This window comes from Aquarana catesbeiana, linkage group LG10 (genome assembly GCF_042186555.1).
Source record: "Aquarana catesbeiana isolate 2022-GZ linkage group LG10, ASM4218655v1, whole genome shotgun sequence".
NCBI lineage: Eukaryota > Metazoa > Chordata > Amphibia > Anura > Ranidae > Aquarana > Aquarana catesbeiana.
The window spans coordinates 15,704,100-15,776,188 of NC_133333.1; the positions used below are offsets into that span (position 1 = coordinate 15,704,100).

At 41.5% G+C, this 72,089-nt stretch overlaps 1 protein-coding gene and 1 long non-coding RNA gene across 3 annotated transcripts in view; one reads left to right on the forward strand and one right to left on the reverse strand.

Moving 5' to 3' along the window:
* Positions 1–8,285, reverse strand: part of LOC141110378 (uncharacterized) — a 38,280-nt gene extending 29,995 nt beyond the window's left edge. The window contains exons 1-3 of one of the 2 annotated variants that reach the window (XM_073601696.1): positions 7,706–8,285; positions 3,855–3,896; positions 2,509–2,550 (exon numbers count right to left, since the gene is read on the reverse strand). In XM_073601696.1, the coding sequence (XP_073457797.1) occupies positions 2,509–2,550; positions 3,855–3,869 (57 nt within the window). In that variant the 5' untranslated portion in view covers positions 3,870–3,896; positions 7,706–8,285. The remainder of the gene's footprint in view (positions 1–2,508; positions 2,551–3,854; positions 3,897–7,705) is intronic. The other variant, XM_073601693.1, reaches the window with a different exon arrangement.
* Positions 8,286–41,322: 33,037 nt separating this feature from the next.
* LOC141109801 (uncharacterized) lies at positions 41,323–47,142 on the forward strand. Its single transcript, XR_012236202.1, has 3 exons — positions 41,323–41,414; positions 42,577–42,858; positions 47,019–47,142. It is a non-coding gene; the product is annotated as an uncharacterized lncRNA (long non-coding RNA).
* The last annotated feature ends 24,947 nt before the right edge of the window (positions 47,143–72,089 follow it).

The window sequence follows — 72,089 nt, forward strand, 5'->3', positions numbered from 1 at the left end:
TCCAAATCTGCACAGACAAAAAAAATACACGTATGCACAACCAACTGCAAGCTGTTAGAAATCCAGCAATTGCCCATGTACAGTACAGTGGGGGGAAATAATAATTTGATCCCCTGCAGATTTTGTAAGTTTGCCCACTTAACAAAGAAATGAAGAGTCTAATTTTTATCATATTTTAAAAGATAGAGACAGAATATCAACCAAAAAAAAAAAAAATACATGATATAAATGTTATAAATGGAGTTTGCAATTCAGGGAGTAAAATACGTATTTGATCTCCTACCAACCAACAATAACTTTGGCTCCCAAAGACTGGCTACAGTAGGTGCTCTGTTGATACACAGATTAGTCCTCCCACTTTACGAAGGTGCTCTGTCCACAGAATCTTTTTCTTTCATTCAAACTTCACCATCATGGGCAAGACCAAAGAACTGTCAAAGGACAACAGAGATAAGATTGTAGACCTTGACAAGGCTGGAATGGGCTACAAGACCATCAGCAAGAAGCTTGGTGAGAAGGAGACAACTGTCAGAGCGATTATTCACAAATGGAAGAAATACAAAATAACCATCAATCGCCCTCGGTCTGGAGCTCCATGCAAGGTTTTGCCTCATGGGGTGAGGATGATCATGAGAAAAGTGAGGGATCAGCCCAGAACTACGCGGGAGGAGCTTGTAAATTATCTCATGGCAGTTGGAACCACAGTCACCAAACAAACCATTGGTAACACAATACGCTGCCATGGATTGAAATACTGCAGCGCCCGCAAGGTCCCCCTCCTCAAGAAGGCACATGTACAGGCCTGTCTGAAGTTTGCCAGTGAACATCCAAATGATTCAGAGAAGGATTGGGAGAAAGTGCTGTGGTCAGATGAGACCAAAATTGAGCTCTTTGGCATTGGCATGACCCTAAGAACACCATCCCTATAGTCAAGTACGAAGGTGAAAACATTATGCTTCGGGGCTGTTTCTCTGCTAAAGGTACAGGCCGACTTTGCGGGGCCAATGGACGGGGGCCATGTATTGTAAAATCTTGGATGAGAACCTTCTTCCCTCAGTCAGAACACTGAAGATGGGTCATGGATGGATCTTCCAGCATGACAATGACCCAAAACACACGGCCAAGGCAACAAAGGAATGGCTCAAGAAGAAGCTCATTAAGGTCATGGAGTGGCCTAGCCAGTCTCCAGACCTTAATCCTATAGAAAATGTATGGAGGGAGCTGAAACTTCGAGCTGTCAAGTGAAAGCCAAGAAATCTTAAGGATTTAAAGAAGATCTGTAAAGAAGAGGGGACCAAAATCGCTCCTTAGAATTGTGCAAACCCGGTCACCAACTAAAAGAAACGTTTGACCTCTGTGCTTCCCAACAAGGGTTCTCCACCAAGTACTAAGTCATGTTTTGCTTGGGGATCAAATACTAATTTTACTCACTGAACTGCAACTCAATTTAGAGCATTTGTTTTTGTGTTTTTTCAGGATTTTTGGTTGATATTCTGTCTCTATTATTTAAAATGCACCTATGATAACAATTATAGACCCTTCATTTCTTTGTAAGTGGGCAAACGTACAGAATCTGCAGGGGATCAAATAATGATTTTCCACACTGTGTGTGCTGTGCATACTCCTTACCAACCATGGGCAGCAGGAGCAAAGGGCAGAGATTGGTAGTGGGTATGCCTATTCTATGTCAGAGGAGAGGAGAGGATTTTTTTGTTTTTTTCCCTGAGCTAAATGGACTTGTGTCTCTTTTCAACCAGACTAGCTATGTAACTCAAGGCCCGTACACATGATCAGTAGGAAAAATATCACTTTTGAAGCGATTATACGATAATCTGATCATTAGTACACAGCTTTCAAGGCCCGATCACTACAATTCATGTAAAATAATCCAATGGGACAAGCAATACATTTTTTCTCGAACTATACCAGATTGTACGATTTTCATTTAATCAGTACAGTTGTTGTACGAGAATTTTCGTTAGTAACGCCTTTGATTTTCGATATGAGACTAGCGTGCATGCAAAAGAATAAACAATCATTCATCCAAAAATCTCATTGTGTGTACCAGGCTTAAAGGATAACTAGAGGCAAAATGTTTTTTTGGAGTTTTGGATACAATGTAGAGCTTTTAGAATGCTTACCAATTTATATTGCTGTCTGTGTCCCCATTAGGGAGATCCTCCCTCTCTATTTGTCCTGTTTGCTATTATCATTGAAAGTGAAATGAAAAGAAAATCCCAAATTTTGGGTTGTCCCCAGAAAAAGGTGGAAATCTTCCAATGGGGACACTAATTCTGGTGACCTGGGGAGGGGGATTCCCTTAATTTGCAGGGATTTTCACTCACTTCCTGTTTGGTTAAGGGACCTGAAGTGAAAAGAAATCTCTGCAATAGGACAAAGATGGCGGAAAAAAAAATGCCTATTATTCTACTTTAACTACTCCAAGAAGGAGCAAAAGGGCAACAAAAACAAAAACTTTTCACAATGTTTATCCAAATAGTTCTTAACCTTCTCCCATAATTCTGTCCAACTTGTAGTTTCTCTTCTTTTCTGAACAAACAGAAAAAAAATAACACACAGTAACTTTTCACAATGTGGTCATTTCAAATATGTGTCATGTAATTACCAAAAGTGCTGTTTTCTAAAAAAACGTAAAATAATATTTCTCTCCTGTAGCAATATAGATCCTACCTATCAAGGCTGGCCCAAGACTTGTGCTGTCTGGGTTCAAGAATGAAATGCTGCCCTTCCCCTCCGCCCCCCCCCCCCCCCCCCCAAAAAAAAATCACACCCATCCAGCAAAGAGACATTTCCATAAAGCAAAGAGTCATCCCTATATAGTAAAGAGACAGCCCAATCCAGCAAAGAGACTTCCCCATATATTCAACAAAAAAGCATTTCCATAAACCAAGGAGACATTTCCATACAGCAAAGACACATCCCCATATATTCAGCAAAGAGACATTTCCATAAAGCAAAGAGACATTCCCCAAGTAGTAAAGAGACAGCCCAATCCAGCAAAGAGACATCCCCCATATTTTCAGCAAAGAGGCATTTCCATAAAGCAAAGAGTCATCCCTATATAGTAAAGAGACAGCCCAATCCAGGAAAGAGACTTCCCCCCAGCAAAGAGGCATTTCCATAAAGCAAAGAGACATTTCCATAAAGCAAAGACACATCCCCATATAGTAAAGAGACAGCCCAATCCAGCAAAGAAACATCCCCATATATTCAGCAAAGAGGAATTTCCATAAAGCAAAGAGACATCCCCATATAGTAAAGAGACAGCCCAATCCAGCAAAGAGACATCCCCCATATATTCAGCAATGAGACATGCCGCCTCCAGCAAAAAGACATGCCCAAAAACATCAGATCAGTTCACAGGTATATGAATTGTGAAGCACCACGAAGGCTCCCTCCTACCTCTTCTCCGCCACCAACCAACTAAGCTCCGATCCCGGGCTCAGTGATGCAACATGCAGCGACAGCAGTGGCGGCTGGTGCTCCTACTATTGAAGCCTGTGCTGTTCCAGGACCAGGAGAGCTGCTTCTACCCCGCACCCCCCCCCACTCCCCAGCTCTGCCCCACTCTGCTCCTTTCCCCATCAGTACAAGCAGGGCGGGGCTGGGGAGCGGAGCATGATGCAAGGATGACACTGCATGCTAGAGGGAGGGAGCCTCGGGTCCTCGGGCAGTGCGCCCCTGTTGTGGCCCCTCTTAAAGTGCCGCCTGGGTCCCATGGACCCACCAGGACTGATGGTAGGGCCGGCCCTACCATTAAATAATTTAACTCTACTGCCAAGCAGGGTACTCACAGAAAAAAACAAGATGTTGTCACAGTATAAAATACTTACATTTTCTGCTTTCATAACTGAGTACTAGTAGTAGTCTACTATCTGAAAAAGAGAGAGGTAGGTTTCTAATTAGAGTTATTTTCCAGTTTATTATTCCCATCATTATATCTCTGCTTGAACGTATTCATTGTATTTATTTATTTATCATATTGGAAAGTCACCTTTTTTTGCAGTATACAGGTTTTCATCATACACCCCAGCTTCAGGGGGAGGTGTTTGTATTCCAAATCAAGGAAGGGCATTAGGCAGAGTACAGTGATTGAGCACTGTCACCCCAGGGCAGGAAGTGTCTTTCTGGCAGGATCACCAGGTGAAAATAAAGGAACTAGAAAAACCTTAAAGTATAACTAAAGACAAAACTTTGTTTTTTTCGTTTTTTTTGGATGGAGTGGAGAGGGATTGGAGCCCCTGTCAGTTTTTATTGCTGTCTGTGTCCCCGCTAAGGAGAGAAAGTGAAAGTAAAAGAAAATCCCACATTTTGGGTTGTCCCCAGAAAAGTAATGGAGGGGAAATCTTCCAATGGGGACACTAGTTCTGGTGACCTGGGGGGTCCCCAAGGGATTCCCCTGATTTGCAGAGATTCCCACTCACGTCCTGCTTTGCTATGGGACAGGAAGTGAAGAGAAATCTCCACAATGCTACACAGATGACAAAAAAACTCTGACAGGTGTTATAACCCCCACCCCCCACCTGCTCTATCCGAAATGGAAAAAAAAAGTCTTGCCCATAGTTCTACTTTAACCAGTTCAGCTCCGGAAGGATTTACCCCCTTAATGACCAGGCAATTTTTTATTTTTTTGCGATACGGCACTGCGTTACTTTAACTGGCAATTGCGTAATGGTGCAACGTTGTAACCAAATAAAATTGATGTCCCTTTTTTCCCACAAATAGAGCTTTCTTTTGGTTGTATTTGATCACCTCTGCGGTTTTCATTTTTTGTACTATAAACAAAAAAATCCCTTACAATTTTGAAAAAAAAACTATATTTTTATTTTCTGCTATAAAACATATCCAATAAAAAAAAATGTTAAAACTCAAATTTCTTCATCAATTTAGCCAATTAGTATTCCTCTACATATTTTTGGTAAAAAAAAACCCCAATAAGCGTATATTGGTTGGTTTGCGCAAAAGTTAAGGCTTTTACAAAATAAGGGATAGATTTATGGCATTTTTATTATTTTTTTAAATTTACTAGTAATGGAAGTGATCAGCGACTTTTAGCAGGACTGCGACATTGCGGCGGACAGATCGGACACTTTTTTGGGAACCAGTGACATTATTACAGTGATCAGTGCTAAAAATATGCACTAACATTGTACTAATGACACTGGCTGGGAAGGGGTTAACATCAGGGGCGATCAAGGGGTTAAATGTGTTCCCTCAGTGTGTGTTCTAACTGTATGGGGGATGAGCTGCCTGGAACAACACACAGATCCATCTTCCTGCATAGTGTCATCCATCCCCTGAAAGAACGGAGATCTGCCTTGTTTACTTTGGCAGATCCCCATTCTGTTTCTGCGGGGAATGATCGCGGGCGGCGGCCGGAGGACATCAAGTCCACCGGACCCACTGATTGGCTCCACCGCTGGCCAATCAGCATGATTGATGTACCCCTACGGCGTTTAACTGCAGCGACTGGTCGGCAAGCGGTTAAAAGGAAAACGAATGCGGCCTCCTTACTGCATCTGATGACTGGAAAGCTGCAATATATAACATTTTTATTTTGGGGGTTTGATACACTTTAAGACCATAATTCACCCTGTCTACTGTGCCGACAGATCTTCAGAATTAGCCATCAACTAGGTGTGCACACTGTCTGCCCTTAAGCCTCGTACACACGATCGAATTTTCCTGCAGACAAAACCTCAAACTTTTGTCCGAAGGCGTGTGCCTGGATTTTGTCTTGCATACAAACGGCAAGGAATTGTCAGACAACAAACACGAACGTAGTGACGTAATATGTGTTTTTTCAGCTCTTTAGTGCCACCCTTTGGGCTCCTTCTGCTGATTTCGTGTTAGTAGAAGTTTGGTGAGTGTTGATTCATGCTTTTCATTTTGCGCTTTTCAGTTTATTTCTGAATGGCCGTTCGTCAACCAGACATGTTGCCGCATCGGAGGAGATAACGTGTTATTTATTATTGGCCTTGGAGTTATCGCTTTGACCCAAGTCCAGTCCAGGAACAGGAGGAGGAGGATTTCTTGTACCAAAAATTGGTTGCTTTATTAATCATGACCAATTATGTCATATGCCTTTGCTGCGGGAGCTCCAGGAGAATAATCCGGATGATTTTCTGAATTATCTCCAGATAACGGACCCCTGCTTTCACCAACTCTTGGCATTGTTGACCCCCTATATTAAGAAGCAGGACACATGCATGAGTCTTTTATTTTATTTTTTGGTTGAATAATAATAATTTGATTTGGTATATTTTCTATATTTTTGGATGCATAGAATGCACTTTTTGGTTAAAGAGGAGTTCCACCCAGGGGGTCGGGTAAAAAAAAAAAAATTAAAAGTCAGCAGCTACAAATACTGCAGCTGCTGACTTTTAATTGGACACTTACCTGTCCCAGGGTCCAGCGATGCAGGGGATCGAAGCCCCGCTCGTCTCCCCCTCCGTTCAGCGGCGTCGGCATTGCAACTGTGGGCGCCGGGCTGTGGCTTCGCAGCTTGGCACCCACTGCGCATGCGTGGGCCTCTCAGTCACCTGGGACCTGTAATGGGTCCCAGATGATTGACAGGAGGGAGGGAGCAGAGTGGAGCCCTTCCTGTGCCGAGGGGGAAGTGATGTCACCAGCCCAGGCACTGGAAGGGGCAGACGACGAGGGACCCCCTAGCAACAGGCATTTAGAGGTGAGTAAAAATATATATATATATCTAAATGTTTTTTTGTTGTTTTTTTTTTAGGATTTTTCATGTATTTTTGTTTTTTTGGGTGGAACCCCACTTTAAGTTCTATTGGCAGATAGTATGTCTAATTTTATTTGTTTTCTTTTTTTAATGCACAATAAAAAAAATTGTGTAGAATAATACTTGGCTATGTGTTTTACTTCATATGACAGTTTGGGAGTCGGCAGTTACATTTAAAAAAATACAATGCAAAATTAACAAGGGACACCAACATAGTTGTATCTTTGATCTTAAAAACTACAGGATAATGGTGTTGTGGTAACTTGCCCAAATAAAAAAAAAAAAAAAAAGCATAATAATAATAATATTCTTGATATCACTAGAAAAAAAAGCCTTTGAAAATATGTTTGAAATAACTCCATCAGTATCACCAGCAAAGCAGCTTCATTATTATCCCATTATAAAGAAGAAGAGAATTGTGCGCTGCATTTGAAGATTTCATAATTTGCCGCGTCACGAATGTTAATTCTCCATTACGAACGCTAGTTTACAAGACCGACCGCTTCCGGCTCGCCCTTGCTTCCGAGCATGCGTGTTTGTACTTTGGACATTCGTCCGACGGATTTGTGTACACACGCTCGGAAAATCCAACAACACACATTTGTCCGCGGAAAATTGAAAAATCCGCTAGCCAACATTTGTCCGCAGAAAATCCAATAATTGTCCGATGGAGCGTACACACGGTCGGATTTTCCACCAACAGCCTGTCATCACACAATTCTCGCCGGAAAGTCTGATCGTGTTTATGAGGCTTAACGGTCAGATTTTAGCCCAACAGTCTATCATCACACAATTCCCGGATGAAAATCTGATCGTGTGTACAAGGCTTTAGATTTGTTAATGTGGTGTGTCTTGTGACTTGCGATGGGAATATTAAGATAATAAAAAATGAATTAATAAACCTAAATTTAAATTTTTTAAATAATGCATTTTGCTTACCTCCTCGCGCAGGCTTCCTCTCTCTGCAAGTGTTTGTGTGGACAGTGTACAATAAACAACTTATAGTTTCTATTCTCAGAAAGAATTCGATTATAAAACTTCCAGTGACACCGCCTTAAAAAATGTACGTCATTTTCTGGTTTAGGTGTGTTGTGACCTTCATCGAGCAAACCAATCGAGAGACAATGGGCGAGAGCTGTGAAAAGTAAGCATTTGTAAAGGATACATAGACACACTTATTTTATTCTAAATTCATTAATTAATATGAAAATGTATTCAAATTTCACATTAATCAACTATTTCTAGACAGCGGGGTACCCAGCACATCTGGCACCCATGGCGGGTCATTTTTTTTTTACACCCTCCCTAAAAATATGGTGGGAAGAAAGGAAGTAGTATGAAAATCATGGATGTGGTCAAATTGCATTTACCCTAGGTTCACATCTATGCGGCTACGCTTGATGCGTTTTTCCAGTCACATTTTTGCAGTGCGTTTTTTGCGCTTTAAACCCTTGTTTTTTTTATGTGCTTTTGCATGCAGTTGTCATGCATTTTGTGTTTTAAGTTTTTTTTTTTTTTTTTTTTCTCTTTAACTGCTTGCCGACCAACCGCCGTCATTACACTGTGGCAGGTCGGTTCTCCTGTGCAAAAAATACAATGGGCATATAATTAGGGGGGAACTCAGTTCCACCACCTCTGGCTCAGGTCTCCTGCTCCCTGCTCACCACTATCACTTGGTAACACTGAAGTCCAGCTTCTGCGTTTTACAAGTGATAGCTTATCTCCAGGTAGCTCCCACAGGTCAGATCTCCTGCGCAGATCCCACTGAGTGCCGGACAGGGACAAGGGAGATACAGAAGAGGTGCCCAGGGTTCAGTGCAGTCATGGGCAGGAGAGGGTGTGTGGTAGGCTGCACCCTCTGTGGTCTCCATTTTTTTTCCCTGGTGAGCAGTTGTTGATGCTCCTACTGCATGATCTCCCTTGCAAGTGACTGTAGTATAGTATAGTATGCTGGGAGGTACTACAGCCAGATAGGTGCTTCAGCTTAATATTGCAACAAAGGTAAGATATATGACAGATGGTGGAGCTTTTAAGAAGGGGGAGAAGATGAGGGCAGTGGAGGGAGGGGGTTGTATGCAGAGGGAAGAGCTACTATTTCATGCCATTTCACAGGTATGTAAATGTGGCGGGCATGGTTGAGTTCCTGCACCTATTCTCTGAGAAAAAAAGCCCTGTGATCAGAGATTTCCTTCTACTGTCTTATTACTGTAAAACCTCAAGTCTGATATTTAATACATAGCAAACTTGAGACATGGATTTTGTATTCAAATGTTACAATATGCTTTATTGACATCATAAGAAAGATAAAGGAAAGAAAAAGAAAGATACATTTCACAGTTTAATGAGGTGATTGCATAAATGATTTCACGATGTATGACTGAGGTCTTTCCTTGTTCTTTGAATCCAGGTAAACACCTTTCAGGTAGTCCTGATCACAGATGGAGCACTCAGACGCAGAATTATAAGGACATCCAGTGGCCCAGCATGGACGCATAGGGTGTTATAATGGGCCCTGCAGCACTGGTGAGTACTAGAAAGTAATGAATTGTGTTTAAAAAATAAATGCATAAGGAAGTCCCGGAGTAAGGAGAGGAAAGGATGGACAGAGGGACAGCATGACAAATGTGGACAGCCACATTCAGGCATTAGATTAGAAAAAGTTGTCCCCTTAAAGAGAAGGGAGTGGCCAAAGCAAGGAGGCGCGCTGGGTTGTAAGAGCAGGAGAGGGGGAAGTGACACCAGTAGGTGAGCGGCGGAGAGAAAGATTCCCACCCATCCTCCCCTGGTTTGGTTAAAAGAGAGTGGGGCTGTCAGGACAGCCCCGCAGTGCTGGGTCTTTGGAGGGGGAGAAGATGGCTGTTATATACATATAACATGGTTGGGACCCATCTGTGGTATGGGGTTCTCAGGTACCTTCCGGTTACGAGGAGTTAACCAGGAAGGAGTTAAAGGTAGGTCACTGCGAAGGTTGAGTACCGTCTCGGAGTCAGGGACTTGCGACCGGAGGCCTAAAGTTTAAAAGAGTTGGTCGCAGTGACCAGGTTGTGTGTCGTTGCCCTCGAAGACCCCAAAAAGATATATATATAAAAGTCGGTTAACGGTTATTTAAAAAGTTATTTATTTTATTTATGGTAATTGTTAATAAAAGGTCGTCAGGCCATTTAATCCAAAACCTTGTCACGTTATTTGTGGGGGCATTTGGAGGGGTTTTTAGAATATGTATAACAGGTTGGTAAGAGACTGTGGAGTATGTCCTTCATATGTCATGCAATTTTATCCTTTTTCTAAACCAGTGTCTCTGGCCCAGGTGCTGTCTCAGTTTCACCAGTTTGCTCTGGATCACCATCATAAGTTTTATGAGTCCTGAGAACAACCAAAGATGGTCTAGGGCCAGGATTCACAGCTTCTTTGCCCGTGGCAGCACATAACTCTGGTCTAGGGCAAGTTGCACGCGGGGCTGTGTGACTGGGGGGCTCTGTGATGGGGGGAGCTCTAATGTGATGGGAAGGCTCTGATGTAATAGGGCAACACTGATGTTATCGGGGCACTTATGTATAGAGGCTTTGGCTGTATAGGGGGAACTCTGGTGTGATGAGGGGCTCCAATGTATAGTTCTGTAATGGGGGGTGCTCTGGCATTAAGGGGTGACTCTGATATAAAAAGGGGACTCTGATGTGATGGGGGGGACTTTTACCATGATGTGAAGGGGACCTATGATGAGAAGGGGAGATCGCTAATTTGATGGGGAACCTCTGATGTAATGTGAAACCTCTGTTGCGAAGGGGGAAATCTGAGGTTGGACTTCTGATTTGATAGGGAACCTCTGATGTGAAGGGGGAAACCTCTGATTTGATGGAAAGCCTCTGATATGAAGGGGGAACCTCTGACTCAATGAAGAACCTCTGATGTGAAGGGGGAACCTCTGACTCAATGAAGAACCTCTGATGTGAAGGGGGAACCTCTGACCCAACGAGGAACCTCTGATGTGAAAAGGAGCTTGTGGTGGAAAGTTAATATCATCTAGGAAGTTGTGTGCACCATCCTAAGCTCAGATTTCCCATTGATAAGTAATATTTAAGTCTCTTACATTTTAGACTAGGGTGCCTCGGGATGTGACATACTTATAATGGGTATCACAACTGAAAAAAAGGTTGAGAAATGTTGATCTGGAGAAGTCACACACCACATCTTTGCAGCCACAAGATGGCACACTTGTTTTGATTTCAACTAGACTTGCACAAAATTCTTGCTGAGAACGTAAAATGCTGAATAGTGGAAATGAATTTGCAGATGGTTGCAATGTAAAAAAGAAGATGTACCTTTAGAAATACCTTTACTTTACTTGTATTGTTGTATCAAAAATACAGTCCTGTTATAAAATCAGTGTACTGCAGTTTGGTTGTTCTTTAAAGGAATTGGACCCCTACCAGTTGCTTCCTGCATGTATCTGCAGAGACCCTCCTTCCTGCTTTATTCCAGCTTGCACTAAGTCCAATTAAGGATACCTACAACATGATGACAATACACACCCATATGGCAACACCATATAAATTTTTACACTATTTGGCGAAAACTAATCGAACTCCCCTCCGAGTTATTGATTCCAGGTGCAAAAAGCCAGCTCCAAATATGAGGAGTGTGATGTGGACTCGGAGGAACTCAAGTGACTTTCATGAGTCCTGAACCCAACCCTACTGAACACCCACCATTGGGAAGAATTGGAACACCGACTGTAAACCAGGTTTTGTCATCCACTATCAGTACCTGACCTCACAAATGCTCTTTAGCCTGAAGGAGCACAAATCCCCACAGACACAATCCAACAGTTTGTGGCATGCCTTTCCAGAAAAGCTGAGGATATCAATAGTATTATTATTATTTTAATCATTCAGGATTTTTATAGCGCTAATGCCCCGTACACACGGTCGGATTTTCCGATGGAAAATGTCCGATCGGAGCGTGTTGTCGGAAATTCCGACCGTGTGTGGGCTCCATTGGACATTTTCCATCGGATTTTCCGACACACAAAGTTGGAGAGCAGGAGATAAAATTTTCCGACAACAAAATCCGTTGTCGGAAATTCCGATCGTATGTACACAAATCCGACGGACAAAGTGCCACGCATGCTCAGAATAAATAAAGAGATGAAAGCTATTGGCCACTGCCCCGTTTATAGTCCCGACGTACATGTTTTACGTCACCGCGTTTAAAACGATCGGATTTTCCGACAATTTTGTGTGACCGTGTGTATGCAAGACAAGTTTGAGCCAACATCCGTCGGAAAAAATCCTAGAATTTTGTTGTCGGAATGTCCGAACAAAGTCCGACCGTGTGTACGGGGCATAACAGTTTGCACAGCACTTTACAATATAAAAAGGCACAATACAATTACAATACAGTTCAATACAGAAGGAGTAGGAGGGCTCTGCACATGGAGGTTACAATCTAAAGGGATGGGGAGGTGGTACAAAAGCCCAGAATTGACAATGCAACTCCAAACTCAGGCAACAGGAGATTTTCAGTGATATTGTTGAATACACAGTGGGGACGGAAAGTATTCAGACCCCCTTATATTTTTTAAACACGGTCACACAAAGTTGTCGGAGAATCCAATCGTTCTGAACGCGGTGACACGTACGTCGGGACTATAAACGGGGCAGTAGCCAATAGCTTTCATCTCTTTATTTATTCTGAGCATGCGTGGCACTTTGTCCGTCGGATTTGTGTACACACGATCGGAATTTCCGACAACGGATTTTGCTGTCGGAAAATTTTATATCCTGCTCTCAAACTTTGTGTGTCGGAAAATCCGATGCAAAATGTGTGATGGAGCCTACACATGGTCGGAATTTCCGACAACAAGGTCCTATCACACATTTTCCGTCGGAAAATCCGACCGTGTGTACGGGGCATTAGTCTTTCGCTATTTGGAAATAGGTATTCATCATTTTATATAAGTATAATACATGTGTATATTGTATATGAACCTGTATGAAAGAAGATGTTGGTATTTCAAAGATGGTGAGTTTTGGTGATAAGGAGGTCATGGCTTGAGGGGGATGATCTGAAGAAGATGATCCAAGTACAGTTTTTAGGTGGATGTGGGGTAGGCTTCCCTGAATGAATACGTTTCATTCAGGGAAGCCTGTCTGACCTAGGATCCCCTTGGTCAGACAGGGTAGGAGTTAACCAGACATAATGGGGTAGGGAGTTCCAAAGGATTGAAAAGGTTCTGGAGAAGTCCCAAAGGTGAACATGGGAGGAGGTAACAAGGGTGCTAAAGAGCAAGATGTCTTGGGGGAGCGGACTGGAGAATTCAGACAATATCTTGAGATAAGGTTGGTGATGTAGCTGGGTAAAAAGTTTTGGATGGCTTTGTATATTATAGTTAGTATTTTGAAAATGATATGCTGCCCTAGTGGAAGCCAGTGACGAGATTGGCAAAGATCACAGATCACAGTCACGGATCGGTTAGTAAGGTGTATAAGGTGCATGATAGGCACAAAGGGGTGCAAACCTATTTAAATGCCCATAGTTTTGGAATAGGTTGTCCAACAAAATTATTTAGGTGTGTATAAGTATGTGACTATATAAGGTCCACGCTTGGTTTTACCATTAATGCATTTAGCATAGGTCTCAATAAGAGTTGTAGGGAGAGCCATGCTCCAAAATGCAACATAAAATATTGAAATAGATTAGCAAGAGATCCAAAGAACCCCTTTAGCAGTACAGATAATGCATAGATATCCTCAGTGATAAAATTTAAAAGCTGACCCCAGGTGTGCATTAGTTTGATCCAAAAGGACTCACGCAACATTAGAACCTATATTTTAAAAAAAAGTCATCTAAAATGAGTTTGCAGTAGTAATAGTCTGTATTTACCAATTAAATTTACTCTATAATTTATTTTCTTATTTTGCAGGCTGGTCTAACCAATGACCTGGGCACAAGTTGCTACACAATCCCTGGCTCTTTGTCAACAGCAATCACTGAGATATCTCTTAACAGTAATGTATACAGTAGGTACCTGGGAGATGGGCCTTCAATGTTGATGCAATGGATATTCAGTTTTCGAATTCAAAAGTTTTCCAAAGAAAATAGAATAGAAAATAAAGGAATAGAATAGAAAAAAATTATAATTTTGTTTTTTTTCTATTCTATTTCTTTATTTTCTATTCTATTTTATTCTCTTTGGAAATTGGAAAACTATTCGAGTTTGAAAACTTTTCGAATTCGAATTTGAAAACTATTAGAAATCTAAAAGTATTAGAAAACGATTCGAATTTTGCCCGATTTTTTTTTTCGTTATTTTGGATTTGTTTAAATTCGGTACTATTCTAATTTGGAAATTTGGATACATCCGAATTTCCGAAAAAAACAAAATTCATCCGAATTTTCATTTGGAGCGAAACGAACCGCACATGTCTAGAAATAACCTTGCCATGATTCTGTTGCTCACAGTTTTTTGGGTATAATTGCAATCAGGTCTGTAGATATTGAAGAAATGTCTGAATATGCAGAAAATGCACACAATACCTATAATTGCATATATACGTATATAAGGAACCAACTTTAAATGGTAGAGCATTAAAGTGATTGTAAACCTTCTTTAAAGAAATATAAATACGTAATAAATATATCATACCTACCTGCTCTGTGCAATGGTTTTTACATATGGTGGTCCCAATCCTTATCTTCTAGGGTCCCCAGTCTGCATTTCTGGCTCCTCCTCTTCTCAGTGTGCCATCATAGGAAGCCGCTTCCACACCCGTGGGCTTGATCCTGATCCGTGCTGCTTAAGACCATAGGCTCAGAGAGCATGGCTCGGCCCCCTCCCACTCCCTTGTCACAGGATTTTATTGACAGCAGCAGGAGCCAATGGCTCTCTGTCCTATGAGGAGGCATAGAGCAGAGAGTGCCTCTGTTTTGGGCACAGCGCTGGAACGAAATTGGGGTCAGGTAAGGAGGGAATGGGGTGCATCCTGTGCACAGAAGTTTTTTTTTTTTTTACCTAGGTAAAAAGAAAAACCTTCTGCCTTTATAACCATTTCAAGGACTCAGACACTCGCTTAAATCTTATTTTTGAGGGTTTTCTTGCCTACTCCTACTAAAACAAAATTCACGTTTTACACATGGGTTTCCCTTGCAGGGTTTTTCAACATTTCTCTGCCACAAAACTATTGTTCATCAGCCTCCTGGCTTACCCTTGCAGCACTGCTGCTCTGGCCTCAGTCCTCAGGTCTTCTCCAGACAGTCTTCAGTTGTTCCCTTTTGCACTGGCTCCCACCTGTCTCCTTACTCCTGGGTGGAGATCTGCTTTGTCCGCTGGGGTAGAGCCCTGACCCCAGGTCACATCTGTAACAAATGCTCTGCACACACCTGCCAACTCATTACACTGGACCCAGGATTGGAGACTTCATCCCTCCCAAGTCTCTATGAAATCTCCAGGTTTCAGGACCCAAACTGGGTTTTATCAATCTCTGAAGAAACTGAAACTCTAGCTTCCTCTGTATGACACAAGCACTATGGAGGCCCCTCGGCCTGTCTGGATGAGAACCCTGGGTGATGCAAACCTCTTTTCACACTGTGGCAGGACATGGCAAACTTCTTGCTTCAGCCTTCAAAAGAGAGATTTTACAGCTACTTTCAGTATTTCTGTTTGACTAAGCACTGATTGCAAGCAAGAATGAAGAAAACTCCAGTTTTCCAGCAATGCATTTAAGGACAGGCAGCTAATTCACCTCCTGTTGCTCTACAGGAGAGGTCTGCAGGTAAGAAGTCTAAGAACGATGTGTCAAGCCAAAAGAAAAGTTGTAATGACATCTAAGGAATTCCACTTTCTCTTCAGAAAGTATGTGAGGAGTCTAGGGAATGTTAATGGCAGGGTGGAGAGACACACTAATGAGCAGTGGCAGGGGTCAGAGGACTGAGAGAGGATCGCAGTGAGGAGGCAATGACAGCCCTAAGGCAGCATGGATGAGGAAAGCCGGTGGGTGGTGAGAGTTATGATCTGAATGAGAACATGTGTATGACTGTTTGAGCCGTTACTCTGTTACCGCTCTTCTTCTTTACCTTTCTGCCACAGCCGTCTTTAATATTGATTGGACCCTGGGCAAACATTTTCCTGAGGCCCCCTGGCCCAACACCACCACTCCCCGGCCCCCACTATGCAATTTTTCTCTCCACCTGCTCTGAGACATACAATAAATAGCAGGTAGACTCAAAATCAGTTTACTGCAGCAGATCAGACAACAATTGCAATTGGTTGTCAGAGGTTACAGCATATCATTACCACTTACTGACTGGTTGTTAGAGGTTACAGAACATTATTACTGCTCACTGATTGGTCACTGGAGAGTACTGCACATCCTTGCTGCACACTGATTGGTTGCTAGAGGTTACTGCACATCATTACTGCTCACTGATTGGTTGTTAGAGGTTACTGCACATATTACTGCTTATTGCTTGGTTGGTAGAGGCTACAGCACATTAATACTGCTCACTGATTGGTTGCTAGAGGTTACTGCACATCATTACCGCTCACTGGTTGCTAGAGGTTACTGCACATCATTACTGCTAATTGCTTAGTTGCTAGAGGTTACAGCACATTATCACTGCTCACTGATTGGTCGCTAGAGGTTACTGCACATCCTTGCTGCACATTGATTGGTTGCTAGAGATTACTCCACATCATTACTGCTATCTGATTGGTTGCTAGATTATAGATAGATTATGCTACAAATGCAAAGCATTCCCATTTCCAGTTTAAAAGTGTTGTTTTTCATATAACACTGGTCAGCATGGATGAGCGGGCAGGTGGTATTTTGTGTGATTTACAGCCTGAATAAGCTCATTTGCCCTGGCCTGCTGAGTTGAACTTTCACTTCTTTAACAGCTAAACGATCACTAATCTCTGCTTGCTATGATCATTGACAGTACTGTTTTTGAATGTAATCCTGGTCGGCTTCATTATCCCCATCTTTTCTGCCCAAATTCTGCTGCAATGCAAAACAACAGTTTAAATCTGGCAATGGGACAGCTTTGCATTTGTAGCATAATCTATCTATAATCTAGCAACCAATCAGAGAGCAGTAATGATGTGCAGTAACCTCTAGCAACCAATCAATGTGCAGCAAGGATGTGCAGTAACCTCTAGCGACCAATCAGTGAGCAGTAATAATGTGTTGTAACCTCTAGCAACCAAGCAATGAACAGTAATGATGTGCAGTAACCTCTAGCAACCAATCAGTGAGCGGTAATGATGTGAAGTACCCTCTAACAACCAATCTATGTGCAGCAAGGATGTGCAGTAACCTCTAACGACCAATCAGTGAGCAGTAATAATGTGCTGTAACCTCTAGCAACCAGTCAGTAAGTGGTAATGATATGCTGTAACCTCTGACAACCAATTGCAATTGCTGTCTGATCTGCTGCAGTAAACTGATTTTGAGTCTACCTGCTATTTATTGTATGTCTCAGAGCAGGTGGAGAGAGAATTTGCATAGTGGGGGCCGGGGGGTGGTGGGGTTGGGCAAGGGGGGCCCTAGGAAAATGTTTGCCCAGGGTCCAATCAATATTAAAGATGGCCCTTGTTGCAGTCGGAGAGAGCCCTTCACTTCATGTTTTGTGAAACATTGTCAGCAAGGCAGGAAACAAGGGGAAATCTCTCTAATGGAACCTCATTAGAACAAAGGTTCTAACCATTCCCCACCCTATCCAACAGTAAGTAAAAGGTTTTGGCTGGACATACTGCACACATAATCCTCCGTTATCCATAGCTCCTAACTGTCCCTGATTTTGAGGGACGGTCCCTCATTCAGAACAAAGTCCCTCAGTCCCTCATTCCTGCTTATGTGTCCCTCATTTTGGTCTGATCTATATAGTTGTATATAAAATGCACTTTTTATCTTTCAAAAACAGTTTTTCCAATGCTAAACTTTTCATCCAACTTCCAGATTGCTGCGTTTGTAAATTCCAGAAGCCAGTATGAAGGAATAGTAGTGGTAAAAATGCACTTTTGGGTTTAACCAATCATTTTATATATATATATATATATATATATATATATATATATATATATATATACAATTCTCCTTTAAGGGGGCGTGGCAGGGTGTGTGTCCTATACCTACATACTTTTGCTGATAGATGTTCCTCATTCCCATCTCTGAAAGTTGGGAGGGATGTGTTATCTAGGGTGCGTTATTCTATTGACAAAAGTGACATCTATGGAATTTAACTTCCTCTTCAGAAGGTATGTGAGGAGTCTGTCAAATGGTAATGATTTAGTTCACCAAACAAGCAACATAAAAGCTAGAGATTTAGGTAGAGCAGCAAACCAAAGAAATAGATCGAGAGGTACTTGCCTAAATTCGTATCGGATGTTACTTTCTGATTGATTGTTGTAGATTTATCTAGCCCAATGCTCTGTGCCGACCCAGAATACATTTTATATATACACTCAATTACCAAAAGTATTGGGACACCTGCCTTTACACGCACATGAACTTTAATGGCATCCCAGTCTTAGTCCGTAGGGTTCAATATTGAATTGGCCCACCCTTTGCAGCTATAACAGCTTCAACTCTTCTGGGAAGGCCGTCCACAAGGTTAAGGAGTGTGTCTATGGGAATGTTTGACATGCTCATCCATGTCTTTATGGACCTTGCTTTGTGCACTGGTGCGCAGTCATGTTGGAACAGGAAGGGGCCGTCCCCAAACTGTTCCCACAAAGTTGGGAGCATGAAATTGTCCAAAATGTCTTGGTATGCTGACGACTTGAGAGTTCCTTTCACTGGAGCTAAGGGGCCAAGTCCAACCCCTGAAAAACAACCCCACACCATAATCCCCCCCCCCTTCCACCAAATGATTTTGAAAGCGTACAAAAAGTACCAAAATGTTTTGTAACACTCCAACAGATGGCAGCAAAAGGCTGCATGCAGAGTCACAGGGAGCCCTGACCTGAATGGCAAGTGTACTTCAAGACTGGAAGATGATGAGAGATCAGCAAGACCTTCAACAAGCTCAACCCTCGAAAAAATGTTGAAACTATTTGGCAACTGGTGCATGATGATTGTCGGAGAACAATCCCGTATGCCACTCAAAACACCTCAAACGACTCATTGCAGCATTGCTGTAAACTTGCCGATTTATGTCAAACGTCTCTGTGGCAGATTTGCCCAGTTTCACAGAGAATTTCAGGTTTGCTCCTTGTTCTAACTTGCTGACCATGATGAAATGGCAGATGTGGTCACCATAGCATCAGTTGCACAGCTCCCGATATACACAGGATAATGTCGTTTGGCACTATAACTTATGAAGGTCGGTGCTCCCTGTGACTGTGCGTACAGCCTTGTGCTGCCATCTGCTGGCTTGTTACAAAATGTACTAGTCGCAAAACTTTTTGATACCACCTTGTGTATATACTATAGATAGATAGATAGATAGATAGATAGATAGATAGATAGATAGATAGATAGATAGATAGATAGATAGATGTATATATAGATATCTATATCTATATATATATAGATATAGATATAGCTATCAATATATCTATATATAGATATATAAATATATAGCTATATCTATATAGATATATATAGATATAGCTATATCTATATAGCTATATATAGATATGGATATATCTATATATAGATATATATCTATATAGATATATATCTATATATATATATTATATACATTTCTATAAGTGACATGGTTGCAGTGATACCCACCAACTGCGCTAACACTTCCTAAACTAAAGAGGTGCAAGAGTGCTACATCATTGTTTGGAGGGGTAATATTTAAAATGGAATAAAATGTCAACATTGTTTCTTTTCTCTTTTTATGAAAGTAAAAAAAAAATTAACATTCATAGAAACCTAAGTCACCAGCACTGAGTTATCACTCAAAATGTCTCTTTATTTTAGCCATGTAGTCCCCCTGGGAAACCTTTGAAATCTTCCAATTCTGGGAAATCTTGTGAAATGTTTTTATTTTTTTGTTTTTGTTTTTTTGTTTTTTAATTTTTCTTTTCTTGTCTTACTTTACCATCAGATTTTTTTTTCTTTTGTTCCTTTTGTTTACTGAACTTGATAAAACCCTCAATAAAAAAAAATAGAAAAATGGAATTATTTCTTCTATTTTCAGCCGGAAAGTCTGTTGTTTTTCAAAGAACAAGCTGTCCTGCAGATGTAACAGTTACAGTGATGAAAAAAAAAAAACATTTACCACAGGCAGGGGTGCTTACAATGATCAGCTTTGATTTATTTATGGAAAATCTTTATCCCAAAAGGAAAAAAAAAAACGGTTTGCTGCAACTGCTTATAAAGTGTGCTAGTCCATCTAACACTCCCCTCTCCCCAAGACTGACAATGGTGCTGTCCAAAGTTGCCCCTCTGTGTCCCTTCATCCAAAGTGTGTGTGTGTGTGTGGGGGGGGGGGGGGCGCTCTAATACAGGAGGCGTGTTACTTGCCAGATCACCAGGTGAAAGCAGAGGGGGAAAAAAAGCCTATAATAAGAAAATGAATGCAGCTGCCACAACTAAAGCGCGACGCATGACGATCGGTGGTGATGTGTGTCCCTCTAACCCTTTACAGATCATGGTAAAGGGCCAACCACAATCACAGCGGCTCTTTACCATGTGAACAGCTGTGTCCAATCACAGCTGATCACAGTGTAAATAGGAAGTGCAAGTTATCGGCATTCCTTTCCTCACACTGACAGCGCATGAGGAGAGGAGAGCCGATAAGCAGCTTTCCTCAGTAGGGACATTTGCACTTATAATCAGTGCAGCCCCATCAGTGATGCCTGTCAGTGCCCACCAGTGTCCACCAGGGATTCCAATTAGTGCCAATCAGTGCTGCCTTTCAGTGCCCATCAGTGATAAATATCGGTGTTCATTAGTGCCTCTTCATCAGTGCCCTGATTATCAGTGCAGCTCCATCAGTGATGCCTGTCAGTGCCCACCAGTGCCCACCAGGGATGCCAATTAGTGCCCATCAGTGCTGCCTTTCAGTGCCGATCAGTGATGACTGTCAGTGTTCATCAGTGCCTCTTCATCAATGCCCTGATTATCAGTGCAGCCCCATCAGTGATGCCTGTCAGTGTCCACCAGTGATGCCAATTAGTGCCCATCAGTGCCGCCTATCAGTGCACATCAGTGCCGCCTATCAGTGCACATCAGTGGTGCCTATCATTGCTGTCTATCAGTGCCCATAAGTGCTGCCTCTCAGTGCCACCTACCTGTGCCGCCTCCTCAGTGCCCATCAGTTTTGCATATCAGTGCCATGTCACCAGTGCCCATCAGTGCCAGCTCACCAGTGCCCATCAGTGAAGGAGAAAAATTACTTATTTACAACATTTTATAAGAGAAACTAAGAAAAACTTTTTTTTTTCAACATTTTTGGACTTTTAAAATAAAAACCCCAGTGGTGAATAAATTCCACCAAAGGAAAGCTCTATCTGTCTCACAAAAATGATAAAAATTGTCATATGGGCACAGTGTTGTATGACCGTACAATTGTCATTCAAAGTGTGAGAGCGCTGAAAGCTGAAAATTGGCCTGGGCAGGAAGGGGGTGAAGGTGCCCGGTACTGAAGTGGTTAAACGATAATAACATAATAGAATTAGACCTTTCAAACTTCTTTTTTAAATTGGCTGAGCCCTAGGTGTGTACGTTCTTCTCTAATGTGTTGGTGTGAAATAGCCTCTGGGTATAGGGAGGCTTTTTGGTTATTTCACACCTGCACATTATATAAGAAAGTACACCCCTAGGGCTCAGCTGAACTTACAACGCCTGCTAAAGTGTATTCTAAGCCAGTAGAAGTTCTAGTTTTGGTTAGAGCCGGGGAAGTATTTTAGACTCTCGTTGGGACTTCTGTTATCAGGGGCTCTAATATAGAGATTTCCCTTCACTTCCTGTCCTGGCGACAACAGTTTCACATGACAGGAAGTGAGGGAAGATCTGCAACAGGGACAAAGATAGATATCTAAATAGGTAAAAGGTAGTTGGAGAAAAAACAGAGAACCAATGCATTTTTTTTTTTTGGGGGGGGGGGGGGGTCAGACACTTCCACCCTTCATCAGGGTTTGTGTATTAGGTGACTGCAAAATGACTGAACTCAAGAGGATGTTGATAATATCCATATCTTTAAAGATAGAATACCACCAGCAGGTTGCACCACGTACAACAGGGCTGGATCTTGGGGGTTCTGGGGCTGGCTGTGCACCCCGGATTCCAGTCATCCCCCCCCACCAGAACTAATAAGGTTGGTATGGTGGGTGTGGCTTCCATGGTGCAGGGGGCAGACCAAGATGCACAGCACCATTCATTGCTATGGTAATGCTGATTGGCCCAATAAAATGAACAATGTTAAACCAAGGTGGGAATTTAGAAGTGGAAGGATATCCTGCTTCCATGCAGACCTGCTCTGCCTCCTGCCATGATGCTGCAGCAACATTGAAGCTTTAAAGGGAGGACTAAGGACTTCTACTGTGAAGTGGGCTTACTCGGATGCCACGGGGTCTGTCAACAGAGTTGGACTATATTATGAAGGGGGGGGAACCAACCTTTTTACCACTGGGGAACCCTCAAAATAGTTTTTAGGTCTCAGGGAACCCATGATACCAATAATTATATATGCAGCTCATGATATATTGGCCACAGCACATTGGTGGTCAATGAAGACTCATTTATGGGTGCCCCATTACACTGGCAATCAAGAAAAATTGCCCATTATGGTGATAGTCAGTGTAGGGTCTTGTATTATGGGCTCCATCACACATTTTCCATCGGATTTTCCGACACACAAAGTTTGAGAGCAGGCTATAAAATTTTCCAACAGCAAAATCCGTTGTCGGAAATTCCGATCGTGTGTACACAAATCCGACGGACAAAGTGCCACGCATGCTCAGAATAAATAAAGAGATGAAAGCTATTGGCCACTGCCCCGTTTATAGTCCCGACGTACGTGTTTTACGTCACCGCGTTCAGAATGATCGGATTTTCCGACAACTTTGTGTGACCCTGTGTATGCAAGACAAGTTTGAGCCAACATCCGTCAGAAAAAAATCCTAGGATTTTGTTGTCGGAATGTCCGATCAATGTCCGACCGTGTGTACGGGGCATTATACAAGCTGTACACTCACTACTTTACATTGTAGCAAAGTGTAATTTCTTCAGTGTTGTCACATGAAAAGATAAAATAAAATATTTACAAAAATGTGAGGGGTGTACTCACTTTTGTGAGATACTGTGTGTGTAAATATATTGCAGTATATATATATATACACACACACAAGAGTTTGAAGATGCTATAACTTTCACACAAACCAATCAATATACACTTATTGAATTTTTTTTTCTTACCAAAGACATGTAGCAGAATACATTTTGGCATAAATTTATGAAGAAGATAGATTTTTTTTAGATATGTTTTATAGCGGAAAGTAAAACATTGTTGTTTTTTTTTTGTTTTTGTTTTTTTTATCTTCAGTCTTTTTTTTCGTTTATATAATAAAAAATAAAAAACCCAGTGGTAATCAAATACCACCAACATAAAGCTCTATTTGTGTGAAAAAAATGATGGACATTTTATTTGTGTATAGTGTTGCATGACCGCGCAATTGTCAGTTAAACTAGTGCAGTGCTGAACAGCAAAATATGCCCTGGTCATTAATGGGGGAGGTAAAACCTTCCAAAGGTCAAGTGGTTAATCGACATGGACTTTGTACAATTGTCTAATAAGAATTGTATGGCGCTCTGTGATTATTCCTTGAAGGAACTGTTAAAGGTCCACATATCCTCAATTCAGTCGCTACAACCTTCACCATCCTCTTCTCCTCATGGAACTGAAGTGGGGATATCAAGCATGAGACACACTGCAATGACAGTTATTTTGAAACTTTTTTGGATGTTCAATGACCTGAATGATCAATTACAAAATTAATTTCTACCTTTAAGATCTCGTTCTACTACATCTGCGAGTGCTTTCAAAGCGGAACTCCACATTTTATCCACATTTTACTGGTATTTTCTGTAAAAAAAATTTACTCAGCCTAAAAAATGTAAAACTAAAGCAACCACCACATCTAAGGACTGGCAAGCTGAAATATTTTTTTTTTTTTATAGATACACTTTAATCTTTTTTTTATTACATTGCATTATATACTTTATCCAAAGAAAGTTAATTGCCAAAAAACTGGCCATTGCAGGATGTGCTCATATATAAGATTTTTGTAGGGACATTGGATTGTAAACTCCTTTGGGATCACTGAACAATTGCTCAATGTTTTTGGTTTGTTTGGCTTGGCACTTGTAATTCCAGTTATATTAGCTTCCAGTTGGAGTCCCACCCATAGGCACTGGAGACAAAGTTGATGTTCAGGATTGGATGGGACATTTATTCTTCACATTATTATCTGCAATGACTGCTGGACAGGGATCCTGTACAAGGTAAGAGGAGAAAGCTTCACCAACAGGATTTTATTGCTTTAATTTTAATTTGATAAATAATTGTATTGATTTAATTGCCATTAAAAGATGCTTTTTTTTTTTTTTTTTTTTACACTTGACAAATACTGTATATAAACATTCCAGGGGGTTCTATCAGAACCTGAATTCTGTAGGGGGGAGGGGAGAGGAAGAATTTTGCTTATACCTTATTTCCTGTCTATTACATGAATAGATTGCTAACTTAAATTTTTGATACTTTACCCACAATTGTTTCAACTTTCGTACCTGTATAAACAATACAATGTAGTCTGACGCTAAATAAAAAGTTTGAGATTTATTTTATATTTTTTGCCATTTAAAATGTCATTATAATTCTATCAGGACCTGAGTTATATACTGTAAATGGGAACTGAAATTTGAGAGGGTGGGGGTGGTGAAAGTTTTTACAAAGGTAAGGCTTTTACACTTGCAGATTGCTAATTCTGATTTTCAGGACCAGAACCTTTTTTTTTTTTAATTCTAAATTTCCACTATGAGCCCTTTTATTTTGCAATAACTTTGTCTGTACTTAAGATAAAAAAGAAAAAAAAAGACATGTATATATATATTTTTTTTTTTTTTTTGGGGTGGGGGGTAGACTTTATTTTAGCAATTTTGGTTTGTAAAAATTATTTTATTTTCTATGGAGTCTGTAAATTAAAAGGTCATAACGTTACATAAAATAAAATAAAAATTATCTGCTTGTCCAGTGTTAGTTTTTTAAAAAAAATGCAGTCTCACTCTAAATAAAAAGTTTGAGTTTTATTTTATATTTTTTGCCATTTAAAATGTTAATATAATTCTATCAGGACCTGAGTTATATACTGTAAATGGGAACTGAAATTTGAGAGGGTGGGGGTGGTGAAAGTGTTTCCAAAGGTAAGGCTTTTACACTTGCAGATTGCTCATTTTAATTTTCAGGACCAGAACCTTTTTTTTTTTAAACTTTAAATTTTCCACTATGAGCCTTTTTATTTTGCAATAACTTTGTCAGTACTTAAGCTAAAAAAGAAATGTATACATATTTTTTTTTTGGGGGGGGGGGGGTAGACTTTGTTTTAGCAATTTTGGTTTGTAAAAATGATTTTATTTTCTATGGAGTCTATAAACTAAAAGAACATAATGTAACATAAAATAAAAAAATTAAAAAATGTATCTGCTTGACCAGTGTTAGTTTAAATAATAAATGTAGTCTGACTCTAAATTCAAAGTCTGAGTTTTATTTTATAATTTTTCCTATTTAAAATGTCAATATAATTCTATCAGGTCCCGAGTTATATACTGTAAATGGGAACTGAAATTTGGGAGGGTGGGGGTGGTGAACGTTTCCAAAGGTAAAGCTATTATACTTGCAGATTGCTAATTTTAATTTTCAGGACCAGAACATTTTTTTTTATTTTAAATTTCCACTATGAGCCTTTTTATTTTGCAAAAACTTTGTCAGTACTTAAAATAAAAAAGTAATTTATAAAAAAAAAAATTATGGGGGGGGGGGGGTAGACTTTGTTTTAGCAATATTGGTTTGTAAAAATAGTTTTCTATGGAGTCTATAAATTAAAAGAACATAACATGAAATAAAAAAAGGTATCTGCTTGACCAGTGTTAGTTTTTAAAAAAAAATATAGTCTGACTCTAAATAAAAAGTTTGCGTTTTACTTTATAATTTTTCCCATTTAAAATATCAATATAATGATGTTTCTGGTGTAAAGTATGCAAAGATTATTTGCATATAACACAAAAGACGTTTTTTTTTGTTTTGTTTTTTCCCAATTTTGCATTTTCTTGTTATGCAACACTGAAAAAAGTGACAAACTAAACAAATAAAGAAATAAAAGAAAGAAATGTTCATGGGGAAAAGGGATTAAAAAGGGGTTAAACAGCTATACATTAAAACACCAATAAATACATTGGTAAGGTTTATTTAAGGAATGGCATATGTGAATCTAGTGCAAAGCATGGCAAAGTAACTTGCAAGTGTAAAAAGGCTTTCTTTTTTGGTAATTTGCACATTTTCTTGTAATGGAATACTAAAAAATTAACAAAACTAAAAAAAATGTTATCAGTAAATAAAAAAAAAAAAAAGAATTAATAAGGGGTTAAACATGAATATATATTATTTAGAAATACAAATGAACTTGTAAGGCTTCTTTAAGTAATGACATATGCAGATCAAAGGTCACACTTGTGATTTACATATGAATGAAATAGTAAATACAATGGGAGGGTCTAGAGGTATAGATAGTTAGTGCGGAACATAGTCAAGAGGGTAGTATTGGGGGCATTAGTGGTAGGTTGACTAAAGCACATAAACCCAAGGTAAGTATAGTAACAAGTCCTAGTTGCAATCTCGGAACACCCAACCTAAACTACGTGGCATGTTCACCAATACCAGGAGCCTGGCGGACAAGATGGGTGAATTAGAGATACTGTTGCACAAGGAGGATTTGGATTTTGTAGGATTTTCAGAGACCTGGTCCAACAGCTCTCATGATTGGCTGGCAACCATTCAAGGGTATTCCCTTTATCGCAGGGATAGAGAGGGTAAAAAAGGGGGAGAGGTATGCCTGTATATCAAGAATAATGTACAAGTGATTGTGAGAGATGACATCACTAGGGGATCTAGGGAGGAGGTGGAATCCTTATGGGTAGAGCTCTAAAGGGATGAAGCTAAGGGCAAAATAATACTGGGAGTATGCTGTAGGCCCCCTAACCTGAGGGAGGAAGTGGAGACAGATCTCCTATCACAATTTGGATTAGCAGCAAGAATGGGAAGTGTTATCATAATGGGGGATTTTAATTATCCAGACATAGACTGGGCGGAGGGAACCGCGCATTCGTCTAAGGCTCGCCAGTTCATAAATGTCTTGCAGAACAATTTTTTGGGTCAGATGGTAGATGCACCAACTAGAAATAAAACGTTACTAGACCTCCTGATTACTAACAATACAGACCTGATCACGGGTGTGGAAATATGGGGCAATTTAGGAAACAGCGATCACAGGTCATATGGCTTCAGTATAAATCACAAATAGGAAACATAAGGGGAACACAAAGACATTGAATTTCAAAAGAGCCAACTTCCCTAAACTACGAACTTTGCTAGAAGATATACATTGGGATAAAATCTTAGGAACAAAAAACACGGAGGACAGATGGGTTCGCTTTTAGAGCATATTAAATAAGGGCATTAGCAAGTGCATCCCATTGGGTAATAAATTTAAAAGCGAACAAAAGTCCTGGATGGCTTAACTCCAATGTAAAAATGCATATAAAAGCAAAAGAGAAGGCCTTCAAAAAATACAAGGCTGAGGGATCATCATCAGCATTCAAACTTTATAAAGAATGCAGCAAGAAATGTAAGGGTGCAATAAGGACAGCTAAGATAGAACACAAAAGACACATAGCAGGGGAGCGGAGGAGAGCAAAGGATGGGGAGATGGCGAAGGTATTGAACTTAGAATTCTCCCACTCTACAAGACTCTGGTCTGGCTGCACCTAGAGTATGCTGTCCAGTTATGGGCATCAGTCCCCAGGAAGGATGCACTGGAAATGGAGCGAGTACAAAGAAGGTCAACAAAGCTAATAAAGGGTCGGGAGGATATTAGTTATGAGGAAAGGTTGCGAGCACTGAACTTATTCTCTCTGGAGAAGAGACGCTTGAGAGGGGATATGATTTCAATATATAAATACCGTACTGGTGACCCCACAATAGGGATAAAACTTTTTCGCAGAAGGGAGTTTAATAAGACTCGTGGCCACTCATTACAATTAGAAGAAAAGAGGTTTAACCTTAAACTACGTAAAGTGGTTCTTTACCCTAATTCCCCGTACACACGATCGGACATTCCGACAACAAAATCCATGGATTTTTTTCCGACGGATGTTGGTTCAAACATGTCTTGCATACACACGGTCACACAAATCTTGTCGGAAATTCCGAAGGTCAAGAATGCGGTGACGTACAACACGTACAACAAGCCGAGAAAAATGAAGTTCAATAGCCAGTGCGGCTCTTCTGCTTGATTCCAAACATGCGTGGAACTTTGTGCGTCGGAATTGTGTACACACGATCGGACTTTACGGCAACGGATTTTGATGTCGGAAAATTTGAGATCCGGATCTCAAATTTTGTGTGACGGAAATTCCGATGGAAAATGTCCAATGGAGCCTACACAGGGTCGGAATTTCCGACAGCAAGCTCCCATTAAACATTTTACGTCAGAATATCCGACCGTGTGTACAGGGCATAAGAGCGGTTAGGATGTGGAATTCCCTTTCCACAGGCGGTGGTCTCAGCGGAGGGCATCGATAGTTTTAAAAAACTATTAGATAAGCACCTAATAGCGCAGTAATAGTTTGGGGCAGAAAGTGGTGGCAAGTGGAGAGTTGTCCTCAAAATTGCAGCCACCTAGTGATTACTGCTAGAGGCTATAGCCACTGGCAATAATCACATGAAAAACCCAACATTCTGGTTGTACCCAAGTTAATTGATCATTCAACTTGGGTACAATCGGCCTGCCCATACATGGTTCCAATCTCGGTCGGTTCAACAGGGATTTGAACTGTCTATAGCTGGCTTTAGGAAGGGAAGGGAAGAAAGCGACAAACTGGCATAGTGTAGCACAATTTATTAAGTAAAATACCATATAAAACAAATGGAACTCACAAGCGGGTGAGTGGGAGAGAGAGGGTGATAGTCCGCAGTGGACTGTAATGAGCTGGGAGCTGTGTGGAAGTCCTTGGTGGAGAAAAAAGCCGGCTGTGGTGGATAGCAAGATGAGCCTGGAATCCGTGCAGGGAGACCGGTGTCAGGCTGCCATGTTTGGCCCCTGGTGGTATATTCAGAAATCGTATGTCCGCCCAAAGACGATGTGTCCAGCTGGAGTAGTGAAAGGAGCTGTCAGTCCAACCGCTGTGTGAGCCAATCGGGGACGCGTTTCCGAAGCTTAACCACGCCTCCTTCATCAGCCTCCTCTGGCTAACACTATGCCAGTTTGGCGCTTTCTTCCCTTACCTTCCCATTTTACAGATTGTGTATTTCCAGCCCACATATGAAAGCAACCTTGCCAGCACCACAGTGAGAGCCATTTTCTACCAATTTACATTCTTATTCCTATACCTCCGGGAATAAGTATCTTCTTTTTTAACATGGTATATGACATTTTATCACTACAGGATGGGCACAGCGTCAGTGCTGTAGTGTTTTTTTGGTCATGTCTCTACATGGCTGGTTTTACTCTATCTAAAAAGAAAAAAAAAAGTTTTGCCTTTCTTTCTACCTTAAAGTGATTGTACACGATCTCCTTGTAAAACAACCCATTCGGTTTAAAATTTAAATAAAAGGCAAAACATTTGCATATAGATATTCAAAAAATACATTATAAATACCTTATTTTTCCCTTTTTTTATAAGTGATCACATTCCCTCTGTTGCCTCTGTTCTCAGCTGCATAAGAGCTAGGGAAGGAGAAGCTACACTGATCTTCCCAGTGAAAGTCTGTGCAGGACAAGTCTGATCATTGGAGGAGAGCAGGCTGAGTTCCCAGTATTACTAGAGAACTGAACACAGTGTGTGCTCCTGCTTAGTGTGGTCAGTCATTAATAGGAAAGCAGAGGGACTGGCAGGAACACCAGGGATTTCACACAAAAGAAGCAATACAAAGAGACTTTCTCATACAAGCACATGGAACGGCAGCAACATATCAGGAATATGAAATCCTGGGGTAACAAACTCTTTAACTTTTGTCATAGTTTCTATAGGTGTTGTTTAAAGTCTATTTAAGACCAAGTGTTTTTTTCTAGTTATAGTAAGGTGTGGAAGGATTAGAACAGGTTTTTATCACTTGTCTGTGTCCCTGTTGAGGAGATTCAACTTTCTTTATTTGCCCCGGTGACCATTTTCTTTGGGGGCAGAAAGTGGTGGCAAGTGGAGAGTTGCCCTCACAATTGCAGCAACCTATATCTTGAGATTCCCTTCAACCAAGAGGGAAGCACCACATAGGAGACATAGAGCTGAATTGCAGGTAGTAGACACTTGAACCTTATTGGCTGACCTGCAATTTCGTAGTGCATAGTCAAGTAGACACCAAAACCTTGACTTTGGGAGCATCTTGACTTGCCACCCTAAATGTGCAAAAAGCTTATTAACTGTATCAACTAATACAACCAAAAAAATTTAGAAAACTGACTTACACTCATTTTGTATGGAGCCGCTATGACCCGAGGATCCTACCCTGAGATTGGATTGTCCTAGCATTCAGAGCTTCAACAAAGTAAGTGGATAGGGACCTTAATGTATACACAGGGGTGACCTCACTTGACCCTAAGGGTAACAGTGTTACATGTTTATGTGCCGTGCTTTGCATTCTTTTAATTTTTTCCTTACCAAAGTGGAAGTTTTGGAATCTGCACAGCTCTTAGCAGGTTTTACAAAGAAGTTGTGATAATGAGTGCCTCCAATTACCTGAGGGGCTGTTGCTTGCCCTCTTACAATACAGAACCTGTCCAATAATTACACATGATCCTCAGGAGTGTGATTGTAATTATCTCATCTACAACAAATCTGATGTGTATAAGAATGCCACAGGTTCACTTCAAAGCTTGCTAGAAACAATAGTTATATACATGCCTGTAACATTTCTCATTAATCCAGGTGCAGCTTTTAGCAAGTCACATTCAACTGTATTTATTCTGGAATGTTGAAGATGTTTTACTATTGATCAAAGCAACTTCATCAGTTCTAATAAATTTCATGGAAATACGTACCCCAAGATTTATAGCTGCATGGGGTTTAAGGGTAACAGTCGGTCTCGCTGTATTCAATATTTCTAAATGTAAAGTAATGCACCTAGGGGAAAAGAATCCCCTGACGGAGTACAACATTGGGGAGAAAGTGTTAGCCAGCACTACAGAAGAAAAAGATCTGGGGGGTTATTTCAGATGATTGCAAAATGACCAGGCAGTGGGAAAAGCGAATAGAATACTAGGATGCATCACTAGAGGGGTCACCAGCAGAAGGAAGGAGGGTCTGATTCCTTTATATAGATCTTTATATCACTAGAGGGGTCACCAGCAGAAGGAAGGAGGGTCTGATTCCTTTATATAGATCTTTATATCACTAGAGGGGTCATCAGCAGGAGGAAGGAGGTCCTGATTCCTCTACATAGATCTGTATATCACTAGAGGGGTCACCATCAGGACAAAGGAGGTCCTGATTCCCCTAGATCTTTATATCACTAGAGGAATCCCCAGCAGGAGGAAGGAGGTCCTGATTCCTCTATATAAATCTTTATATCACTAGAGGGGTCACCAGCAAGAGCAAAAAGGGCCTGATTCCCCTATATAGATCTTTATATCACTAGAGGGATCCCCAGCAGGAGGAAGGAGGTTCTGATTCCTCTATTTAGATCTTTATATCACTAGAGGGATCACCAGCAGGAGGAAGAAGGTTCTGATTCCTCTATGTAGATCTTTATATCACTTGAGGGATCACCAGCAGGAGGAAGGAGGTTCTGATTCCTCTATGTAGATCTTTATATCACTTGAGGGATCACCAGCAGGAGGAAGGAGGTCCTGATTCCTCTATATAGACCTTTATATCACTAGAGGGATCACAAGCAGGAAGAAGGAGGTCCTGATTCCTCTATATAGATCTTTATATCACTAGAGGTCTCACCAGCAGGAGGAAGGAGGTTCTGATTCCTCTATATAGATCTTTATATTACTTGAGGAATCACCAGCAGGAGGAAGGAGGTCCTGATTCCTCTATATAGACCTTTATATCACTAGAGGGATCACCAGCAGGAGGAAGGGGGTCCTGATTCCTCTATATAGACCTTTATACCACTTGAGGAATCACCAGCAGGAGGAAGGAGGTCCTGATTCCTCTATATAGATCTTTATATCACTAGAGGGGTCCTCAGCAAGAGCAAAAAGGGCCTGATTCCTCTTTATAGACCTTTATATCACTAGAGGGATCACCAGCAGGAGGAAAGAGGCTCTGATTCCTCTATATAGATCTTTATATCACTGGAGGGATCACCAGCAGGAGGAAGGAGGTCCTGCTTCCTCTATATAGATCTTTATATCACTAGAGGGATCACCAGTAGGGATGGGCCGAACACCCCTCGGTTCGCTTTGCACCAGAACAACAGGCAAAAAATTCGGCAGAACACGCGAACACCGTTAAAGTCTATGGGACACGAACATGAATAATCAAAAGTGCTCATTTTAAAGGCTTATATGCAAGTTATTGTCATAAAAAGTGTTTGGGGACCTGGGTCCTGCCCCAGGGGACATGTATCAATGCAAAAAAAAATTTTAAAAACATTTTTTCGGGAGAAGTGATTTTTTAATGCTTAAAGTGAAACAATAAAAATGAAATATTCCTTTAAATTTTGTGCCTGGGGGTGTCCTGTGGGATCTGAGTGAGCAGACTGGCCTGGAGCAGGGTTTTTCTTGTTTACACTCTTTCCTGAGGCCCCTTTCACACGGCCGGTTTGTTGCAGTTTCCGGATTCTGTATTCCTGAGGCAAAAATCTGCAGATTCTTGCTGCAGGAATGAGCGGGTTATGCAACTGACTGCATCCAGCTGCGTCCAGGCTTGGACATTTGTCCAGGAATTGCAGCTAATCGTTCTGTGTGTGGCTACGTGCGATCAGCAGCAGCCACCATTAGTTTAAATGGGCTGAGCGACCAAAGCTAATTGTCTCAGGAATCTGGAAGCTGCAACAAACCGGCCATGTGAAAGGGGCCTAATAGTTTAAGCATCCTAAAAGTCCCATATCAAATTTTTGGGGTTTTCATATTTCAAAGATATGTGGTGCTTTATACCTTTACCCATCAACACCTTTTCCAATAGAATCTGTGTACATAGTTGCATACTTTTTTCCTACAAAGGCACTTGTCACAATATGCCATTTGATCTCAATGGTAACGTCATGGTACTCTACAGGAAATTACAGTACTTCCCATAGGGGGCATTTCCGGTGTTTACACATTTTGAACTTTTTTTCTTGGTTTTATAATGTGTGTTCTGCTGAAACAGTAATGGGTCCAGCCAACGGTATCAAAAGGTCATAAATGTTGTTCTATGCTCTTAGGCAGGAATCTTCAAACTATGGCCCTCGAGCTGTTGCGGAACTACACCTTCCATGAGGCATTCTAAAACTCATTCACAAACATGGCTAGGCATGATGGGATTGTAGTTCCTGAACAACTGGAGGGCCATAGTTTGGTGGCCCCAGCTCCTAGGGAACGCTCATGTTAAGCTGCTATTTGGAAGTATGGAATTCCTGTCCACAACTTCACTACCCAATGACGGTGCATCAGCTGATAAAAAGAGTGCTCTCATTATATACAGTTATAGCTTTTGTCAGAAAGTGGTTCAAAATCTTCTGGGTCTATACTGTATATGGTACACTGTATGGTTGTTTAGTAAAGTTAAGTGATATACCAAGGGTGTCAACTTATAGGCTCCATGACCCACATCTGGAGGCAGTGCCCCAGAATAAGGTCTTTCTGAAACTGGATTTTTGCCCTGATCCAAAAAGTGACAGACCTCCAGATCCCAAGAAACCCTGCCAATGCCCTTCTCAATGCAAATCTCCCCAAGACCTCCAAATCCAACTGCAAATTAATCCACTTTATTTTACTAGGTTGCAAGCTGACAATAGCCAAAGCATGGAAACAACCCAGAGTGTCCTTCTCAGCTGCCAAACGTAAAATATTGTGGATTATGTCCCAAGAGAAACTGACCAGCATTCTACTAAACACCACAGCTCAGTTTGAATCAACCTGGGAACCCTGGGCTCTATATATATGGGCATTTCCCTCATTCATGGGGTACAGACATAATTATTATCCGTCCTCGCTGCACCTTCACATCTTCTCCTGTTGATTGTTTTTTTTTTCCTCCTCTCTTCTTCTATTCCCCCCTCTAACCTGTCACTACTCCCCTCCACTCCCCTCTACAATATGGCCCTCTATGACAACAGGAGAGATCCTCTGGACTAAGCGCCACTAGGCCTACTTGCTAAAGGGCCCTTCCCTTGGGGCATACCATCTAGGCACCTGAAACCCCTATCTTTATGTAAGGCTCTAGACTAGACTGTAGTGAATGTTGATCTCTGTTTTTTTTTGTTGGGGGGGGCCAGGCACAGTGTTTTCCCTTTAGGGGTGCCGGGGGAAAATCACCAGGTTCCCGGATACAGACCCCATACAGCCAGAGTGTAACGCAGAGAAGACGGGGTCGACCCAGAAGCTAACGACCCCTCCCTCCCACAAGAGTTACTATTATTTGTATGTATTTGGGTTCTTATTATGCCTCACTGGATGTAACGTTAATTCATGTTTTCTTGTGCTGTACAAATAAAAATGTTTGAAAGAAAAAGTTAAGGAATATGATGGGTTCCTTTTATTGACAGAAGCTGTCTCATCCTATTCCAGCAGGTGATGAAATACGCTTTGGATTCAGCTTCCAATATACCTTAATAATGGAGATTTTAATTGTGCTTTTGATTCTTCTAAGTGGTGAGTCTCTTCAAGTTCCTCCTGTTTTCACTCTTCCCTACCTTATATACGTTAATAAAGATTTTGATGGAAAGTTGCTGTATAGGTCTAAATGATGGAGTTGATTGTACCCTTATGGATAATACCCAGTAGAAGTAAAACAGTAGAAAAGTAAATCCGGTTACATGAATGGTTAGATTAAAATAAAAAATGAATTGCATGCAAATAGTCCATCAACATTTAAGCTCAACTTCAATACTACACTTTTTTCTTTTATTTTGGACAGAATTGACTATATAAAAGTGAACCCTTTATCATATAGATTTTTTCATGTGGATGCATGCTAAGTTATTCCAGGTACCGGTATTTTTTAGCTCCCACAGGGATCATAATAATCCCCCGCCAATGCCTTCACCTACTTTTTTCCCCCAGAAGGACCATCTTTGTTCAGACATCATCGATGGTATCCATCTACGGTACTTCCTGGTTTGAGATACCGGCTCAGAGGTGTCTGTACAGTTCTTGTCTGTGTTCACACATTTCTGGCACAGCATAACTAGACGTGTGCATGATGAAAAAATGTGTTTTGTTTCGTTTAGATTAGTGAATCTAGTTATTTAGTTTAGTTAAGTTCGGTTGATTTGTTCAATTCGGAATTCATATTCAGAATTCGTTTTGCCTTTTTCTGAATTTTCTTCGAATTTACAGGTTTTTTTCGATTCGAAACGTTTGAAGCGATAAATTTAGAATCGGACGAATCCAAAATGTTATATTTTTTTTTAGATTTGAATGTGGCAAAGTGAACAAACAAAAGAAAGATCTTCATCAAATGATTACAATGACTTTTCAAATCACCTTTGGCTTAACAAAAATAGCATTATTTTGAAATGGTACTCTAATAACACACACAGTCTTTGATTTCAGAAGTATGTTTACAGTTCGAATTTAAATGGAATTCAATGTAAAATTTGATTTGAATTTGAATTTCGGAAATTCAGACGAATTTCGGAAATTCGAGCGAATTTCGTAAATTCGGACGAATTTCGTAAATTCGGACAAATTTCATTTGGTTATTCCGAGCATTTGATAAACTTTGTTTATACTGTAATCCCATTACAGTCTAGCTTTTGCTCGCAGCACTCCACGGAAACTGCCTTACTAAAACTCACTAACGATTTACTAACTGCTAAAACCAACAGCTAATACTCTATACTCCTACTACTTGACCTCTCTGCAGCCTTTGATACTGTTGACCACCCGCTCCTTCTCAATAAACTACATTCCCTTGGCCTCCGAGATTCTGCTCTATCCTGGTTCCCTGCCTATTTATCACAGCGCTCCTTCAGTGTCACCTACAACTCTGTCTCCTCCTCTCCATTGCCCCTTTCTGTGGGGGTCCCCCAAGGCTCTCTTCTTGGACCCCTTCTCTTCTCTATTTACACCTCCTCCCTTGGTCACTTGATAACCGCCCACGGCTTCCAATAACACTTATACTCTGATGACACGCAAATCTATCTGTCTACTCCTCACCTCACTCCTTCAGTCTCCTCTCACATTACTAACTTACTAACTGACATATCAGCATGGATGTTGCACCACTTCCTTAAACTAAATCTCTCTAAAACTGAGCTATTAATATTCCCCCCCACCCGTGCCCCTCTCCCTGACTTTTCCATCAAAATCAACAATGCAACTATCAGTCCCTCCCCTCACGCCAGGGAACTAGGTGTAATCCTAGACTCTGAATTGTCATTTCAGCCTCAAATCCAATCCCTGTCAAAAGTTTGTACAATTCACCTCCGTAACATCTCTAAAAGTCGCCGCTTTTTAACAAATGAAACCACCAAGCTCCTCATTCACTCCCTTGTTATCTCTCGCCTTGACTATTTCAACTCCCTTCTCATTGGCCTGCCTCTCCATAGGCTATCCCCTCTTCAGTCTATCATGGATGCTGCTGCCAGACTTATCCACCTTACCAACCTGTCAGGGAATTTAGTAGACCAGACTGTGTGGACTGCACAGAGGAAACCAGAAACGCAAATAAGTGAATAATAATGGTGTTTATTTACATGCGCTGATTCACACACAGTCTGACTAACCAGGGATTGCACTGAATGGATGCAATCAGACAACACCTGCTGTGAACAAGAGGAATAACGTTCCATGAAAAAGGCTGGATCATCCTCTAATAACCATACCAGGGATTCAACTTGGCCATAATTGAAGGGGGGAGAAAAATCATTGCTTCCTTTGGGAAAACATGACAGGGCTGCCTTTGCACATAACTGGATAAGGGCTGAACATCTTCAAATGACATGTCGCCCTGATCCACTAGGGAATGAGCTGATCGGATAGTTTCCATCAGCTGGTCACTAGTCCACCCTTTTAAAACCTGGCGACAATATTCACCATCCTCTTCTGCCAGCAGAGAATAATAAATGATTTCATTGAAATCCATATTGGCAGAACTAACAAACCAGGATGGTTCCTCAATGCAGCCACGTCTGGTCAGGGATGGCCTTGGTGTACTGTCAGGGAATTTAGTAGACCAGACTATGTGGACTGCACAGAGGAAACCAGAAACGCAAATAAGTGAATAATAATGGTGTTTATTTACATAGGTGACAAGTGAGTGAATATAAACAGTGCAAAACCAACTACAGACCCACAAACAAATAAATGGAGATACCAGAATCGTAAACAAAGCCAGGCCGAGGTCATAAACAGGGAGGTCAGCAGATGGGTAAGGACGGGAAACCAACAGGACTGGGAGAGGATGGATGGATAGACTCCAGGGCAAGGATCCAGGGAAATCAGGAAACAGGAGGGACAAGTCCAGGATGGGCTTAGGATAGGGATCAGATAAGGTCAGGACAGATGCAGGCTTAAGGTCAAGATAACAGGCAGCAAGGTCATGGCGCAGGGAAAGAGACACCAAGGCCAGGATGTGAGGCTTGCCAGGTATTTATCAGACTGCAGTAATTGACCTCACGTTACACCTGAGCGCAGAAGGTGCTGTCTGCCCCACACTGCCAGGAAAACACCTGCTGGTGGACACCAGTACTACGGCCCAAGGATGCAACAGTGCCATCAACAGGTTTACAGGTCCTGGGTGTTGGAAGACACCCATTGGTGGACACTGGTACTGCGATCCAAGAGACCAACAGCGCCACTAACGGGTGAACCTTTTCATGACACAACCACTCAGTGTCTGCCAATCCTCTCCTCCAATCCCTACACTGGCTCCCAATCACCCAGCGAATTAAATTCAAAATACTAACCACAACATACAAAGCCATTCACAACTCTGCCCCGAGCTACATCACCAATCTTGTCTCCAAATATCATCCAAATCGTCCTCTCCGCTCTTCTCAAGACCACCTACTCTCAAACTCTCTCGTCTCCTCCTCCCATGCTCTTCTCCAGGATTTCTCCAGAGCCTCTCCCATTCCTCTGGAACTCGCTACATCCACCACTACCACTTTCATCAGCTCATTCCCCACAGTTACAACCTTTTGTACCACCTGCCCCACCCTATTAGATTGAAAGCTCTTCTGAGCAGGGCCCTCTTAATCCACTTGTATTTTATTGTATTGTAACTATATTGTCTCCTTTTATATTGTAAAGCGCTGTGTAAACTGTTGGTGCTATATAAATCCTGTAATAATAATAATAATTCAAGTATTTGGATATATCTGAATCTCCGAATAATGAAAAATTAGTCTGAATATTCATTCGGAACAAAATGAACCTCACATGTCTAAGCATAACCCCTACTGTAGCCTCTGACCTTGTGACTTCCGACAAAGTTATAAACCAATCACTGGTGGGGGAGGAAACTAAGTCAAAGCTTCTTTCTGTGAAGGTAGCCACCAAGGCAAGAAGTGAAGGTAGCCACTATGACAAGAGGTGAACGGAAAGTTCTCTAATGTGGACACCACATTTAAACCCAGACAATCTAACCCTTCCCTACTCTATTCGAATGCAGAAAATTGGGTTTAAATTTGCTAATATGCAGATATAGAATTATCTTGTGTGTACCTATTTTATAATAATCAACGCCTTTTTTTCACATACACAGCCTTTGAAAACTCATCAACTACTGCAACTGGTAAGTGTTTTTGTTGATTCAATATTTAATCTAATTTAAGGGAATTGTAGGAGAACCACCATTTAGACTCAAATTTCGGTCTCCAGACAAGTAGTTCTCTATCATGCCTAAATTTCTCATTCCACATACTCATTCTCATTCCTTGGAAGTGTAAGGTGTAGCAACCAGTATCACACAGTCCTCATCTTCCAGTTATGTGACATCAATAAACTTCAAACTGATTAATAGCTTTGGTTGCCACACAGAGCTCATTATCATTATTCTTTAAGTTGTTTTAGATTTAGTCTATGGCCAAAAGTATGTTGGTACCCCTCCAAATGATTGAGTTTAGGTAGCTCTAGTGAAGGATACTGTTAATACTGTACTATAGCCTACAAAGACATTTTTGACAGTTGTCCTAAAAGAAGGTCCTTAACTCTGTGTGATGTTCTTAAAATTCTCCTTTATTGACTACTTCACAACCTTGATACAGAGGAGATGATGTGTTTCAGCCTTAATCGGCCTTAGTCATATATCATTAAGAGAAACAGCACCTTAACCCCACCTGTTGCAATAGAGTAACCAATTAACCCTATAGGGCAATAGACACTCAAAAGCAAGCTAGGGGAGCAATATAAACATTAATACTAGTCATACAAAAACAGTATATATGTATAAAATTAATTGATATACAGGTGAATCTCATAAAATTAGAATATCATCAAAAAGTTAATTTGTTTCAGCAGTTCAATTCAGAAATGGAAACTCATATATTTTGTATAGATGCGTTATATGTAGACTGATATATTTCAAGCAATTATTTCTTTTATTTTGATGATTATAGCTTACAGTTAGTGAAAACTCAAAATTCTGTATCTCAGAAAATTAGAATATAACATAAGACCAATTATAAAAAGGATTGTTAATACAGAAATGTTGGCTTATTGAAAAGTATGTCTATGTACAGTATAGTATGCACTCAATACTTGGTCGGGGCTCCTTTTGCATGAATTGCTGCATCAATGCGGCGTGGCATTAGGTGTTATGGAAGCCCAGGTTGCTTTGATAGCGGCCCTAAGTTCATCTGCATTGTTGGGTCTGGTGTCTTTCATCTTCCTCTTGGCAATACTCCACAGATTCTCTATGGGGTTTAGGTCAGGTGAGTTTGCTGGCCAATCAAGCACAGTGTTACCATGATCATTAAACCAGGTATTGGTGCATTTGGCAGTGTGGGCAGGTGCCAAGTCCTGCTGGAAAATGAAATCAGCATCTCCATAAAGCTGGTCAGCAGAGGGAAGAATGAAGTGCTCTAGAATTTCCTTGTAGAGGGCTGCGCTAAGTTTGGACTTGATAAAACACAGTGGACCAACACCAGCAGATGACAGTGGAAAACTTTGGGAAATTTAGCATTTTATTTGGAAATCGAGGTCCCAGAGTTAGGAGGGAGAGTGAAGAGGAACGGAATCCAAGTTGCATGAGGTCCAGTGTGAAGTTTCCACAGTCAGTGATGATTTGGGGAGCCATGTCATCTGCTGGTGTAGGCCAATGTGCTTTATCAAGTCCAAAGTCAGTGCAGCCCTCTACCAGAAAATTTTAGAGCACGTCATGCTTCCCTCTGCTGACCAGCTTTATGGAGATGCTGATTTCATTTTCCAGCAGGACTTGGCACCTGCCCACACTGCCAAAAGTACCAATACCTGGTTTAACTATCATGGTGTCACTGTGCTTGGTTGACCAGCAAACTCACCTGACCTAAAACTCATAGAGAATCTGTGGGGTATTGTCAAGAGGAAGATGAGAGATACCAAACCCAAAAATGCAGATTTACTGAAATCCACTATGAAAGCAACCTGGGCTTCCATGACACATCAGCAGTGCCACAGGCTGATCGCCCCCATGCCACGTCGCATTGATGCAGTAATTCATGCAAAAGGACCCCCGACCAAGTATTGAGTGCTTACTATACTGCATATGGACATACCTCTCAGTAAGCCAACATTTTTGTATTAAGAATCCGGTTTTTTTTTGGTCTTATGTAATATTCAAATTTTCTGAGATAATGAATTTTGGGTTTTCACTAGCTGTGCGCCATAATCATCAAAATTAAAAGAAAGAAGTGATTGAAATATATCACTCTGTGTGTAACGCATCTATATAAAATATAAGAGTTTCACTTTTTCAATTGAGTCACTGAAATAAATTAACTTTTTGATGATATTCTAATTTTATGAGACGCACCTGTATGCCGATAAAGAAAAAAAAAAAGCTGCATAAAGACCGTTGTGCACTTTCAACCTTGTGACAACAGTTTTGGAAAGGTCTTTTTCTATTCCAGCATGAACAATTATATTTTTGATTATTTAGAGTGTACATGTGTTAGCTTTTTTATACAAATGTTGTTTTAATTATAGCTGCCTGTTTCCTTAGGTCTGCTCTACCCATATGACTCTATAAATAGTTCTACGAGTCCAGCGTCGGATGATGGCTCTTCTCCACTTATACCTCTCGCAATAAGTCTTCCCTTGTTCGGGAATACTTACCATTCTTTGTATGTAAGTATGTAAGATAGACCCCTGCAAAGTCAAATCTGTCAATGGAGTAAGGTGTATTTTATAAAGTGATCATCAGTGTATTGGTTCCTCTAGTCACCTCTTGATGCCCATTTTCTGTTACAACTTGTGGTGTTCCAGTTGCCCACAAGTCTTGAATACAAATGAGAAAAGTGTTTTAAAAATCTGTCTGCTGGCCATCTACCCAATCCTCTGGCAATCTCTCTAGGTTGGGTATTTTCCTTATTTCTCCTTGTTAATATTTTTCTTAGGATACCTGGTAAAGGGGTACACTTAGATGCCGGTGTCTAAGTTCCATAGATACATACAAGAAATAGGTAGAGTTTTAATGGACCCTTATTTCACCAGTTTACTTTAAGGTGAAGTAAATTGGTTTTATTTGTGGGGAGGGAAAGATTTTTGACTATCCGGGTACCCTTCCTCAAATCTGCCCAATCAACAATAAATCCTGGTTCAGGGTAAGCTCTAGTCTAGAAACAAACTGCTGACTTTAATAGTGCAAGTGGATTACATGTGAAACAAATGGTCAGGGAAGTAGAAGGTCATGGTGGAGTTCCTATAGACAATTTGGTTAGTCATCTAGATGTATCACATGCCAATACTGATGTTATGAACCTGAAATAAACCAGTGTATCCATATGTTGGCGAAACTGTGAGTGAAAATACATCATAATGTCAGCTATCACACACCATGTACTTCAAATTAGTCTCTGATCACATCATTAGATTTCACTGGCAGCCATGTGCTTGGATTTTTTTTTTTTGAACTTTCAGTATTGTGATTTGGATAGTTGGTGGCAATACTTGTGTTGCGTATTTTACCCATGGCATTGGAGCAAAGACAGTAAGACCTCACCATCTGAGGACGTGAGACACAAGGAAGGTACCCAGTAATGTATCCCAGTGAATACTTTGGGTGGACTTACCCTTTATCTGAAGAATAGCTCTGTATGGACCGCCAGTGAATCAAGATTTATCTGTTTTTTTTTAATACTGGTTAATGTTTTGAATAAGAAGTATTTGTAGAATGCTTTGAGGCAAAGTCCTTTGAGACCAGGTCCTTAAAAATATCAGATTACCGGGATGCAAACTCTGCCATTGCTCGGTATGAACTAACGTTGGTATCTTTTTGTTTAATAAACAGGTTGGTAACAATGGACTGCTATCATTTAATGCTAAAATTGCAAACTATACACCCCAACAACTCCCGGTCAATAAAAGTAACCCATTCCTCGCAGTTTTCTGGGCCGATGTGAATAACGCAGTGTCTGGGCACATATATTACCTGCAGAGCACAAACCTAAGTCTTTTGGCCCTGGCTACATCAGATATCAGAAGCTACACCACAGATCTGACCTTCACAGCCAAATGGGTGTTTGTGGCCACCTGGGATAAAGTTCCGTACTATGGATCCTCATCAACCAAGGTATGGTGACTCAGGTTCATGATTTCTGTGTTCTGTTGTAAGGGTGAAAATGTACAGGTCCACTTGGGATTAATTCATTGAAGATCATGGAATGATCCTGTTTGAATCTTCTAATCCAGCATGATTGAAAGCTCAATGTAGGATAACAGGACAGTATGTTAGCTTTGTGTGAGAAACTTTCTTTCTACCACTTTTCTCAAAAACATTTTCAGATCTCACACTAACATCGTTATTTGATAAGCAGAATCAACGGCTCAAAAATATTTGATCCATGTGAGGTCTCACCTAAAGGGAATCGAGCATTGATTTGGGAATTATTTAATCATCTGGTTCTCCACAAATGGACAACTTTGCATACATATAATTGGTTGAAATTAAAAAATTGTGATAAAGTGACTGACCTGATTTGCTTAAATGTGTAAATGTTCTGGTTGAGATAGCAGCAGAGGCACTAAAGCTTTTTATTCAAGTGTATGTCTCCTTAAGTTAGGGACCTTATTGGACTACAATGCTTGGCAACAACTGCAAACACGGAAATTATACTTTAATACCAACATTTGTATCATTTTATTGATATGTTGAAAAGTAAGGGTTTCAACGTGTGACCTTTGGGGGACACCAATAACAATCGTAGACCATTAAAAGTATGAACCACTAATCCTTACTCTAAAAAAACTCTCTGAATATGATCTCCATAAACATGGCCCCCTCTCACAATCACTTTCAGATCAGTTCTAACACAGCGGTTGATTTACTAAAACTGGAGAGTGCAAAATGTGGTGCAGCTGTGCATGGTAGCCAATCAGCTTCTATCTTTAGCTTGTATATTTAAGCTTTGACGGAAAAAAAAAACTTGGAGTAGGCTCTGAGGAAGAGGAATTTCTCGAAACGCGTTAGCCAGTCTATGCCTCCACGAAAGCAGCCCATGTCATGTGGACAGTTTTTATGGACCTATGTGGAAGAACTTTATGATATGCTTTTATCAAGTCTATGTTTGTGAGTATGATACTTACCTTGTATACAATAAATACCAGTTTTTTCAGGATAATGCGCTAGGTTCACGCGCCTTCTGTTTCTTTTCATGTTCCCAAAAAAAACTTGGAAGCTGATTGGCTACTATGTAGAGCTGCACCAGTTTTCGCACTCTCCAATTTTAGTAAATCAACCCCATAGAGACAGACACCACCACCTTTTCACTTTATCCTGTCTCTCTGAAAGAAAGCATAGTCAGCAATATCGTCAGGCCAACACTCAACCTTGGGGAACACTGCTAACCATCTTGGACCATTCAGAGTATGAATCATTAATCGCTATGCTCTGAATATGGTCTCCATGCTAATCATTTGTGACCTCACTGTGCCAATCATATGCGGCCTCATTATGCTAATTATATGCGGCCTCACTGTGCCAATCATATGCAGCCTCACTGCGCCAATCATATGAAGCCTCACTATGCCAATCATATGCGGCCTCACTGCGCCAATCATATGCGGCCTCACTATGCCAATCATATGCGGCCTCACTGTGCCAATCATATGCGGCCTCATTATGCTAATTATATGCGGCCTCACTGTGCCAATCATATGCAGCCTCACTGTGCCAATCATATGCAGCCTCACTGCGCCAATCATATGCGGCCTCACTATGCCAATCATATGCGGCCTCACTGTGCCAATCATATGCGCCCTCACTATGCCAATTATATGCAGCCTCACTGTGCCAATCATATGCAGCCTCACTGGGCCCGTAATGTGGCCTCACTGTGCCCGTAATATTCGGCCTCACTATGCTCATCATATGTGGCCTCACTGTGCCCATAAAATGCAGCCTCACCCATGCCGATCATATGCAGCCTCACTGTGCCCGTAATATGCAGCAGCCTGTACAGTATGGAGGGACAGATGATGTATACCCGCAGTCAGTGATGATGGAGGAAGGTCTCAAGGAAGGAAGGTGGGTGTATACAGCTATATATACACCCACCACCTTCCTTCCTGTATATAGAGACCTTCCTCCATCATCACTGACTGCAGGTATACATCATCTGTCCTGTATACAGCTATATACATAGTAACAGGACAGATGATGTAAATCTGCAGTCACAGTGATGATGAAGGAAGGTCTCCATTAGACATGTGCGTTCGTTTTCGTCCGAATGTATTTTCGTCCGAATTTCAGGTATTTTCGTTATGATTTTAACAAAGGATAACGAAAGTGCAGAATCCGAAAAACGAAAGATCCGACATAAACAAATGCTTTGTTTTCGTTGCTACAACAGTTCGATATAGATAGGAGATTCGACATGATGGTGACAATAACAATCTGTGTCCATCAAACTTGTGGTCGAATGTGCCTTACCTTAACTCTATTAGTCCAAGATTATTCTACATAGAGAAAAAAGATTCGACATAGAGAGAAAAGATTCGACATAGGGGAGAAAGATTCGATGTAGGGGAGAAAAGATAAATAAAAATAATGATGATGATGAATGTTATTGGCTGATTGTAACCAAAGAGGAGGAGCAGTAAAATAGCTAGAACTAAGTACACACGTACTTTAGCTTATGGTGTCTGTTGAAAGTTCTAAGAAGATTCGACGGAGCAGGTAAACTATATGGAGTCGTACAGTTTAGCTGCTCCATCGAATCTTCTTTGAACATTCCACAGACACCATAAGCCTTCAATGACAGATTCGACCTTAATTTGGATTTTTGGACAAATGCAATTTTTAACGAAAAACTAAATAAATAAAAACGAATTTCGGGAGTAACTAAATAAATGTATTTTTCAGACGAAAACAAAATTCTGAAACGAAATATTTCAGTGTGCACATGTCTAGTCTCCATATACAAACAGGAAGGAAGATGTGGGTGTATATAGCTGTATACAGTTGTTTGACTACAGGACCGGAAGGATCACCAGCTCTATTTCTCTGCTCTGGTGGGGAGAGAAGTGGGGAGAAGTGACTATGTATTATAATGTGTACACGGTACGCCTGTCTGGGAAAATCATTAACAACAATTCAACAACATTCATTAAGCCATGTCCAGCTGAGGCCCGCTGGAGGCACTGAGAAGGACGGTAGGTGCTGCTAGCTAAGTAACTTAGCTTACCGTCCATTCTGTCAGGCCGTGCTGTCAAACCCACCAATCAGGTGCAACAGTGTGGAATGAATGGATGTAGAGTGGGACTGGGAGTGTAAACAGGACGCATGTTCTGTGCCCTGTTTACACTCTAAACACCTCCCAATTAAGCTTTGCAGCTGCAATCACCTGATTGCAGAAGTCAAGCTTTTAGTGGATGGCTCAGTGTCCGGACCCTGTTAGAGGGACACTTTTTTTGGGGTAGGGGTGGCGCCCAAGTGCCCCCTATTGATGGGCTGCCACTGCTTCTAAGTGTTCTTTTTTGAATAATCTTTAATATAGCATTTTCCATGAGGTCCCTGCTCAAGGATCACCTTGCCTTAATGTGTTTTACAGAAACCCTTGAGATCAATCCGTTTCAGTGAAGTACATTAAGGCAAGGTGATCCTTGAGCAAGGACTTCATGGAAGTAGCTACACTATATTACCAAAAGTATTGGGATGCCTGCCTTTAGACGCACATGAACTTTAAATGGCATCCCAGTCTTAGTCAGTAGGGTTCAATATTTAGCTGGCCCACCCTTTGCAGCTTTAACTCTTCTGGGAAGGCTGACACACCAGGTTTAGGAGGGTGTCTATGGGAATGCTTGACCATTCTTCCAGAAGTGCATTTGTAAGGTCAGACACTGATGTGGACCAGTATTTTATTATACTGCAATGCATGGAAGATGTCTACTGGTATGTAGATTGTAGCATGTTTAGGGTCACATGTATTCTTTGCTGCATGAAAGCATGTTGAGAGCCCATTATAAAAAAAAAGGCTAACCCTCATAAAATATTTGTGTAATAAGCTCCAATATGCATGAATACGCATCTCAATACTAATGGTAACGCACATGACTGACGAGTTGGCCCTTTATTGCATTAGTACACATGCAAAAACCAAGGAAAGTAGAAATTGTAGGAAAACATGAGAAATTACTAATTAGGGTTCTGATAAATGTGTGCCATTGACTTTTTACACTTAGCAGCTTACAAATCAGTTTAATTTGCATTGTTTTTCATCATTCCACCTACAGGTCAACACATTCCAGGTTGTATTGATCACTGATGAGGAGTCCACATATGTTTTATATAACTATGCGGACATCGAGTGGACAACTGGAACATACAGTGGTGGTAAAGCCGCTACAGGACTTGGAGGGATTCCAGCTCTGGTAAGTAAAAGTAAACTGTATCCAGCTTTGTATAAGGTTATCTAAGCTTTGCTTATGCCTTACATGTTCCTTCATTATTTTACCTCAAATCACATCCAACTAAATGAGAAAGCCCGCCATATTTAAAATCCAAATCTAGTCAAAATGTTTTTTTATTTTCCCTACTTTTGATAGAACAAAGAAAATTTAGGTCCTCGAGTTTTTATTGCCATTTGTGTTTGTAGTGGCGAGATTCCCTCTAAAGCCGGCTATAGATGGTTTGCATCTTGGCCAGTTCAGGAGGACCGGCTGAGATTCGAACCATGTATGGGCAGACTTTTACCCAAGCTGATTGATCAATTAACTTTAGTACAATCAGTCTGCCCATACATGGTTCAAATCTTGGCCAGTCCTCCTAAACCAGCTGAGATTTGAACCATCTATGGCCGGCTTTAGAGGAAATCTCCCCAGTACAAACAGACAAGGCAATAAAAACTTGAGGATTTAAATCTTCTTTGTTCTATTCAAACTGAAAAAAAAAAAAATTTGACTAGAGTTAAAACCAGCATGTCGGATTTTTAATGATAATAAAATAAAAAATAATCACTGTGTGTTCTCCCGGTGGCAGGGGCGACTCCCTGATCCCCCACCGAGAGAACACAATAGATCCCTTGGATACAGGAAAAAAAAAGCGCACTGTCTGTGGCCGGCTTTACATGCTATTTAGAATGCCTAAAAGTATTATATTGCTATATGTACCTTCCTGTCCTGGTGATGACCCTTCCCCCCATTTCTTTTATGGCTGTCACAAGGACATGAAGTGAGGGGAAAATTTCTCCAATGGGGGTCACAGACAGAAAATGAAACCTGTCAGATATTTATTTCTTCTCCACTCTGGCTAATATTTAAAAATAATGTTTAACTGGCATTAGGCTTTACCTGTATATCTATGTTATTTAAAGATAGTGAGAAGGTATAGTCTTGATTGTATTATTACTCCTTTACTATGTGAACATAATGGATTATTAGTCTAAACCAGTCATTCTCAATTGGAACCCTAAAGGTCTTCAGATACTTTGGTGGCCCTCTTGTCAATTCTACAAATACATCCTGCTACTTCTTTCTACAAAGACAGTAAATAAAATATGGTTTGTGGGTCTTTAATAAAAATTAGCAACATGTACATCAAGCCAATGTGTTCAGGGTGAAATGGCTTTCCTGCAATTTCCTGCTTAGACATAGAAAGCTGGCATCCCACCATTTGGAAACTTTGACCCAACATAACCACTCATGGGAATCATTCCCACCAAATAGTACGCAGCACTATTCCCCCGAAAAACACCTTGGCTTGATGCGTTGCTAATTTTTAAATAAAGACCTATGAACCATATTTTAAAAGTCCCATTTATCTGGACACCGGGCTCTCCTTTCTTTTTATCTAAGACCCCCTACACACTATTCGATTTTCTGAAGATTTTTGTCTCCAGATTTACCAAAACCATATAATATGAAGTCAAACCTTAATGCCTCATACACACGAGCGGACTTCACGGCAGTCTTTGCCCGGTGGACTTTTCAACGTACTTTACGATGGACTTTCTGAATGAACGGATTTGCCTACACACAATCCACCAAAGTCCGTCGAATTCGTACGTGATGACGTATGACCGGACTAAAACAAGGAAGTTCATAGCCAGTTCATAGCCAGTAGTAGGGATGAGCCGAACACCCCCCGGTTCGGTTCGCACCAGAACCTGCGAACGGACCGAAAATTCGCACGAACGTTAGAACCCCATTGACGTCTATGGGACTCGAACGTTCAAAATCAAAAGTGCTCATTTTAAAGGCTAATTTGCAAGGTATTGTCCTAAAAAGGGTTTGGGGACCCGGGTCCTACCCCAGGGGACATGTATCAATGCATGTTTTTTCGGGAGCAGTGATTTTAATGATGGTTAAAGTAAAAAAAAAAAAAGTGAAATATTCCTTTAAATATCGTACCTGGGGGGTGTCTATAGTATGCCTGTCAAGTGGCGCGTGTTTCCCGTGTTTAGAACAGTCCCTGCACCAAATGTCATTTTTAAAGGAAAAAAATCTCATTTAAAACTGCTTGCGGGTTTAATGTAATGTCGGGTCCTGGCAATATGGATGAAAATAAGTGAGACAAACGGCATGGGTACCCCCCAGTCCATTACCAGGCCCTTTGGGTCTTGTATGGATATTAAGGGGAACCCCGCACCCAAATTAAAATAAGGAAAGGTGTGGGGCCACCAGGCCCTATATACTCTGAACAGCAGTATACAGGCGGTGCAAACAAGACAGGGACTTTAGGTTTGTTGCTAAGTACAATCTGTTTGTCATTTTGAACTGGTACATTTTTAACGTGTTTAGCTCCAGCCAAAAAATCTTTTTTAAGCTTTTTGGAAAACATAGGGAAGGGTTATCACCCCTGTGACATTTGTTTTGCTGTCTTTCCTCCTCTTTAGAAGATTTCACCTCACTTTTTGTCCCAATGACAAATGTTTTTTGAAAATTTGGGGTTTTTTGTGGAACAAGGATTGGAAAGCATCAGTGGAAAGGAGAAATGTTTTTCCCATATTAACTCTTACAGGAGAGAATTTCCCTTCCTAGGGGTAGATTTCATCTCACTTCCTGTTGTCTCCTTCCGTTTGCAAGTAGGAGTCGTTTGTAAGTTAGTTGTTTGAAAGTAGGGTCCTGCCCTATATACTCAGCAGAAATTTGGCCCTTAGGTGTTGTTGTGGCCACAACAACGTAAGCCCTCACAGGGCCCTGCTGTGAAATATTAGATCAAGAATTGTAATTACATGCCCCTATTGAACAGGAGCAGAAAAACTGGGCCTTTGGTGGTGGTGGTGGTGGTGCTGGTGCCACAACACTGTAAGTCCTCACTCGCTCTTGGTGGGTGCAGAAATGGGCCCTGCTGTGAAATATTAGATCAAGAATTGTAATTACATGCCCCTGTTGAACAGGGGAAGAAAAATTGGGCCTTTGGTGGTGGTGGTGGTGGTGGTGCTGGTGCCACAACACTGCAACCCCTCACAGACACTCTAGTTGGAACGCAGGAACGAGCCCTGCTGCAAAGTATTGCATCAAAAATTGTAATTACACGCCCCTGTTAAACAGGGGCAGAAAAATTGGGCCTTAGGCACTGGTGCTGGTGCTACAACACTGCAACCCCTCACAGACACTCTAGTTGGAACGCAGGAACGAGCCCTGCTGCAAAGTATTGCATCAAAAATTGTAATTACACGCCCCTGTTAAACAGGGGCAGAAAAATTGGGCCTTAGGCACTGGTGCTACAACACTGCAACCCCTCACAGACACTCTAGTTGGAACGCAGGAACAAGCCCTGCTGCAAAGTATTGCATCAAAAATTGTAATTACACGCCCCTGTTAAACAGGGGCAGAAAAATTGGGCCTTAGGCACTGGTGCTGGTGCCACAACACTGCAACCCCTCACAGACACTCTAGTTGGAACGCAGGAACGAGCCCTGCTGCAAAGTATTGCATCAAAAATTGTAATCACACGCCCCTGTTAAACAGGGGCTGAAAAATTGTGCCTTAGGAATTGGTGGTGGCGCCCAGAACCAAAAATGTTCTTTCAAGCTATCAGCGTGATGATTGAGGAGGAAGAGGATAATTAGGATAGTCACTCAGCATCAGCATAGGCAGTCTTTGAAGGGATCTGAGATTTTTTAAAAAATTATTCGGTTACATCAGCATCAGCTGCTTGGTAGCTGGTGGTGATCCAAGACTGATTCATTTTTATGAAGGTCAGTCGATCGACCGAGTCGGTGGACAGACACACCCTGTGATCGGTTACAAAGCCTCCAGCAGCACTGAATGTGCGTTCCGAAAGAACGCTGGATGCAGGACAGGCCAGTAGCTCAATTGCATACTGTGCAAGCTCTGGCCAGTGATCCATCCTCAAGACCCAGTAACCCAGAGGATTTTCGGTGGGAAAGGTGTCCAAGTCTGATCTTGCCCCTAGGTATACCTGTACCATGTAAAACAGACGCTGGCGATGGTTGCTGGAACCGATCATACCTTGGGGCTGCGGACCAAAAAATTGTCTGAACGCATCGGTCAGACGGCCACCTTCTCCACCGCTCCTTCTTTGACTGACCGAAGCCTCAGCAACACGTTGTCCAGAAACAGGAGTTTGTAACCTCCCAGTCTCTGGGAACGCGTTGCACAGACCTTTCTGCAAGGCCTCCCGAAGATGTTTCATCCTCTGCTCCCTCTGCGATGGCAAGATAAGGTCCGCAACATTACCCTTGTAACGTGGATCAAGGAGGGTTGCCAGTCAGTATTGGTCCTTCTCCTTGATACCACGAATACGAGGATCCTTACGCAGGCTTCGCAGGATCAGGGAGGCCATGCAGCGTAGGTTTGCTGAGGCATTCGTTCCGGAGTCCTCTGGGTCACTAAGCACGACATGGTCCGCAGCCACCTCCTCCCAGCCACGTACAAGTCCATGTGTTTCTTGGGACTGATCCCTTAAAGACTGCTGCTGATGCTGAGTGCCAGGCTCCACCTCCATACTGACATAATCTTCCTCCTCCTCCTCCTCCTCGTCCTCTTCCTGTGTGATCGGCGGGCATGCAGGAACACTGTCTGGATAAAGGGGGCCTTGAGAGCTAAGGAAGTCCTCCTCTTCTTGCCTCTGTTCTGCCTCAAGTGCCCTGTCCATTATTCCACGCAGCGTGTGCTCCAACAGGTGGACAAGGGGGACAGTGTCACTGATGCATGCACTGTCACTGCTCACCATCCTCGTGGCCTCCTCAAATGGTGACAGGACAGTGCATGCATCCCTGATCATGGCCCACTGGCATTGGGGAAAAAAAAACAAGCTCCCCTGACCCTGTCCTGGTGCCATAGTCGCATAGGTACTCATTGATAGCCCTCTGCTGCGTGTGCAGCCGCTGCAGCATGGCCAACGTTGAGTTCCACCTGGTGGGCATGTCACAGATTAGGCGGTTCTTGGGCAGGTTAAACTCCTTTTGGAGGTCCGTCAGCCGAGCACTGGCATTATATGACCGGCGGAAATGCACACAGACTTTCCTGGCCTGCCTCAGGACATCCTGTAAGCTCGGGTACCTGCCCAAGAACCGCTGCACCACCAAGTTAAGGACGTAAGCCAAACAGGGCACATGGGTCATTTGTCCCTGTCGGAGGGCAGAGAGGAGGTTGGTGCCATTGTCGCAAACCACCATTCCTGCCTTAAGTTGGCGTGGCGTCAACCACCTCTGAACCTGCCCCTGCAGAGCTGACAGAACCTCTGCACCAGTGTGGCTCCTGTCCCCCAAGCACACCAGCTCAAGCACCGCATGGCATCTTTTGGCCTGCGTACTTGCGTAGCCCCTTGAATGGCTACGGAGCACCGCTGGTTCCGAGGACAAAGCACAGGAAGAGGCCATGGAGGAAGAAGAAGAGGAGGGGGTGGAGGAGAGAGGTGTGTCACAATCATTAGCATTTTGGAGGCGTGGTGGCGGAACAACCTCCAACACTACTGCACCTTGTCCTGCATCCTTCCCAGCTGCCAGCAGAGTCACCCAATGCGCCGTGAAACTTAAGTAACGTCCCTGTCCATGCCTGCTGGACCATGAGTCAGCGGTAATATGCACCTTACCGCTGACCGCCCTGTCCAGCGAGGCATGGACATTGCCTTCCACATGCCGGTAGAGAGCCGGAATCGCCTTCCGTGAGAAAAAGTGGCGTTTAGGTACCTGCCACTGAGGCACCGCACATTCCACAAACTCACAGAAGGGGGCAGAGTCTACTAACTGAAAAGGCAGCAGTTGAAGTGCTAGCAATTTTGCCAAGCTAGCATTCAACCGCTGGGCATGTGGATGGCTGGGAGCAAACTTCTTTCGGTGGTGCAGCAGCTGGGGCAGGGAAATTTGCCTGGTACAATCTGACGTCGGTGTACCAAAAGCAGATTGCCCACAAGTACTTGGCTGTGACACACCTAATTCTACACCTTCATTCCTCTCAGTGCAGGTCTCAGAGAGGACTGAAGGTATAGTGGGGTTGGAGATCTCAGCTGATGAGGAGCAAGGAGAGGTCCTCTTTGTTCTTTGGTGTGGGTCTTTTAGATACGCTTGCCAACGAACTGCATGGCAGGTCAACATATGTCTGGTCAAGCATGTGGTACCCAAGCAGGAGATGTTTTGGCCATGCGAGATACGCTTGAGACATATGTTGCAAATAGCAGCTGTGCGATCTGATGCACTCATCTCAAAAAAGGCCCACACCAAAGAACTTTTTGAATAACGCGCAGAGACTGCAGCGCCCTGCACATGTGGAGCTTTGGGGTGTGATGCAGTCAATGTGCTGCCCTTAGGCTGGCCCCTGGAGGGCATCCTGCCTCGTTGGTGATATGCCGCCTCCTCTTCCTCCTCCTCCTCCTCTCTCCTATCAGGCACCCACGTTGAGTCAGTGACCTCATCATCCCCTCCCTCCTCATCACTGGAGCAAACCTGGCAGTATGCTGCAGCAGGGGGAGCATGACTGCCAGATTGCTGTCCTTCTTGGGCACCCCCTCTGTCCGTGCTCATGTTACTGCCTTCATCGAGCTCAGTATCATCATCAGAGCCTTCCAAACGCTGGGCATCCTCCTGGAGCATGTACCCAACACTGTGGTCAAACAGTTCGAGGGACTCCTCGGGAGGACATGGTGGGGCTAGGGAAGGAGTCACTGATGACATTGAGCCGAGGGAAGAGGCCACTGCTTTGCCAGACAAAGTACCCTGGGTATGAGTGAGAGAGGATGAGGAGGATGAGGACGGCTTGGTCATCCACTCGACCAAGTCTTTCGCATGTTGCGGCTCAACACGGCCCCTGCCGAAAAAAAGCCCAAGCGTGTCCCACAGCCACGTGCTGATGAGGATGCACCGTCTCCACGACCAGCACTAGACACAGAGCCTGCTTGCCCTCTCTTATTGGCTTGTGACTGTCTGCCTCTCCTTCTTGGCCTTCCAGACATACTAATGGCCTGTAGCTGCACTAAGCTGGGATATGTGTATATATATATATATATATATATATATATATATATATATATATATATATATATACTGATACTGCAGCTAGCAAAATCAACTGCCTGCCTGTAGTATGAGAACTGAGAACACCACCAACCTTCTACAGGTAGCTTTAGCTGAACACTGAGAGGTGGACGCACCCCACTAACTTGTAGGTTTAGCTGAACACTGTGAGCAGGATGCACCCCACTAACTTGTAGGTTTAGCTGAGCACTGTGAGCAGGATGCACTGCACTAACTGTAAATAGTCTAGCTGCCTGACTGTGGTACTAATAGGATCAAAAGAACACCAGTAATTTTCTTCAGGTAGCTGATAACAGAAACGGATCTAGCTGAACACTGTGAGCAGGACGCACTGCACTAACTTGTAGGTTTAGCTGAACACTGTGAGGTGGACGCACCCCACTAACTTGTAGGTTTAGCTGAACACTGTGAGGTGGATGCACCCCACTAACTTGTAGGTTTAGCTGAACACTGTGAGCAGGACGCACTGCACTAACTGTAAATAGTCTAGCTGCCTGACTGTGGTACTAATAGGATCAAAGGAACACCAGTAATTTTCTTCAGGTAGCTGTATATACTGTAACAAGACAAGCCTGCCTGTCAGTAAGAAGATAACAGGAACGGATCTAGCTGAACACTGTGAGCAGGACGCACTGCACTAACTGTAAATAGTCTAGCTGCCTGACTGTGGTACTAATAAAATCAAAGGAACACCAGTAATTTTCTTCAGGTAGCTGTAAATACTGTAACAAGACAAGCCTGCCTGTCAGTAGGAAGATAACAAGAACGGATCTAGCTAAACTGAATACAGTGTATATATATATATATACATATATATATATATATATATATATATATATATATATATGCAACACCTGGGATGCATATATATACACAATACACTGTAAGTGCAGCTAAACTGACTGACTGTTCTGCCTAATCTATCTAACTCAAATCAAATGTCACTGTCTGTCTCTCTCTCTCTCTCAATGAACGCCGGAACACACACTACACAGGGCCGCCGTGCAGGCGGCCTTATATAGTGTGGGGCGTGTACTAAATCCCCTGAGCCATAATTGGCCAAAGCCTCCTTGGCTTTGGCCAATTACGGCTCTCTCTACTGACGGCGCTGTGATTGGCCAAGCATGCGGGTCATAGTGCATGCTTGGCCAATCATCAGTCAGCAATGCACTGTGATGCCGCAGTGAATTATGGGCCGTGACGCGCCACACGAATTTAGCGCGAACGGCCCATAACGTTCACAATTCGACGAACGATCGAACAGCCGATGTTTGAGTCGAACATGGGTTTGACTCGAACACGAAGCTCATCCCTAGCCAGTAGCCAATAGCTGCCCTAGCGTGGCTTTTTGTCCGTCGAACTAGCATACGGACGAGCGGACTTTCCGACCGGACTCGAGTTCGACGGATTGATTTAAAACATGTTTCAAATCTAAGTCCGTCCAACTTTTGAGAAAACAAAGTCCGCTGGAGCCCACACACGATCGAATTGTCTGACGAAATCCTGTCCGCTGGGCAAAGTCTGCCGTAAAGTCCGCTCGTGCGTACGTGGCATAAGAGTTTCAATTTGTATGCAAACAGGCAGGCCCTTGCACTACATGGTTTTGGTAAACCTGAAAAAAAAAATCTGCAGAAAATCTAATAGTGTGTATGGGGCCTAAGTCTACATGCTGAAACGACCCCAAGGTCGCACAGTAAGGGCAGCAGCCCGATCCCGGAGAGGGCCCATCACCATCATCCATCACTGGGCACTATCCACTGGAAGACATTTCTTCCTTATGCCCACACAAATATCCACTCAGGACCAGTGACCTATTCAGTCAGGCCAGCACGATCCCCAACACAAGCTCTTTCTACAAAGAAGAATACTAACATACACTCGATCGCACATTCCGACAACAAAATCCATGTTTTTTTTTCCGACGGATGTTGGCTCAAACTTGTCTTGCATGCACACGGTCACACAAATGTTGTTGGAAATTCTGAACGTCAAGAATGCGGTGACGTACAACACGCACGACGAGCCGAGAAAAATTAAGTTCAATAGCCAGTGCGGCTCTTCTGCTTGATTCCGAGCATGCGTGGAACTTTGTGCGTCGGAATTGTATACACACGATCAGAATTTACAAGAACGGATTTTGTTGTCGGAAAATTTGAGATCCAGATCTCAAATTTTGTTTGTCGGAAATTCCGACGGAAAATGTCCTGTGGAGCCTACACACAGTCGGAATTTCGAGCTCCCATCGAACATTTGTTGTCGGAAATTCCGACCGTGTGTACGGGGCATAAGAATCCACAGGCTGCCGCAGTCAAATCTCATATAGGCATCTTCAGTTGTAGCATTTAGCCTTTGGTTTACCACTTCTATAAGATATGAAGACAGATCGCAGCCTAATTTTTATGATGGATTAAAATGTCATTAAAAATATTAATTTCGTAAACTCAACAAGTCAATGAATAGTGGCAACAGTCTTGATTTTTTTTTTTTAAAGTGCAGCCTTGCCTATTGCAAACTACTACTTGTTTAAATATTTATTTGATTTATTTTTTCATTTACTTGTATTCTCTCCCTGCTGAAGAAGAATATGTCTGAAGGTCAGTGAAGACCCCTACAGTGGCTGACCCATTTCCAACCTGAGCTCTGTGCTGATAGCAAAAGCTCATTAACCTTACCAAAATGTGGTGCAGCTGTGCTTAGAAACCAATCGGCTTCCAGGCTTTTTTGTCAAAGCTAAACTGAACAAGCTGAACTTAGAAGCTGATTGGCTACCATGCACAGCTTCACTAGATTTTGCACTCTTGAGTTTCAGAAAATTCCACCTCCTAATGTCTAATGTCACAAAATTTTAGTAATTGTAATTTTATACCACACAGGCTGGACTGAACAATGTAAATGGCAGTGATTTCTATACCATTCCTGGTTCACTTACTTCAGATATTATCAATATAACATCCACAAGCAATGTAAATCTGCCGGGACGTTGGGCGTTTCAAGTGGATAATCAAATCAAAGTGCTGAAAAATATTTCAGGTCAGTGGAAGAATTGGGTTTATTCTAAAATCACATTTATTTTTTTTTTACAACAAACAGAAACAAGATCTGTCCCAGAGTTATATACTGTTTATACCCAATAACACTTAGCATACACACTATATTGTGAAAAGTATTGGGACGCCTGCCTTTACACGCACATGAACTTTAATGGCATCCAAGTCTTAGTCCGTTGGGTTCAATATTGAGTTGGCCCACCCTTTGCAGCTATAACAGATTCAGCTCTTCTGGGAAGGCTGTCCACAAGGATTAGGAGTGTGTCTATGGGAATGTTTGAGCATGGATGATCTTCCAGAAGCACATTTATGAGGTCAGGCACTGATGTGGACCAAAAGGCCTGGCTCGCAGTCCCCACTCTAATTCATCATAAAGGTTTTCTATCGGGTTGAGGTCAGGCAAGTTCCTCCACCTCAAACTCGCTCATCCATGTCTTTATTGACCTTGCTTTGTGCACTGGTCCAAACGATTTGGTGGAGGGGGGATTATGCTGCGGGGTTGTTTTTTAGGGGTTGGGCTTGGCCCCTTAGTTCCAGTGAAGGGAACTCTTAAAGCGTCAGGATACCAAGACATTTTGGACAATTTCATGCTCCCAACTTTGTGGGAACAGTTTGGGGACGGCCCCTTCCTGTTCCATCATGACTGCACACCAGTACACAAAGCAACGTCCATAAAGACATGGATGAGCAAGTTTGGGGTGGAGGAACTTGACTGGCCTGAATGACCTCAACCTGATAGAGCACCTTTGGGGTGAATTCGAGCGGAGACTGCGAGCCAGGCCTTCTCGTCCAACATCAGTGCATGAACTCACAAATGCACTTCTGGAAGAATGGTCAAACATTCCCATAGACACACTCCTAAACCTTGTGGACAAGGGTTGAAGACTGGGATGCCATTAAAGTCAGTTCGTGTAAAGGCAGACATCCCAATACGTTTGCCAATATAGTGTATACTGTAGCAAAAAGAGGTAGAGGTTTTGAAAACAGAAATAACACTTATAAGTACAATAGAGGTGAGTCCTCCCTTATAAGATAGTTAAAAGGGGTAGTTTAAAGTTAAAGGGGTTGAGACAAATCATAAAATACTGCCAGGGGAGCTTACTATGGTCAGCTTTTACTCATGCGGTTTAAGCCTTTTTTCCCCAATAGAAAGAAAAAACTGTTGGCAGGTATTGGGCTTTAATTGCCTCTAGTCCAGGGGTCTCCAAACGGACAATTTGCTGTCCTTCAGACTTTGGGGGGGGGGCTGGACTAGGGCCAGTGGGAATAAATGCCTCATGATTGGCATCAGCGAGTTAAATAGTGCCCCATCGTTGGTGTCAATGGAAGGAATTGTGCCTCATTGTTGGTGTTGGTGGATAGAATAGTGACCAAAAAGGGCCAGATAAGGGCAAGAAAGGAGCTGCATCTGGCCCCTGGGCAGCAGTTTGGAGACCGCTACTCTAGTCCATCTAAAGGTTAACATGCTGCTTTGAGAGTTAACCATACAACAAACAGTATTGTCTTTTTGTTACAGGAAGTGGAAAAATAATGGATCTACTGACAGAATCAATAAATAATAGAACTACTGTATGCTATGGGGGGACTCAGAAAATTAAAAAGCATCTTTATCTGTTATAACCAAATCCATCTACATATTAGACATGTAAAGCATACATACCCTGTTTCCCCAAAAATAAGACCTAGCGTGATTGTCGGTGATGGCTGCAATATAAGCCCTACCCCCAAATAAGCCCTTGTTAAAGTCCTTGTAGGTCTTATTTTCAGAGTAGGGCTTATTTTCGGGGAAACAGGGGAGGGCTTTTTTGGGGGGTAGGGCTTATATTGCAGCCATCACCGACAATCACGCTAGGTCTTATTTTCGGGGAAACAGGGTAGATGCCTACAACAAGGACTGATACAATTTTGGAAAGTTTTCAATTTTGCTAATATCAAGTGGCTTAACATTAGGTGACCTACATGACAGACACACATAGACAGAGTTAATTAGTAAATGACAATATCTAACTGTATGTTTTTTAGTGTCTTCGACAACAAGTGCAACATCAACACATCCTCCAACTACAACAAGTACAACTTGGAAAACATCTCATCTCACAGTTCCAATAGATACATCTTCTATTTCAGATATTACCAGCACTACTCCTGTGGACACCAGCACTTTAGATATTCTCAGTACTATAAAAACAAACCCGAAAGTTTCCTACACCACCTATGCACCTTACTTTTCTTCCGCTATTACTACTACTACTACTACTACTATTGCTACAGCATATAGCCATTCCATATCTACCAGTACTATGTCAACAGCACCTGCAGTCACCAAGCCGGATATACTTAATGTTGGAAATGGTATGTAATAGATTCATTTGATGTATATTTTACCTACCACATGCCAAACTATCAGCCAAGAATAAGAACAGAAAAATTAAGGGATACAATAACTTCAGTCCAGAGCTGTCCTCTGCATTACTTCTTTTCTGCCACAAGATGTCTTCAGTCTTCTGTGTTAAAAGAAGTGTAACAGAGTAATGCCCCGTACACACGGTCAAATTTTCCGAGGGAAAATGTGTGATAGGACAATGTTGTCGGAAATTCCCACCGTGTGTAGGCTCCATCACACATTTTCCATCGGATTTTCCGACACACAAAGTTTGAGAGCTTGCTATAAAATTTTCCGACAACAAAATCCGTTGGCGGAAATTCCGATCGTGTGTACACAAATCCGACGCACAAAGTGCCACGCATGCTCAGAATAAATAAAGAGATGAAAGCTATTGGCTACTGCCCCGTTTATAGTCCCGACGTACGTGTTTTACGTCACCGCGTTCAGAACGATCGGATTTTCCGACAACTTTGTGTGACCGTGTGTATGCAAGACAAGTTTGAGCCAACATCCGTCGGAAAAAATCCATGGATTTTGTTGTCGGAATGTCCGATCAATGTCCAACCGTGTGTACGGGGCATAACATCGTTGGTAAGGTTGAACAAAGACAACAGTCCATCCAGTTGTAGGTGTGTGTGCGTAGAAAAACCATTTACCATATCCCCTTAAATTGCTTGCGTTAAGCTGCACATCCTAGAGTCTTTTAAAACTATCCATAGTTTCTGCCGACACCACAGACTGTGGAAGGGAGTTCCACATCCTTACCGCCCTAACAGTAGCCCACTCCATTCATTTATTCAGGTCCTCTTGTAAAGTTTCTATATCCTGCTGTGTTGTTATTGCCCTGCATATTTTTGTGTCGTTAGCAAACACTGAGATCGAGCTATATATCCTACCATCTATATCATTTATAAATAAATTAAACAGGATTGGTCCTAGGACAGAACCTTGGGGTACCCCACTAACCACTCTAGCCCATTCTGAGTACATGTTATTTATCACCACCCTTTGCTTTGGACACCCCCGTAGCCAGTTTTCTATCCAGGTACATACCCTATGGTCCACGCCTACAGACCTCAGCTTGTAGATTAAGCATTTGTGAGGGACTGTATCAAATGCTTTCGCAAAATCAAGATACACCACATCCACCAGCCTACCATTGTCCACATGGCAGCTTACTTTCTCGTAGAATGTTAATAGGTTGGTTTGGCAAGAGAGATCTTTCATAAACCCGTGCTGATTACTGATAATTATACTGTTTTCATCAGCAGAAACTTGCATATGGTCCGTTATCATCCCCTCAAATAGTTTTTCAAAGAATCATACTTACCTGTCCCCAGGTGCCTCTAAGACTGAGAACACGAGCGATCAAACACCGCCGATCGCTCGGTTCCCACAGCTCCATGAGTAGAGACCTGCTGATTGTCAGGTCATCAGCTCTCTGCTCTGCTCCCCCTCCTTGCTCACTGGAGCGCTCGGATGTGGAGGCGGTGGGAGCGGCCGGCTCAGGCTCTCAGCGGACTTTATTGGTTGCCACTTTTAACCCCAAGTACAGGAAACGAGTACTCGAAAAGTGTAAAAAAACACGAAAGTTTATTAACAACAATTGTCAGCTAAAATTTCTGACAGGCTTAAGATTGCAACTAAATGTAAAATATAATTATAAAATGTTTTCATTAAGGGCTCACACTTCCTCCACCTTGTGCACCATCGTACACCAACCTATACCTGGGGGCGGGGGGGGGGGGGGGGCGCCATTTATTTTTTGATCAGGAGGACCTGTGCCACATTATTTTGTGGCACAAGTACATCAACGTCGTTTGGGCAGGACTCAAAGCCTTCATGGACCATTTGGGTCACAAAAAAAAAAATACAAACTTAAGCAAGTTGGAAATTTTTAAATGGGGAAAATATTTGCGCTAAATAATCAATATAACACCCAAAAATTTGAAAACAATAGCTGCTAGCTCAGGTCAATAGATAAACCAAGCAATAAATAATGTAAAAAGTGCAGTGCTATCAAACATTTATGAACATAGTTCAAAAGGAAATGAATATGATAATAATAATAAGCAAAACCATCAATTGCACATGAAGTCCATAAATAATCAAAAATCAAAAAAAAACTTAATATGAAAAAAAAAAAGGGATTAGAGATGAAATCCAGTGTCCCAATCAATTCCAGTAGGTGATGGTGAAAACGGACAAAATAGATATACATAGGAAAAAAAACAGCTTCCCCAGGTCCTCCGTGTGAAAGATGGCAGCTTACCAAAGAAGCTGGCCTCCAAACCAATGGAAAAGCCAGCAGCGCAGTAGGGAAAACCGTTTCCCAGGTATATCCACAAAGGTACTGTAGGTCCTGGGAGATCCCGCATCCCAGCCTCACACAGGTACATCAACAAATAAATAGAAGAAGACCATAGGTGATACTGTCTAAAAGATTTATTAAGTAGAAAAACACTCACATGGTCATCATTTAAAAGCGTGTGGTCATGTAAAAGGCTGGAGTAATTGTCAAAAACGAGTGTATCAAGCGGCCTTAGGAGCGTGGTAGCGTCACGTCTGGTCCCACCCAACGCGTTTTGCATTAGAGTTGACGTCATCAGGGAAAGGACCGTTTCATTAAATAAGTGCATATTATAGAGTAGAACCATACCTATTGTTGCCATCTAGTGGTCAAAAAATATAATAGCATTCTAAATTGAATAATGCAATTATTACATATGAAGCCCACATCAAACATAGAAAGTTAACACACACACACATATATATATATATATATATATATATATATATATATATATATATATATTTATTTATATTATTATATACAATTTCATAATTTTTGGTCCTTATCTATGAATGTATATGTCTGTGTATATACAGTGGGGCAAAAAAGTATTTAGCCAGCCACCAACTGTGCAAGTTCTCCCACTAAAAAAGATGAGAAAGGCCTGTAATTGTCATCATAGGTATACCCCAACTATGAGAGAAAAAATGTGGAAACAAATCCAGACAATCACATTGTCTGATTTTTGAAAGAATTTATTTGCAAATTATGGTGGAAAATAAGTATTTGGTCAATATCAAAAGTTCATCTCAAAACTTTGTTATATATCCTTTCTTGGCAATGAGAGAGGTCAAACGTTTTCTGTAAGTCTTCACAAGGTTGTCACACACTGCTGCTGGTATGTTGGCCCATTCCTCCATGCAGATCTCCTCTAGAGCAGTGATGTTTTGGGGCTGTCGCTGGGCAACACGGACTTTCAACTCCCTCCAAAGGTTTTCTGTGGGGTTGAGATCTGGAGACTGGCTAGGCCACTCCAGGACCTTGAAATGCTTCTTACGAAGCCGCTCCTTCATTGCACGGGTGGTGTGTTTGGGATCATTGTCATGCTGAAAGACCCATCCACGTTTCATCTTCAATGCCCTTGCTGATGGGAGGAGGTTTGCAGAGAAACAGCCCCAAAGCATGATGTTTCCACCCCCATGCTTCACAGTAGGTATGGTGTTCTTTGGTTGCAACTCAGCATTCTCTCTCCTTCAAACACGACAAGTTGTGTTTCTACCAAACAGTTCTGCTTTGGTTTCATCTGACCATATGACATTCTCCCAATCCTCTTCTGGATCATCCAAATGCTTTCTAGTAAACCTCAGACGGCCTGGACATGCACTGACTTAAGCAAGGGGACACGTCTGGCACTGCAGGATCTGAGTCCCTGGCGGCGTAGTGTGTTACTGATGGTAGCCTTTGTTACGTTGGTCCCAGCTCTCTGCAGGTCATTCACTAGGTCCCCCCCGTGTGGTTCTGGGATTTTTGCTCACAGTTCTAGTGATCATTTTGACCCCACGGGGTGAGATCTTGCGTGGAGCCCCAGATCGAGGGAGATTATCAGTGGTCTTGTATGTCTTCCATTTTCTAATTATTGCTCCCACAGTTGATTTCTTCACATCAAGCTGCTTCCCTATTACAGATTCAGTCTTCCCAGCCTGGTGCAGATCTACAATTTTGTTTCTGGTGTCCTTTGACAGCTCTTTGGTCTTCACCATAGTGGAGTTTGGAGTGTGACTGTTTGAGGTTGTGGACAGATGTCTTTTATACTGATAACAAGTTCAAACAGGTGCCATTAATACAGGTAATGAGTGGAGGACAGAGGAGCCTCGTAAAGAAGAAGATACAGGTCTGTGAGAGCCAGAAATCTTGCTTGTTTGTAGGTGACCAAATACTTATTTTCCACCATAATTTGCAAATAAATTCTTTCAAAAATCAGACAATGTGATTGTCTGGATTGGTTTCCACATTTTGTCTCTCATAGTTGAGGTATACCTATGATGACAATTACAGGCCTCTCTCATCTTTTGTAGTGGGAGAACTTGCACAATTGGTGGCTGACTAAATACTTTTTTGCCCCACTGTATATTAATTTACTTAATAATTAATATGTACTCTTGGATGTGGTGCCACTTCAGACAAGCTGTGTCGAATCTTTTGCTTTGCTTTCATACTTTAATATTCCTGCCTTTTTTACAAACAGATTTGCTGTATCCTTATGGCCCCAAATATGATGCTGCCAGCCCAAAATCAAATGATGGAGCAACTGGTATAATTCCACTGTCAATAGATGTTACAATTTTTGGTGATGTTTATACAGCCCTATTTGTGAGTATGACTTTTTTATTGCAATAAAAAGTACATTGATTATTATTATCATTATGATTATAATGATGATGATATTATTACTATTATTTGCATTATTATGATTCATATCATTATTATTATTATGATTACATTTATTCTGATTATATAAAGCTTAATTGACAATTTTTTATATTTTTTTGCTTACAATATTGTTTGGTGCTTATCTCTTTCTGTGAACCCATTGGGGAAATGTTCCCTTCCATCCACACGTTTCACTCGGCCCACCATGAGTAAGCCCTGTTGGGTGGAGTGAAATGCGTTGGGGGGTGGCCTGGCGGGGGTCCTGGCTGAGACTGTCATTTACTATCATACAGCAGGCTTGGACTTGGTGTGAGGCTCCCAGGACACCTATCAATCACCCTAATGGGGCCACAGGCATCAAGAAAATCCCGACTGTGGTTCTAATCCTTCTTCATTCTTTCCAAAATGCAAAATATAGATCTGCCTTTAGTCATACTTTAATGTCATTATAAAAATTAACTTTTCCATTTCAAAGTGCTGCAATAATTTTCTAAGTGTAAAAAAAGAAGTGGCAACCAAAAAATGTAATTTCTTGCTTGTGTGATTGGCTCACTGATTTTCTCAGAAGTCTGCACTAAGATACAAGTAAAATTTTAGGTATTCCCTGCACTAGGAATTTCATTTTTTTTGTCGAGATACTCCTTAAGATTTGTCTAACAAGGGGATGCAGACACGGCAACTTCCCTCATTAGAGCACAAACATTTGCTCAGGTGATAATAATTAGACATGTGCAATTCGTTTAGTCCTGAATTCGTTCTTTTAACGAATTTAGACAAATTCGACAAATTCGTTAATTCGGAAATATCTGAATTTCCGAACTTTTGAATTTTCAGAATTTTTCCGAATAGTAGGAAATTCAAAAATTCAGAAATTCGAAAATTATAAATTTTGGAAATTTGGAAAATTTGGAAATTCTAAAATTCGGAAAATCAGAAATTTGGAAATTCGAAATTCGAAAATCAGAAAATTCAGAAATCTGGACATCCAAAAATAAGAATGAAGATTTGAAAATTCAAAATAATGAAAATCCAAAAAAAAATGAAAATCTGCAAATTAAAAAACCGACAATTAAAAAAATCTGAAATAATAACTAACTAATAATACATATTACTAACTATTAAATTATAGGTTTTGGAATTTCCTTTCAATTTGGCTGTTAGTGAACGTAACGAATATGAATTTATCCGAAGTTACGATTTATCGGAAATAACGAATGCTGCATCTAAACAAATGAAACGTAACAAATTATTAATAATAAATAACAATAATAATAATAGAAACGTATTATTATTATTTATTATTATTTCCATTTGTTTAGATGCGGCATTCGTTATTTCGGTTAATTTGTAACTTCAGATAAATTTGTATACCCATACCTATAATTTAATAGTTAGTTATTAGTTAGTTAGTTATTATTTTGGATTTTCGTTCTTTACAATTCTCAGATTTTCCTTTCTTATTTTTGGCTTTTTGAATTTTTCTATTTTCAAATTTTCAAATTTCCCAATTTCCCAATTTTAGAATTTCCAAATTTTTTGATTTTCCAATTTTCGAATTCCAAAGTTTCCAATTTTTGAATTTACGAGTTTATGATTTCCGTATTTTTTTAATTCTCAAATTTCCGAATTTTTTAATTTCCGAAAAAAACAAAAAGCGAATGAAACAAAAACAAACACATTTTTCGGCAGCGCACTTGTCTAATAATAATGAGCACAGACCTTCCAGTTCAGGGATAAAATAGACACGGTGCAACAAACAGCTTGTTTTCAGAACAGAGAAGATTTTGCTAAAATCCATGCAATGTGTGTAGATCACCAGAAGGGGATGGATTTATTTTTTTTCTCAACAAATTGGAGTAACACTTTAAGTGGTTTTGATGGGCTTCAACTGTTTCTAAATATGCAAGCAACAACAGGAACGGGGGGACAAGTGCCTGCTAAGTGTAGTAATCGGTGAAAACTTTATTAACATAAAAACATATGTACTCACATGACCCCAATATAAAATCGCTTATCGCATGTATAAAGCCATGGTCCGCAATCTGGACCGCCTGATGGAAAAGACTGTAAGACCCGCTGATCAAAGACAAAGAAGTGGATACTTTGTCACCCTATTGGCCAGTTCTTCCTGCTGACGTCACTTTCGGTCCAGCGGCTTCCGCATTCCATGCTGGTTACCGCTGCATGCACTCCATGAGCATACCAGCTGTAGTAGCACCATACATTTTCAGGGCCGAGCAGATGACTTACCAGCTACCACGGCATCTTGACACACAGATATGCCTGTTTGCTTCTTCTAGAAGTAAGTTGCCAATTGGCTTTTAATAAACCCATCACTTTATATTGCTACAGTTAGTCTGGGGCCCCCTTGTGTTCCTTTTTTAAGGCCTGCTGATCGGCTACAATGGAGACACCCAGGGCATCCTGGTTGGCATGGAATGCACAGAGGAGGCGGATGTGACATCAGAACTGGAGGTGGATGATGGGTGTGGCTACGTGTTTCAGAGCATGCACGCTTCTTCGTCAGGCCAAGCATAACAAAGGAGCGTGCATGCTCCGCCAATGCGTAGCCACACCTATCATCATGTCTGCTTGCGATGTCACATCTGCCTCCTCTGTGCATTCCCCCCAACCAAGAAGCCCATGCCACGCCGACCAGGAAACCACACCGACCTGGTTTCTCAGGGGGTTTTGCTGTCTTTTCCATCAGGACCAGATGACGGACCATAGCCTTATAATGCAATATGCGATTTTATATTGGTGTCTTGTGAGTACAAATATTTTTATGTTAGTAAGGTTTTCACTGATTACTACACTTAGCTTGTCCCCTTCTCCTTGTTCTTTATCTTCTTGGTTTTATCTTCATTGATGTGAGCAATCTATATGGATTCTACAACACAGTCACCATAAGGACTATTTTAATCCCAGTGGACACTGTGCCGATTTTTTTCTCTCTTTTTTTTTGCTTTACAACTGATTCTAAATTGATGTATTTTATTTTATCAGGTGAACAATAATGGATTGATAACATTCCATGTGGCAGTGTTGGAGTGGGTACCCCAGCCATTTATTTCAATTTCTTACCTAGCAGTGTTCTGGGCAAATATAGATAATGAAGTCTCAGGTGATGTCTACTATCGTCAGAGTACCGATCCTAATCTTCTGTCCCGGGCAACCTCTGATGTCAGAACTTACTTCCATGATCTGGACTTCACGGCACATTTGGTTTTTGTAGCCACATGGCACCGGGTCGCATATTATGCATCAAATACTAACAAGGTATGAATTCTTCAACTTCTGTACCAACCTTTCTTAACCCTTTTGTTCCAAAAGAACTGTGAAAATCATTTTTAAAGTCTCAGGGAACTCCTGCCAAAATAATTTCATCCGGGATCTTTGGGAAAATGCCTCGTACATTGATGGTGGTCAGAACTCCACCTTACAAATAGCTAAATAAATCAATGGCATCATGTCGCTGTGGCATTCGACTCAGAACTCTAGTGGCACCATGAGCCACAGGAACCGCTAGTAACTTCTGGATGAACTCAAGGGTTCCATAGAGCCATGGTTGAGAATGGCTGTAATATACAGATACACTAAACATTTTAAAGCAGAGATTTTTTTATTTAAACCACTGAGTTCATTGCATAAATGCCACATAATCTTTACACCCAACTGTAGCCATTTTTTTATAGCTGTGAATACAATAGGGAAGAACTAGAACCTTTTTGTTTTTTGGTCTCAACCCTTTATTGGTGCCTCTTTCCCCATTGGAGTTGACTTTCCTTCACTTCCTGTCCTGACATATGTTGTAAGATGTTGACTCACTGGGTTTCACCAGCACAGGAAGTGTAGTGCAATCTCTCCAATAGGGACAAAGTCAGTAAGGAAAACCTGACGGAGGTTCTAACCCACCCTCATTCTTCTGAAAATGGGTGTTTTTTATTGCCGTTTGTTTCTTGCATTGAACTATCCTCCATCGCTTCCTGTTTTGTAACAGGAAACGGAGCGTGAAAAAAAATGCCACACTCATTCCAAAGTTAGGTTGGAGTTTGTATAGAAATCCATCAATGATTTTTAATGTTGTAAAATCCTTGTTTTATATATACATGCTGTCTGAATTTATGTACACAGAGCAGCCATATTTGCTCAACCATATTTGGTTCAAGTGTATATAAACTCAAGAATAAAAAAGTAATTTATTGCAGCCTATCAGTTCCTAGATGTGGTGGCTGCATTATTTATTTTTTTATTATTATTTTTTTTTTAGACTGTTTGTCCTTTATTTTTACCCGGTGATCCTGCCAATGCCATACTTCCTGGCCTGTGGTGACAGCACTCACTCACTGCATTGTGTCTATCACATAGTGGACTTCTCAATTCTGATTTGGAGTACACAGCACTTCCCTTATGTTATGGTGATAGGAACAGGAGGGTGGTGCTCTGTAGTCCAATAGGGAAGGATTTGGCAGGGCTGATAACAATGTTTTTGAGTTTTGGTGCACAGGAAGTTAGGAGCACATTGGATTTTTGGCAGGATCTACTGGTATTTTTTCTGTACTTTTTAAGCAGGAGCAAAGTATTGAGACATTTTTCCATGCATTAGAGAGATGTACAGCTTGCTATGGGAGCAATCAGCGGGGGGGAGGAGCCAGAAGCACTGGAAGGTGACCAGAAGTGGAGGATCAGGGCTGCACTTTAATAATACAGTGGAAGCTTGGATTACGAGCATAATCTGTTTCAGGAGAATGCTTGTAATCCAAAGCACTCACATAGCAATGCGAGTTTCCCCATAGAAGTCAAAGGAAACGAAGATGATTAGTTCCGCATTGACTTTTACTGCATGCAATACCGCATGTGGCCAGAGGTGGGGGGTGCCGTAGAGCCTCAGAAATACCAGAAAAGCTCAGAAACACTCGGGAACTATGTATTTCCGTGTTTTTCCGAGTATTTCCGAGTTTTTCTGAGTATTTCCGAATGGTTCCGAACCGTTCTGAGTGTCACCGGCGCCCTCGCACCTCTGGCCAAAAGCCGCACTGCATTAGCTTGAATTCTGCTCATTTTGCGAGACAACACTCGCAAACCGAGTCAGAGTTTTTAAAAAAAGGTTGCTCATCTTTCAAAACGCTTGTTAACCGCGTTACTCGTAAACCAAGGTTCCACTATAGTAATAATTAAATTATTATTAGTTGGTTATTATTTCAGATTTTTGAATCTTCGGGTTTTGGGGTTTTTGAATTTCAAATTTCTGAATTTCCAAACTTCCGAACTGTCGAATTTACGAGTTTTCAAATTTACAAATTTACGACTTTTCGAATATTCTATTAAGAAAATTCTGAAAAATTCATTAAACAAGTTTTCGTTAATTTGGATGTTGTCACATGTCTAGCCCCAACATACACTTTAGCTTCCAACCATAACCGATATAGAACTGAACCCTTTTTTTCCGTGAATTGTAGCTAAACCCAACCGTCTTAACTGATCTCTATTTTCAGGTGAACACATTTCAGGAAGTTCTCATCTCGGATGGAAACTCTACCTTCCTCCTTTACAATTATTACGACATGCAATGGCCAAGCCTGAGCGCCAATCCCATGATTTATGAAGACCCTGTAGCATTGGTCAGTTTTACTTCCAGTTGAGACCCCCCCCATACCTCGTCAGATGACAACCACTAATCTCTACTAATTTTTTATTTTACATATTACAGGCTGGCTTTAACAATGGTAAAAACACCAGTTACTACGCAATCCCAGGATCACTAACATATGCTATTGTCAATATATCATCCACAAGCAACGTCAATTTTCCTGGACGTTGGGCTTTTCGAGTGGACAAGGTTCTTCCTGAATTTCCTTGTGAGTAAACTGCCATTTCATTCCAGATTTCTTAAATTATGTATTTTATAATAATGCAAACCTTTCTTTTTTTTTTCAATGGTCTTTCAATGTTGTTCTGCCATGCTGTTCATTGAAAAAATGTATGATTGATTTATGCATATGGCTGGCTATAGCTAAAGCAAGAATGCTTCAAAGTCTTTTGATTTCAATTTAAGCTGTCTTTTGGCTGGTGTTTTATAATTTTTTTTTAGTTTTTTCGCAATTTATATTTATAATTTGTTTTATCAATGTATTTATTTACTGATATTGTGAACAGACATTAGCTGACTACTGATATTGTGAACGGACTGTAGCTGACTTTCTTGTAAATGTATAACCCAGTGATTCTCAACCAGGGTTCCTCTAGAGGTTTCTAGGGATTCCTTCAGCATTGGGCAATTTCTGCCTCTCAGATAAGTTTCCACTGACACCATTGATCTTTTTAGCTATCTGTAAGGAGGTAATTCTTCCCAATGACCACAAGTGTAAGGACCATTCTTCCCACTGACCATCACACTAATGTATCATGAGTTGTAGATTTCCAATTTTTAGCAGGGGTTCCCTGAGACCGGAGAACTATTTCAAGGGTTCCTCTGTGTTGAAAAGGTGAGAAAGGCTGGTATAACCTATAAAAGGGTCAGTAAAGAGTCAGTAAACTTTGAGCCTACAAAAACAATACTCATCATAAAAACTTCGTTAGACACGCTAAATTTAAGAAATTGCCGTATAACGCCCTTTTGTAATGCTTTTAGTGATGGTCCTATGACCATTATATGCCTCTCCAAGGGCTGAGCGTGGGGACTGGTAATGATAATCCTGCAAGCAGCCACTGTCAAGCAAGCACTGCAGGGCTGGGCAGGGTGCGCCGTGTCAGATTTGACATACACATTACACATTTAAGAAAAAGCAAACACTCTCTGTTATAACCGCGTTCCTAAAACATACACTATGACCAGTGTTTAAAAATGTTTACAGAAGAACCTCTGGAGACAGAAGCTTTGTGCAAAGAAAACACATTTAGAAAGGACTAAAGCTGACAAAAAACATTAGAAAATGTTGATTTCAGAATGTTGTTTTGATAATTTAAGTGTTAAAGGGGACAATTGGGCAACCAGTTTTTGACCTTCAAGCTAAAAAAAAATCAAAGGACAAGGATGGAAAATTTTTGTAGCATCTAATAGGAACAAACACATTCCTTATTGAATTTAAATGAAAATTTCCTCCCGGCAGAGAAAACTCATAGCTAGTCATATGTGCATGCACTTGTCAAAGTTGTTCAGGAGGTAGAACATACGTTCAATGAATATCGGGACATTGACATGGCATTCAAAAGAAAAGTCATTTAAAACTAGTCAAGTCCATGAAGGTACTATCAAATGGTCAGACCACTAATTTTTATACTTTCTTGTCCGAACCTTCAAATAAATTCTACACCTGCAAGGTCACCATAAGGGCAAAAGAGTCAAAGGAGCATAATGTGGTTCTTTTATTAGCAAGCATTTTATGTGACGGAAGGTAGGGCATGTGAATTTTCACGCACAGGATTTCAAAAACACGTCTAATTCGCAAGTCTGCATTTACTTGTGTGGTTGCCCTTGAGCAAAATGGAACATTATATGAGATATTTCTCATTAGAATAGTGGTAAGGATGTGGCCTGTCAATCACACATTGCGCTGTATTCCAAAAATAAAGGTAGATTGGAAAAATTAGCTAAATGAGCAAGTTGTAAAAAATACGAATTACAGATGTTTAACTTTCTGATCACTTCTCTTGTGTGTGTATGTGACGGGTAGTCAGAGTGTGAAAACACAATGAAGTGTGCACATTAGC